A 70,278-nucleotide genomic window follows, 5' to 3' on the forward strand; every position below is an offset into this window, starting at 1 on the left:
ATTCTTCACCCACTTCTCATACTTGATTCCGTGGTACACCTCGACGATCTTGTATCCGAGGCTCAATGCTTTTTTCAGCTCCACGGTGGTGAAGGTTCCAGTGAAGGAACGCTCTTCGTCGGAATGTGTGCATTTCTCCTGATTTCCTTCCTTTGCGCACACTAAAATTAAGTTAAAATTTATGAAAATGGAAAAAAAAACTCACATTTGCAAAGGAAAAACATCAGTTTTCCAGAGACTTTTCCAGCGATGACTGGAAGCCTCAAATCCCTCGGAGCCTGCAGCTTGCAGCTCATGAAACCTTCAAAGGGAATTCCATCAGGAGAAACGATCGGGAGGGCGAACGTGCTTCTTTGAACATTTTCCGGCGCTCCAATCGGAAAAGCTTCGTGCTTCATGACGGTGGGGTACAGACTGACCACGTCTACATAGTACCCCGTACCGTCCTTGCAATCCACGTACACGCGGAAGACTTCCGTACGGCCTCCAACAAGGGCCCGTTGACACTGAAGCACATCGACGGCTTCGTAGCTGTCAAAGAAGTCAGCCATTTCACGATTGGACCGAAGTTCAGCCTTCACATCACATTCATATACGACACGGACAGGACATTTTCCGGATTCTTTCAGAGCTTTGATTCTCTCCTCATCCGCCTTCCAAATGTCCCGGGCACTCTTCTCGCCAATAACCGACTCTTCCGAATAAGTACAAATATGACCATGATAGTAGCACCCCTGAATTTAAAAATACTCAACTGAAATATAAAGAAAAACTCACAAAAAATTCAATTATTTGTCCGTCAGGGTACTTCTCACATGGCGGAATATAGCCATCCACTCGATGATTTCCAATTTTTTCTTCACCATATGTTGTGGACATGTTCACTTGTACTTTCTCAGATTCACAAATCCACGCCAAAAATTTTTGACTCAGGATGGAATTGTTCATGGAGACGGAAGGTTTGGCATCCAACACAATTGGCATTTTCGGGTCCAGATGGTTTCGGCGGAAGACGAGGGCAGCAGCTGATGCGGCAGTGGTGGTCTGCTGAAGAGATTCAGAGTGTGAGAGTGAAAGAACGTACCCCCACTATAGAGAAATAGACGAAAAAGTTACCTCGAAGAGACACACATTCGTCATCTTTTCGAATGCGCCCTCGAATTGGGTCATTGAAGCTGCCAGAATGTAGACGTCGTTGTAGCAATATCTCAGCAACTCGTCATAAAAGTTGAACACTTTTCCATCGGCCCTTTCCTTCTCGAGGAAACTTTCCAATTGTTTCCTGTGCTCTGCGGTCTTGTTTTCCAGAGCATAATACTTATTCTCCGGAATTGGTCCTTTGTATTGGAAATTCTCCTTCCGAATAAAATGGACTGGAAAGTCCCCCTTGAGGGAGTCCACCTTGAAGGTCTTCCCCACCATCGATAGACTCATGGTGAGGTATTTCAACGAGTCAACGAGTCGTACTCCATTGTATTCCAGATAGACCAATTTGGTCCCATCCAGACAAACAGTAGGGGCGGCTTTGTTGCTCGCAATCAGAGCCTCCAAGATGAACTGACCATCGAAGCTAAAAAATTCAGAATAAAATTTAAAAATTTCAAGATTAAAATTACCCAGAGGCATTGTGCGCCACAAATGTGAAGCCTCGATGTTTGTCTCCAAACATCCATTCGGTGAATTGCGCCCCGACGTCGATGCCTTCGTCCTTAATCTCATCGATGACCTTCAGACGCCCGTCTGGAGAACAGTTCGAGCATTTTGAGTTTTCACCCTCCTCGGTAGTCTTCGGGATGTCACTCGAACATTTCGGACAACATTTGACACAAGTGAAGAGAGTTGGAATCTGCCTTTTTGTGGTCTCACAAACACGAGTCTAAAAATGCAGCTATAATTTTTAAATTATTATTGAAAAAAGTACCTCAACATCAAAAAATCCACGCTTCCGAGTCAACTTCTTTTCGTTTTTGATGGAAGGCATCATTGTGCAAGTATGGCCGGCTTGCTTCTTCACTTGACATCTGTGGCAATAAGACTCTCCGCATTCGTGTTTTCCAGTCGTCTTGTTGGTATAATAAGACTTTGAACATTTGTGACAAAATTTTGTAAAGTCACAACGACTTTTTCCACCATTCGGACCTGAATATGAAGAGTTTAATCACATCCCAATACCCAGAAACTAACCTTTCTGCAGATGATTCTTGTAGCATGTCTCTGTCTCAAAAGTCACGCAACAGGCTGGGCATCTTTTTGCAACATCGTCGTCAGTTTTTGGAGGACAGTTGGGTTTCCCGCAAAGTCGGTGAAGGAGGCGGCAAGCATAGTGGGAGTCAGCAGTCCTACTTCTTGATAAACACAAAAAACAGTAGTACGAAGTTTTGAGTAGAGTGGATACACTCCTCAGACCACAATAATGCCCATCAGCTAGATATAACACAATCTGCTTTCCTTTTCCAACATAGGGACCAGAATACTAAGGAAGAGTGGAGTTTTTGACAAAGACAATCAGTTGAAGCTGATCCGCAAAACATTTTTCTTGGAACACAGAACAATCAACACTATCGAAGTCGTACATTTTGGTGATTCCCGCTTTTTGAGAACAAACAAAATGTATTTTTAGAACAAATTCTTTATTTTAAACCAACCTTTTTCAACTCATTGACCTCTTGGAAAACATCAATGTAGCCTTCACGAACTTCATTCTTCAACAAACTTCTTCGATATCGGTTGTGTTTTTTCTTGTTGTCCTTGTCTTGCTTCCTATGGCATGGACGAGGCAATTACGGGAAACTGAAAAAAAAAACAATTTTAGAAAATTTCAAATTTGACCAACCTTTGTTAGGCATGAGATGATGTCGTTTTGGCAAAACCTCTTCAAGAATCTCGACATTGTCCAGGTCTCCCAAACCTTCTTCATCACTCGCACTTCCTTCTTCTTCTTCCTCTCTTTGCTTTTTTGTTGAAGGGAGGCCCAGAATATCTTCAATACCAAAACTTTTCCTTTTTCCTCCACTCTTTTTCGCTGGAGTGGCGACTTCACCTCCTTTGTTGGAGGCTTCTTCTCCACTACCAGAAGGTGTGTTGAGGTAGGTGATGTGAATTGTGATACTGGGTTCCTCAAGCTCGAGCAAGTTTTTGTTTGACTGAGCCATGTCCTCCATACAGTCGGCGATGTCCCGTGGCAAAACATTTGCCAACTTCTTGAATGAGAGACCCACACTCTCCACGAGTTCGTCTGATTCGAACTTGACCCCGACTTTCAAATTAGCTGGGGTCATACCGGCAGGGATGTGGGCATCAATCAACTTCACGACGGCCTCCGAGAAAAGGCCCGGACCATTGGGGGAAGCGGTGAAGACCGTGGGAATGTCCACATCTAGACTAACAGTTTCCACACTATTCTTAAAACGTCCACCAGACTTAGCAACGAATGCCCTTTTCACTTTCAGCAAAGCCCCGCCCACTTGGACCTATAAAAAGACTATAAAAATCGGAAACCCCTCATTCACTCACGTTTTCAACCTCCTGTCCGGTGACCTCTTCGATTCCGCTCATTTTTCAGCTTTCTACTCTGAAAATGTCAATTCATCCACAAATTATTCCAAAGAAAGAAATCAACCAGTCTGGAACGGCTTACGTCATTCCGACCCATACTGACTATTTCGATAATACGACGGTAAGGAGAAAGGAAAACTATTCAAAAATAAAAAACCACTTTCAGATACAAGAACAGCCATTCTTTGTAAATCCAGTGAAAACTGAGAAAAAGCCGGATACGTACACCATCCATTTTGCGAAAGGATCCGCACCAGTCATCACCATCCAAAATCAATAATGATAATGGAGGCTCGGCTCCCAGAAGGAAGCCCCGCCCACTTTACACTTTTATCAATTTGCCCCCTTTTCCACCAAAATGGCCCCCTCCCGATGATGACTCACCACATTTCCAATCAGTTTTGCACCATTTTGCTCAATTTCGTCTCCTCCTCGGATGAGTCATCGCGTCCAAATCGCCTCCATGTACCCCTATCTTCAACTTACAAACCACTTCCCTCATTTTTCCTCATTTCCTGCATTTTTCAACTTTCCCCTCATTTCACCCATTTTTTTCAACTTTTTCCTCATTTCTTGCATTTTTCTGTAAAAATTGCCAGGTCCAGTTTCCCTATATAAAGAAAATTGAATCTTTCATTCCGTCTTCATTCGTCTCTTTGAGTATGCGTGTTTTCCTTTCTCTCTCTCTTAAAAGTCTTTTTCCGTTATAGAAATGGCCATCACCCGTTGGGACATGTCCAAAGCTTCCGAATCCGAGAAGAAAAGCACTGAAAATGGCGATTCAATGACTTTGAACGAAATCGTCCACGATTTGGCCAAGAAGAATCCATTCTTGAAGACCCCAATGAAGTGTCGTCGTGAAGAGAAAGAAGAAGTTTCCGCTGGAGAAAAACGCCTGGTAAATTTAATATTTGAAACAATTTTGATTTAAGTATTAAATTTGAGGAATGGTTGAAAGAAAAAGCCAAGAAGGCAGTGATTCCAACGGAGCAAGTATCGACCTTGAAGCCGGAGCACATCTTCTTGGAGAATGGCCCCCTCATCATCCACATGTGTCTGGAATGCAAGAAGTTCAACTCTACCCGCACCGTCACAAACCTTGGAGAGGGGAAAATCCAACTTCCACTCGGGCTCTGTACCATCTGCCGCTCCCACATTAATCGTCAACGTGCCGTCAAATTCTTTGAACACGAACTCCCATCGATCAAGACGGCATATGACCTCTAATTATTTTTGTAAGTATTTTTCTATTTGTTTCCGATTCTTCACCTTTTTATTTGTTTCAACTTTCCAATTTTTCATGTTGCCTCATTCACTTTGTTTCATTTTTCTATTTTCCAACAATAAACTGGTGCTAAAATAGAAATGTGTTCTCCGTTTAAACCACATACACACTACATCTTCCGTAAGCCTCTTTCGCTTTTTGGTTAACAGCTTTGTCTCCCAAAAATCAGATCCGGGATCGAACCTTCTTAGTGAAGGTTCTCTTTTTTATTTTTTGTTGTTGTATACAGACTCTCAAAATTATAACTTTTCAAAATTCTGAAGCATACGCCATCTTCCCAAACTCCCAAAATTCTGAAGCAATTGCTCACAATAAAACAAAAAATGCAAAAATCACTCAAAATATGCAAAAATGCAAAAATAATGGTAACAAATTATGAAATATCGCTTCGAGACCCAAAAACTCGAAATCTACGCAAAAATCCAGTCTAGAAAAATACCATTTCAATAATTTTCAGAAAAAAAAACAATTTAAGGATGCGCCGGGTATTGTAAGGATGCGCTAAACTTCAAAGGGTATCAATTAACAAGCGTAACCAAAACATCCCGCTCCCGTGAAAAGCGAGAGAGTATGGAAAACGAGGAGACGCAGAGAGTGGTCGTCTCGCGAGGGGAGCAAACAGAGCGAGAGAGTGTGTGAGTGCGAGAGACGCAGACACGTCACTCTCCTCCCCCTTAGGCTAAGTGACCAAAGATCAAACTGTGTTCCAGATACCCCCCACAAAGAGTTCTTATCAATAAGATAAGACAATTAAAAATAGGCCAATTGACCCGTCTGTCGTGTAGTTTAGTTCCTCATCTGCAGAGATTCTTAGAGTTCTTATCAATAAGATAAGAAAATTAAACATAGGCCAATTGACCCGTCTGTCGTGGAGTTTAGTTCCTCATCTGCAGATATTCTTAGAGTTCTTATCAATAAGATAAGACATTTAAAAATAGGCCAATTGACCCGTCTGTCGTGGAGTTTAGTTCCTCATCTGCAGATATTCTTAGAGTTCTTATCAATAAGATAAGACAATTAAAAATAGGCCAATTGACCCGTCTGTCGTGTAGTTTAGTTCCTCATCTGCAGACATTCTTAGAGTTCTTATCAATAAGATAAGAAAATTAAACATAGGCCAATTGACCCGTCTGTCGTGGAGACATTTACAAAATAGTCCTCCGCAACTGGTAGTGCAATATGTATTGCCAGGGTATTTATTCCCTTTTGGAAATTCTATCAATTTGGAATTGGTTCCAATGTCTAGACATTTTCTATCAATACATTCTCTCATTCCGTGGCATCTTTTAGAGCTATCTGCGTGGACGGTTACGTTTTTGGTATAAAGAATGGGTCCTTTCTGACATTTTCTAAAGTTGTAGGCTACCGTTAGCTTAAACTTTGCAATAACATTGTTTTTAGAAACGACTTGAAGACATACTGTTTTGGTTTGAGGTGTAAAAAATATATCTTCCGTTTTGTCTATATGACATATGCCATTCTCATTACATGTAACTTGGTCGTGGGTGATCGGAAAGGTTTCATCGCATGCGTCAGCTGATACTGACACAATTAATGTGAACATTATAGCTAATGTTACTATTCCTAATGATGGTGGGGATGGAGTTCGAGATTCAGTTTTTTGAATTCTCATTACTTCCTGTCCGTTTTCTACTTCAGTAGTTATTTCAAAGGTTCGTTTTCTAGGTCTATCTAAGGATCTTGATCTGGTTGTTAACCTGGGTTGTGTATTTCTGAAAGGTGAAATACCTTCTCTCAGGCTACGGATGACCATAGCACGTCTATTTTCTCTTCTTAAGGGGACCATTTCCAATTCTTGTGGAGTTGGCTGGCTAGTACAACATGAAATTATGTATCTAACGCTATTGATCACAAATCTAGTGATCCCTGAGATAATTCTCCATAAAAACCTTAAAAGAGCTCGGAAAAAGAGTGATAACTTTTTCAGTTGACACAGTGTGAATGCTATTTTAGTGGAACTATGATTAATATAATTGCAATGGTTATGGAAAGTTTTGGGTGACATTGGGAGTTCACTACAAATCTAGTGCAAAAAATGCAATTATAATATTTGTCTAATTTCCAAAAAAAGTCCGCGGGAGGGCATTCTTTTTCTATTATTACAAATTTATCTCCTATTGGTTTTTTCCAAGTAACCTTATGCTTATGTATGGTGCTTTCTGGTGTTAACCAAAGTTCGGTTATTTTTTCTTTAGGAATGAGGTAATTTCTACAGTGCTCTTCTGTGCAAACTACATGGGTTTCATTAGTTATAGACTCTTCGTTAATGAGATTAACTCCTTTTTTAGTACATTCTATTCTCGACTTACTGTCATGAGGTTGATGAAAGTTGATGTGGAAGTCAGTTGAAGTACTTGGTGTAGTTTGGGTAGTCGTAGCTGACTCGGGTTGTTTTGCATTTTGGCTCGAAGTGGGTTTGGTGACGTTTTCGACAGATCTCTTTTGACCTTCAGGTTTATCAAATTGTTTATCCACAACGTTGTTTAGCGCAGAATGAAAATCTCCTCTCACATTTTGGTCAAAAGGCATGGTCGTAGTCGAGGGTGGTTTAATTGTTGGGGTTGTCTCTCTTGCTACAGTAGTTTTCGGCTGGGTTGTGATTGGCTTGGTGACTTTTTCGGTTGTAGTTGCAGTTACCGTTGTAATTGTTGTCGTTTACTTGTAGTAGTTATTTGAATGGTTGTTGTCGATTGTGTCGTAGAGACTGTTGTACTTACTGTAGTTGAGACTGTTGTAGTTGGGGTTTCAGTTGTGGTTTTCTTTCGTTTTGTTGTAGTAGGGCTGGTAAGCGGCGTGGTTTCCGTTGTTGAATTTGGCTGTGGTGGCGTGGTTTGGTGAGGTACTATTCCTGGTACTTTTGCGAATCGATCATCTGCTGGGGTTGTTGAGGCTGAAGCCAGTAAGCATAATGCCAAAATCATTGATGGGTATTTCCAAAAACTCATTGGAGAGTTCTTTTTTATCGACATTCTGCAATTATTCACCAATTTGGTTTTAATTTTAACTTGCTTTTCAGTAATGTTTTCATTTGGTTCTTCAACAATAGTTTTATTTATGTTACGTGTCAGGAAACTAGCTATTGACTGTTCAGGTCTATCTTCTTTTTGTTTTACTAATTCTGGTAGCTCTGGTTCGACTTTATCCGTGGTTGGACGGATTTCTAATGGGATGACAAGTTGTAATGGTCTTGTTACTTCTATTGTTTTTCCTGCTTTATTGGATTGAATATTACGACTCTTTTTCTTGGTCGTAGTTCTTACACGTACTGATCTGATTTCGCCATCTCTACCTTTTATAAGTTCAGTAATTATTCCTGTTTTCCACGTTTTACGATTCGTATTTTCCTCTTTCAAAAGTACAACTTCTCCTATTATAGGTTTCACTAAATTAGAAAAGGCTCTATTTTGCTGAGAGATGATTTGAAAGTTTTTGTTTTGTTGTAAATAGTCTCTATGAAAGACTTGCCAAAATCTTTTAACGTGTTGGCTGACTTGCCGGTAAAGGGATGAATACTCGGAGTACTCGTCTCTTAGTTTATCTTCATCAAAATAAGGAAAACAAAGTCCTGGGGTGACAATATCAATAGGTCTTAGGACTTTCCAGTTTCATTATCTTCATCGATGTAAGTGATTGGTCTTCTATTTACTAAACTTTCGCATTGAATCATAATAGTTTCTAGGTCTTTAGTCCTAAATTCTTTATCGCCTAAAGCGTGCTTCAGTGACTTTTTAGTCAGTCCTACTAGTCGTTCAAAGAATCCTCCTTGCCATGGAGATAATGCAGTATTAAAGTACCATTTAATTCCTTTACTAGACATTTCTTTATCAAGAGTGCTAATTTTCTTATTTTCTTCTTGACTTTTCCTATTTTCCAGTTTAGCAATTGCTAGTTCAACGAGAAAATCGTTATCTTTCGTTGAACATTTATCTAGGATTTCAGCAGCCAATTTGAAAGTTACTGCGTTGTCTGAAGTTATCGTATCGGGATATCCTCTACGACTCATAAATCTCGATAGTGCTAAAAAAAATTCGTCAGTAGTTAAATCTCGGACTAATTCTAAGTGAATAAGTCTAGTTGTTGCGCAAGTGAAAAGTGCGATGTGAGATTTTTCAATTTCAGTAGAGTTTGTTCTTTGAGTTTTTATGGGTCCCATAAAGTCTACTCCTACATGTTGGAATGGTCTACATTCCGTAGTACGACGTTCTGGGATTTTTCCTGGGGGAGCATCACGAAAACTATGATTGTTATTCTTTCTGCAGAGTGAACACTTTTTCAACTCTTTTTTAACTGCAATTTTCCAACGGTTTCCAGCGTATTTTTCTAGAATGGCTCCTAAAGTCATAGCTGGTCCTGCGTGTAAAGTATCCTTATGGATTTTACGAATTATTATTCTTGCTAGTTCAGAATTAGTATGAATAACAGGTTTCAATGGAAGGTTATGTGCTCGAAAGTGTTGGTAGACAATTTTATCAGATTTTATTTTTCCGAAAGGTTTAGTTACGAACTTATTTTCTTTTTCATTGGGTAAAATTTTGAACAATTTTTGGTTATTTCTTATCAAAAGTTTTTCAGAAATGTGAAGTTCTTCTAGCATTAATTGGCTACTCATGATGGATTTATTAGACTCAATTTCTGGGATGTTTAGACCTAATAGTGTTTGATTCTCAGGTTTAAGTTTGTTATAGATTCTATTCTTGAGAAATCTCAGTACGTAAGCAGCTATCCTTTTGGATTTGTCAAAATTATTGAATTCTTCTAAATTTATGACTTCGTTTTCTTTCTCTTTCAAATTTGGTTCTGTTTTAGTAACTAGTGTTACGCAAGTTTCAGTAATTACTGGGACGATCAATTTATTTTCTGGTTTAGTACTAGGGTACTCGGGATGATTCTTATTAGCTGGCCAAGATGGTCCGTTGAACCAATTTGTTTCTTTTAGTTCTATTTCGGAATTCGATCCACGTGTTATGTGGTCTGCCGGGTTTTGATCAGTAGGAACGTGAGATAATGAAATTTCGATTGTCGAATTTTTACTTTTTATGTCTTGTAGAGTTGTCCAAATCTCTCTAGTTCTATTTTCTACAAAGACTGGTTGTTTTTCTCCTTTTGGAGTGGAATGGTTTTTAATCTTAGCTAAAGCTATAGATGAATCCGAAAATATTTCAATTGCATTGACTGTAATCTTCATTTGATTTAGAACATATTTCAAGAGTCTTACACCAATCAGAATTCCTAATAATTCAAGTCTAGGTATAGTTAAAGTTTTTATTTTTGGTGCGATTCTTTGTTTTGCAATAAGGAGGTGGTTTAATACCTTACCTTCTTCTCCTTCCTTTTTTGTTTTGAGGTACACGCATGCACCATATGTTGTTTCGGATGCATCTGTGAATATCGCTATTCCGACTGGCTCTTCCTTTTGGTAGTCGATATGACGTCTAAATTTCAACGATGAGTTGTCAATTTTCTTGCGGTATTCTATCATTTTTAAGACGGTTTCTTCATTGACAATGTCTGTCCATTTTATGTTGTGGTCAGCAATGCTGCTGATAATCAATTTACCTTCGAGGTATAAAGGTGCAAAGTATTGCAAAGGATCAAAAATAGTTGCAATTTCGCTTACTATTTTGCGTTTATTCATTCTCGGAATTTTGTTTACGTTGTATTCAAAGGAAGGTTTTCTTACTTGCATAATATCGCTTTCTAGGTAATAGTTATAACCTAGTATCTTAATGTTTTCCTGATTTGTTGTTCTATCTTCTGGGTTAATGAAATTTTCTGGGCAGTTGACACTAAACTCCCGGATGTTCATACCTATTTGTTTAAAATAGTGTTTTGTTTGAGTGTATAACTCTGGTAATTTCTCAATTTCGTCTGTGGTCATGAACATGTTATCTACGTAACACATATTCTCAATAGCTTCTATCAGTTCTTTAGGTGCGTTGGAATGTTGAATTCCATAAAGAATTGCCATAGACAAAAGATACGGAGAACAATTAACTCCGAATGGGAGGTTTGTGAAACGCATATGTCTAATGTTGTCATTAGAAGGTGGCATGTTAGGATCCTTAAGCCATAAAAATCTTAAGGCATCTCTATCTTCTGGATTAACTTCGACTGCATGGAAAGCTTTCTCAATGTCTCCACTGAGAACGTATTTTCCTATTCTAATTCTTAGAAGTATTCCTTGTAAGTCAGGAATCAAGGATGGTCCTTGATGCAGAGCGTTATTCAAGCTTATTTCGCCTCGTTTTTTACTGGAGGCATCAAAGACAGTTCTGACTTTAGTAGTATTACTATTATTGTTGAAAACGAGTTGATACGGGATGTAAAAGCCTATGTTAGGATCGTTATCAATCTCTTCGATGATACTATTATTTTCCATGATTTTGAAATTTTCAATCAAATTATTCCATGCTTCTTTTTGAGAAGTGGATGAGTATTGTTGCTTCAGTCTACAAAAGGCAACTTCTTTGTTATTTGCTAGTTTTTCTCTCTGTCCATGTTTCCATGGAAGAGCGACTATCATTCGCTTAGTGTCGTTGTTTATTTTTACGGTTTTTTCAAAATTTTCGATTAAATCTTGGTTAGTTGGTTCGCTGGTTTCTTCAGTGATACCTATATTTCCTAATTGAAAATATTCTTCGAGGCTTGTTTCTGGGAAAGAGTCTTCGTTTACTCTTGTCATAAGTGCGTGAGTCAGAGTCACGGGTTTTTCATACTTGCCACAAATAAGTGGTCCTAAATGAGTTGCTATCATAAATCTACCTGATGGCAATTTTTCTTTTGCTTCATCAGCCATTAGATTCCAAAATGTATCACATCCTATAAGTGCGACAGGTGCCTCTGGTTTTGTAATATTGATGGTTTTATAATTACCTTCTTCAAGGTATTCTCTATCTTCTTTAGTCAATTCGATCGGGTTAAAAAGATCGGTTAATTTGGGGACAGTGAGTGCTACAACTCTTACAGAAGTTATATCATCTCTATCTATTATAATATCGAATTCTACTTTATTAGAAACTAAAGTAGACTTGTCTTTGCCAAAGACAGAAAGGTCGATTTCGACGTTTTTCTCAACTATTTTCATATTTGCCCTATTTGCATAATCCTCTAATATGAAGGATTGGTCTGCTCCCGAGTCTAGTAAGACTGGGATAGTTTCTATACTCTCATTCACGTAAATTGGCGCGTTTGCTATCATTAGCGATGTGTGATGTGATCCTACTTGGTATCCACTCACTTTATTTGAATTTTGGTTTCGGTTTGGTGCTGACTGACCTTGGTTTCTTTGCTGTGTTTGCCCTTGTGGTTGGTTCCATTGCCCTTTTTGTTGATTCGATTGCCCTTGTGGTCGGGTCCCTTGCCCTTGTTTCCATTGTGGTCTCTGATTTGAGTTTGTGAAGTTTTGCTGCTGGCGATTTCCATTTCCGTTTTGGAATCCTTGGTTTGAGTTTCTGTAATTCTTCTGATAAGAATTCGATTGAGAGTTCTGAGTTTTGAATGAGTTTCCGTTTCTATAGTTTGAGTTTGAGTTTCTGAAGTTTGAGTTTTGAGAGCTTGTGTGATTGTTCCTAGTCAGGTTTTGATTTTTCGGGCAGATTGACATGTTATGTCGTGTGTTGCATTTTCGGCATGCTGGGGTTCTACAGTCTTGGGATCTGTGTCCACTATTCATACAATTAAAGCACAATTGGTTGTTTTTGATGAATTCTCTTCTATCATCAAGTGATGCGACTGTTTTACATTCGTTTGTGGCGTGATTGTTTCTCTGGCAATACTTACATTTTCTTTGTGTTTGCCTAGGATTTGCGTTACTTTGTCTTAGGACGAAGACTGATTTCTCTTCTTTTTCTGGTTGAAGATTAGATCTATAAGCTAATTCTTCTATCTCGATAATATCATCGAGAGTTTTCAATAGGTCAGTTGTGTTGCTCGGTTTGGCTTTCAAGATTTCTAATAAGGTAGCTTTGGGAATTTTGCTTCTGATTACTGACTGGAAATTTTGCGATTCTATATCGCCAAATGGTTTTAGGGCATTAGTTATTGCTAACATCTCATTATGTAGCGCTCTCAAACTATTCGCAGTTTCTCTAGCTTTTGGTAAACTAGTAAGTTTCTGCCAAAAATGATCGTATTGCTTATTTTCTGCATTATACATTTTGATCAGTCTATTTAGGGCGGTTTTGAATTCAGTACCATCTGTCTTAAATGGTCTGACTATGTCGTAGGCTGCGCCTTTCAAATGTTGTCTTAATATATTATGCTTCATAACATCTGAGAAATCTTCGTTTTTAGCTACCATTGGGTCGAACATCATGAAGAATGCGGGCCACTCCGCGATATCTCCATAAAAAATAGGGATTTCCATATCTCTACTACTTAACATGTGCTTTTTAGTTTTTTGATGATTTACCTGAATCGGTTGTTGTTCCTTTCTCCATTGTGGTGCTGGTTCATATTCTCTGATTTTGTATCTGTATTCTCCATACTTCTGGACATTTTCTTCATCTGCGACTTCGTTCGCTGTTTCGTGTCTATTCTGGAGACGCTTTTCGATCTCGGAAATTCCTTCTCTGACGGTTGTGTCACCTTTCTCAATTTCTTCGGCATATTTGATTGCTTGTTCTGCAAATGAGGTTCCTATAGGGGCTTGGTAAAGTTCACTCAATCCTTTATAAAGTTCTTCTTTATATGTTTTGTACTGGTCTTTAAATTTCGCTTCTTCTGAGCGAAGAGTAACCATATATTTGCCAAGATAATCCTCAATTTTCTCATTATTGGTATCTGCTCGGTTCTTGGATGGGACCGCGTGGAGCGTAGTATGCTTAGAACTATGAAGATTGGTGTTTATTTGTTTTTGTAAGTCAACAATTCTATCTTTTATTTCGCGTACTTCTTCTAAAGAAGACATTTTTCAAAGTTATGGGAAAAGTTTTTTGTTTTTTGGTTTTTAGGATTTTTGTACTAATGATGGATAAACGTTTGATTATAGATACTGTTTTCGAAGTAACTGATTAAAGCACCGCCGATGAGGTGTGAGGGTTGCCGATATCCGTACGTGGCTTAAGCTATTATAGCTGGCTGTTATAGCGCCGATCAAGGACCGGTATATTCCACTGAGTGGAATGGGACGTACCTGGATAAATCCTCCAATTGCTCGATTTGGTCGATGCACCAATGTCGGGACCTCTAGATTCTCTAGAGTCTCCGGTAAATCGGTGTATAAGGGTTCAGTGGTATTTGTTGTTTATTAGGAAGAATAAAATGTAGTAGAATAAAATGGGGTGAAAAAAGGGGGAAGAATGCGATGGGGAAAGGTAGAAGAGGGAGTTTTGGAGGGGGGAACTCTTTGCTTCAGGGAAGCGTTAAATCAGGGAAGTAAATCATACCAAAGTACAGAAGACAAGAGTATTTATAGTCGAGAAGACCGGTCCCTGATTGTTGCCAAATTGTTGCGTTGCCAATGCCATCCTTCGTCCTCAAAAAACCATAAGAAGGTAATTGACGTGCTGATGCGGGAAAGCAATTGAGGCGAAACGAGAAGGTTTCGCTTGAGTAGGTGGGAGGATAATTACTTCAATAGATGGAAGGGAGGGCACGATTCGGAGGAAGGTGAAAGTGGTTGAAGATGGAAAAAATGATGCAACAATTATAGAATAATTATAGAACAATTATAAATCGCGTCCGCTGGGCGCGAAATGAATAGCGTCTATGAGAATTAGAATGCAGTGATAAGAAATGAAATTGCTAGAAAAAAAGGAGCAAAAAAGCATTATCATACAAAGAGAAGCACGAGTCGACGAAATGATTATTAGATTGAGTGAACTTTGAGCCCGGAAATATATTCTGACCACATTTTTATATTCTTTTTATATGAAGTCTTCAACAAAAGATAGCGTGAAATCAAAATTCAACTGCCACGGAAAATTAAGAAAAATGTTAAAATGTCCGTTTCATTGTCGAAAAAAAAATAACATGAGTCTGCCAAATGGTAGAAAAACTTATGCGAACTTGGAATAACCCGAGAAAAGCATTGATTGAAAGTAAAACTCCTGAATTGAGCGGCGCTGCTCACAGAAATTGGATGTATGGCGGCGGAATTGGGGTCAGTGTCTGAAAACATCTGCTGCCACTGGCATAGATTCACAAATAGTCACATGGCGCGGAGCCGATCTATGACAAATTTCATCGGCAATAATGACGTCAGTTAAGTATCTGAAATAAATAGTTTTATGAACACATGTGTTGTCTGGAGGCCATTTATTGAAATCTGTGGGTCGATGGTTAACTTAAAAGGGCTTGGCCCAATAAGAGATGCAATACTTAAAATTTGAGATATGTCTCTCGATACAGTCACGATGAGTTTAGATCACTTCGGGAACTCTCTGTCCGAACCGTGAGTACTCCGAAGCCAGACTTTGAACCGGCAGTATCAATCGGTCTCTTTGATCTTAGTGCAGTTAAAAAAGTGCAAATCTATGTTTAACAACGGAACTACCTGATCTTCAGTTTGCAACATTCTTGCTCATCTTTAGATTTAACCGGGGGGATATAAAATCCTTGGAGCTGTTGCTCAAACCATCATTATGAGAATACATTTATCTCTTATTCTACTATCCTTTGTTGTAACTTCCTATTCGTGGGAATGCGGAATAGGTGCAATCAGCTCTAAAATATCATGGTTGATTGCTGCACCATTTGATAAACGCTGTAAGTCCTATTTGAGTATAACACTTTTGTAACAATAGTAAAGTTTAGATGTCAACAGTTGTTGTAAACAACACGACATTATGAGCAATACCAGTGTGGAAGAGGGTATTATACCAAAGAAGAAGCAGATGATATATTCTGCAATTGTTTGAATAACTCAAATAGTTGGTATGAATTTTAATTCACACTGCGAGTTCTTCAAAAACATTTTTTCAGGTGGACCCGATGGATCACAAAGCCGATTTTTTGCGCAGCTGTGAGAATGCACCGTTGGTTTCAAAGTCGTTTTATTGATATATGTTGAAGATGTTTCGATTAAAATCGCTTTTTTTGCAGACAATGGTTTTCTATAAACTTTGCAGAAATGAAATTAAAGATTTATTGATCTGTTGAGTGTTCACAAGTTGCAATAAAGTTTTTAATCTCAAATCGAAGTCTCCTGTTATCCAAAACACTTGAAATCAAGTTGTGTTTTCGCATAGGCGTTTCTCATAGAGAAATGAGGATTGTCCTTCTTTTAGTACTTTGTGGCTTTTCTGTCCATTGCTGGAGTTGCGGAGAAGGAAAGTTCACAGAGGGACTTGCTTGGATTATTGCAGTACCAGCGGACCGTCAAAGTAAGTGTTCGTTTAGCAACTTGAATATCTTCATAGCAACAATTGCAGGTATCAACAAATGCTGTGTAACTCATGACCAAAACTATCAAAACTTTTGCAATGGCATCGGCTCTATTTCTCTCGAAACCGCGGATTTCTTGTTTCAAAGATGTTTAGAAAATACTAACAACAGGTAACTCAGCCGCCATTTTGTTACTTCAAATAATAAGTTTGTTTCAGGTGGGTTCGTTTTGTTGTAAAACCTCTTTATACTGCAGCCATTGGTATCAACTCCTGGTGGAAGAAAACCATCAAAAATCCATGCTGATATTTTCATTTATCATATTGTTCTAAACTAATAAATTTTTTCAAGGCATTATCTATGTTTCGTAAAAAAAATACTGATCTTCGACTTAATTTGCAATGTTCCATTCCGTATTATCTTGATCTTGTCATTTCTTTATGGAACAGTTGTTCACTGCTCAGAGTTGTTGGATTGAACTATAATCTGACCCCGATTCAACTACAATATGTTCAATCATTCATTTTCGTTTCACAAATTGCAATTTTTGCAATCATTTCAGAATCAAAACCAGTAACTTTTACGATGTGTTTTATGAACGCTGCCAATGACACATATTTTTACACCTGAAACAAGAGAGAAATTTTCCGATGACTCTCTGATCCTGAATGAAATATTGTTTCTTTGTAATGCTGCTATCCGTGCTACATTTCTCAGACGTCTTATCTCTTTTCGTTTTTCAACATTTCAAAGGATGTAATTTCAGATGAGACTTCTACTATCTCTGCTACTTGTAAACTTTGTTGCTACCTCATATTGGGCCTGTGGCAGTGGGAAAATTTCTACTTTCTTTGCCTACCTAGTCAGTTTGCCTGCAAAAGATCGAGAACGTTAGTGAATGTATGATGATTTTAGAGCAATCATTTCTATTTTTCAGATATAAATGTTTGTTGTTTCCACCATGATGCTCAATATGACGGGATCGACGCGGGACAGTTAGACATTACCAAAAGACAATCTGATTGGGAATTCAAACAATGCTTGTCAGACAGCAAATATTTGTAAGTTCGTACACTGTTATTCATATCATAAATAATTCTGATTTTAGCTATTCAAGAGAAATCATCAAAAACGTATATGTATGGTCGGTTCAGCTGAACACCTGGTTTAACGAAAACATTTATTGCAAATTTGCGTGGTGCTAATTGAGTTTTAGACTCTTTTTGGTTTAATATTTTAATTTTGTGTAAAGACGTGAGATGCGACCTGAATTATTTTGATTGTATATCCAAATTGAAAAATTAAAATGAAAGTTTGAACCTTTTCGAATGAAATGATTTTAGACTACATTATTCCACGCAACTCACAGAACACGCAGACAATATAAATTTAGCTGAAAACAATCCGCAGTCTGGAAACGTCTTACTCTCCTCCAAAACTCCGATGCATACTATCGAACTTGCGTAAATCTTCTGAAAGACGCAGTTGCATGATTGTATACCCCAATAGAGTCATCGCAGAAAATGTTCACACTGAAGTTAATCGAAAAGTTTGAACAAAAATAATCGCTCTCACATCGATTTTTTTTATTCAGTCCACTCGATTCCAGAAGGTCTCATCAATTCTACCAAGAGCATCCGCCTGTTTTAAAGTAGCAGTTGTGCGACAATCGCAATCCATAGCGTATGTATAAAAAATTGAAGATATTTTTTCGTGCCTTATGACCCATAGTTTAATCGTATCTACTGATAGCAGTGGCCACATTTCATTGAATGTTAAGACGTGACACGCCATCATGCATTCTTTCTATTTTTTACTGTTTATGACATATTTGATTCATGCCGCCAACTCTGAAAAGTGGAGTTGCGGCTTAGAAGCAGCCGGATGGACTGAGAGAGTTGCCGAAGCTGTCGCTACCTATTCAGAGGACAAGGACCGTGAGTGAAAAACGAGAGAACTATTATAAGTTCTGACTTCACAGACATCAATGGATGCTGCTTGAAACACGATCAGGACTTCCGAGAGTTCAAACGTTGGGACTACTCTGCTCCTTCCTTGGACGAAATTGACTCCGATTTCATTAACTGTTTAGGAGAAAGTGAATTCAAGTGAGTTCTTGACTGCAGTATAAATATCAAGACGAATATGTTGCAGGTATACTTTGTATGTTGTTCGTCCAGCTTTCTGGGCTGCTGCCAGAGTTCACTCGTTCGTCATGAGATTCAAAGTTTGGTAAACGTCGTCCTTGGTCTTCTTAGCAACTTCACAATTAGCTTCGTTCTGTAATTCCTCGTTATAATTTTAATTTCTGATACATTTCTATCATCTCCCTTCAATTTATGTATTTTAAATATACGAAAAAAATAAAAGTTGGCACAGGAAAAGTTGAAAAGATGGGTTTTGGTTTGAGGGAGAGAAAAAAACGATTCTACGGGCACACGGACTGAGAAAAGCATACGGAATAGGCAAAGTGAATTGAGAGAAATGAGAAACTGGTATTATTACAGGAGAAGTTAGTCGTCGAGGGTGACATCACGGAAGAGTGTTCCCATTGACTCATTGTGGAAGATACGGCGAATTGCCTCGCAAATCATCAACGAGACGTCAACTGTCTTGATTTTGTGGCAACGCATCTTCTGAAGGTCGTGTGGCACAGTGTTGGTGACAATGACCTGAAAATATAAGGTTAGATGGATTAGTTTAAAAATTATATCGATAAAACTAGCCGGCTGCCTTACCTCAGTAATTGGAGATGCCTCCAGAAGAGCTGGAGCATCCGAGGAGAGGACTCCGTGGGTGGCAATCACATAGATTTTGTAGGCACCACGTGCTTTGAGCACTTCCGCAGCGGCAACGAACGATTGGGCATCGTCTATGATGTCATCCTGGAATCATCTCTTTAGATTTTTTTAATGACTAGCTCAAGGAAAGTATTTCTATTCCACCATGCAAGATCTCGATCCCCCACGGTTTATACTTGCAAAAAAGTCTCGGAACTGTGTAAATGGCAACAAATAGAGAAAAAGAGAAGAAAAGTACGTTTTCTTTTTTTTACAACGCGGAGAACTGTTATTCTATTGTTTTTTGCGCATGAAGGGTCAATGACTTGTTGGACACTTCAATGATTTGTGAACAGTTCCAAGATCTTCTGGTTGCAGTTATAGTGCCGCCAATTCCCCGAATCAAAAAACAAAAATGACTTACCACCATGATGGCAATACGGCCTCCAACATCTCCAACAACAGTGAGTGGTGGCTTCTGCTTCGACTCTTGAGCTGGGAGGAAATCATAAGAAGTGACATTTGGTGGTGGTGATTGACGTCCATCTTCAAGACCCGACTCTTCCTCGTCCTTTTGTTCTCCGTGGATAACAGCCACACCTAAATAAACCCATATTCCCGAACTGAAAACAAAAAGCAGCCGTTGTGAAATTTTCCGATGTGATGGACAAACAGGACAAACAAGGGGAGTACGCAAACCCATTTAACTTGAGCGGATAGAGAGGTAGAAGTTTAGTTCCGGAAAAAGGGTGCGAGTGAGTCGTCGTTTAAAAGACAACCATTCACCACGAAAATTAAACTATTAAAAAATTAGAAACATAGTCGAAGAAATTGATTTTCTGTGTTACAAATTCAAACTCCCATATGTCTGTTAACTTGCCAACCATCATGTGGAATAAATAAAACATTGAGTAAAGTTACCACACTCTCTTAATTCTATAACTCACATCCTGCAAAGAGATGAATGAGCTATATTGGGGATTATGGGTGAGAACGAGAAGAATTAATATCAAACTAGGCTTACCAAGGCGAAGGCGATCCGCGTATGAGGTAGCCTTGTTCATGACTCCTGGCGATTTGGCAACGATGATGGCATTCTTGTAATCCGGAATCTAAAGAAAAACAAAATGTATCTATGTTATCTCTCCAGTGAGTAGTTACATTTGTCTTGATGTGTTGAAGGAAGAATGGAGATGCACGAAGATTGTCGACTGGAATTCCGAAAAATCCCTGTATTTCTTTCTTGTACAAATCCAATGACACCAATCGACTGGCACCTGAAATCATAATACAATTCGTTTGTTTTCACATATAATCGTATTGGGGCAGACTAATTTCCGGTGTATAGTGGATGTTTTGGTCTTCTGAGATTTGTGTTTTTTATAATCCCTCTCTGTCGTTTTCACAGAGCCGCTACAACCGAAAACCACTATGATGAAAACCTAACGTTGTTACTTTGCAAGACGAAAAGAGTATGGCGGCTTTTATGACCCCGAAATAAAAGATTTTCTGCAACCATGGTTCGCACTTTTCAACTAAAGGTTTTCATGAGTAAACAGAAACTTTCTGCAGCGAATTCGACCTAGAAAGCTCCTGGCGATCGAAAAACAGACAAAACGGAAATTGGCAGATGTGTCTAATAACACTTCAAAACTCAAATAGATGCGAACGAATCCAGATTCACTTTGTGAAAACATTTATAGCTGATGGTTGACGGACCTGCTTTGCAAATCATCTCAGCGACAAGCTTCATGGCGATCGACGAACGACGGAGCATTCTGCACTGTTTGCTGTATGGCAGATACGGCATGACGACAGTGATTGTCTTCGACATTGACGTCTTGCATGCGTAGATGAGCACAAGAAGTTCCATGACATCGTTGTTCACGTTCCTGAAAGATACATGTTGATGTTTTGAATCGTGTTGGACAATGTGTGTCCCAAACAATCCAAAAGCGCAAAAACTCACTTGGAACCGCTTTGAAGGATGAAGACGTGCTTTCCACGAACCGATTGTTTGATGTCGACGGAAATTTCTAGAAAAAGAATCAATAAATTTATTTCAAACAATGGGGTCCGTTACCTCTGTTAGTTTTGTTGTAGACAGTCGCCTCTCCGAGACGAATTTCGAGTCTCTCCGATACCATTTTGGCTAACTCCGGATGGGAGTTTCCGGTGAGAAGCACCATTCCTGAGCTTGCGTCGGCTCTCTCCGGCATATTTCGCTGAAAGAAAAAATATTATTGATCTGGAAAGAAATGTGGAAGTGAGGTGACTTGTTGACGGGCAAAGAGGAGGGAAAATAGAGTGACATGCAGGAGACGCAGAGAAAATGCAATTGCGCTCCACTGAAAACGAGCTGGAATTTACCTGATTAAATCAAATCTCGCCTATTTATGAAGTGGTAAAATTGAATTACTCGATCAAAAAATAATTCTGAGCGCCGGGGCGGCATTGAAAAGGAGAAACGCCAAAAAAACGTACGTTGTTGCTTGAGTAGACAACTATATTGATAAGACACCTAATCACTGAAATTGATGGAGACAAAGTGCATTTTCCTTGTCGTTGACAACAAAAACCAAAACTTGTCAACTTTGAAGGAATATCGATTGTCGACTGAGAACGAAGATTGACGAAAAGAAAACTATCAGCACTATCATTCCAGTGAAACAGACGGAGATTTTTTTGATTTGGTTGATTGAAAGTTAGTTGTTGCTGTTTTGTTTTTGGTGGAGAGATAGCGAGCGAGATGATAAACTGGCAGAACAAAATTTGCCAATCAATAAAATAGATGCGATTTTGTTTTTGAAATGGAAAAAAGTAAGATTTACAGCCAATGAATGTGGTTTTTAGAAACAGAAAATATTTCTTCAAAATTTTATCGCGATCGATGTCGCCTAAAGAAAGAGAACTGTGTGCAGAGTACGGGGAAGGGACCATAAAATAGGAGAGTGAGGTCACTCCGCGCACACACTGCAGTGGCCCGCCGAGGTCCGCAAGCACCCGACCGTACGACAATCAACGAGAGTTGTTTTTTTTTGTTCAGCAGAGTCAACAAATATTTCGCCGAATAGAGTAGTATTTTCGACTTGAAAATATAAAAAAATTGAACATTATGCAAAATGTTTTATTTTGACATCGTGTGCAGATTGTGGAGAACATAAATTTCTTGTGACGTACTAATAGTAGTAGTATTTGAAAACGTCTTATCCGTACTAAACACTAGATATTCATCATGTTGTGTGCACGAGATCCTTCTCCCAAATCCCTCGTCTTTCGTATCCGAAGAAAGAGATTAAGCAGCATTTAATTCCGTTTTCTAGCGAGAATAATTATATTTTTGCTAAACGACATATGCATTTACAAGCGGAATGTAAGACAGCTGAATTTGTGAGATGGGAAATGAACAATAAACCGGGTGGATGAAATCAGGAGTAATGAGAAAAACAAAAAATGAAGAATACACTCAGAACTCAAAAATTGAGATTAAAGACGTGTTCAGGGACAAGTGTCAATGTGAAACTTCCGCTAATCGCCGATTCTTGGGTTTTCTTGTATGCAAGAGTAAAGTCGAGTTCAACGTCTTTGACATCATTTAGTTGCTGGATGCAGAGGAGGAGGTTACTGGTAACTTGCTGACCGAAAATGTTGAAACCAGGAAGTTCAATTTTCGAGTCTTGCAAACGGATGATGACATTCTGGAATGAGTGAAGAATGTAACTACAACTATTACTGGTGCTCCTGTTCTTATGTAATACAAGTACAAACCTTGTCATTAGTAGCCATATTCAGAATAACATCCCTCATGATGAAATTGTTATGGTTTTGGATAACGATTACATAAGAATGTATGTTGCTTACTGTCATATCTGATTGACAGTAATATAACAAGATTCTGATATAACAAGATACTGTCCAAGATTTCCACAGGAAGGCGATTTCCTGAAAATACGTTTGTACTGGAGACTCCGCTAATGATACCTACTCATAATAATAGAACTGGGATTGAGGTAAACTCTTTCTGGAATAACTTTTGGAGACAAACTAGTTGGCTCAGGGGACATTGGTGGAACAAAAACTTCCAACGCTTCCAGAGTAATCGTTGTAGTATTTGGTTTCAATTCATTCAATGTGGGGGGTTTTGGAGTTCTGAAACTTGTTTTAATCTAATGAGTTCTTGTCTTAATTGTTGGTTTTCTCACTCAGGCAATCTCTTTCCAGCCAGAAAATCAGTCTCGAAAATAGAGTCCCCACTAGCACGAGGGCTCGACGAGCTGTTCCGATTTGAGACTGGTGTCATTTGTTGAACAGGAATAATCTGAAATGTTGTTGTTGTTATGCGGTCCCTGGAGAGTTTCGCAAACCTTTGGTTCCTCTACAAACTCCGACTCAATCATGTTGTTTAGCAAACTGCCTTCCTAAATTAGAAATGTAATGTGTTGAAGGGGTCAACATTTGTTTAATCAAAAGCTACAAACCACATACCAAGTCACGCGGGTAACAAAATCCGTTTCTCGGTGCCGTCTCAGTAGTTGGCGAATTGAAAACAAGCAGCTCTTGGTTTTCAGGTTCTACTGTAATTAAACGCAGTTTTCACAAAGAACGAAAAACCAATTATTCTTGTATTTCCGTTACGGAGACTAGAAATTATTTTCATAATCGAGTTTTTTTCTGTGAAACGGGAAATTGAGGAGAATAGAGATCGCACAAGGAGAAGTATAAGAGAAACAAAAAGTTTGAAGTGGTAGTAAACTCACAATGAACTCTCTCGGAGGCTGGTGCTCGATTTCCACCCTTCGGAGTGTCTCTTTCTGGCAACGCCTTGTTGATTTGGTCGTTAATATTTAAAACTTCTTCCAAACAAGGATCATTGTTTTCTGCCAATTCGTTGACGTACCCGTATATTGTTGTTTGAAGATGAGTAAGCTCGTCGGTCAATCTCTGAAATAAATACTTGAAAGAAAATCAAAAATTGAATTCAAATACCTGAAGAGTAAAAGCATTATCAGGAGAGTAGCTGCCTAAACCGATTGTCTCAGCTGCTTTATCGAGTTTCAAGTGCACAATTTGATTGCACAAGTGGATTGCTTGGTCAAGATTCTTTCGACGTTCATGGACTTTGATCACTTTGTGCTCTTCCTAAAAATATGAAACTGCGAGATGAGTGAAAAAACATGATCTACCGTTTCGACAAGACTTTTGATCAAATTATTGGCGGTTTGGAGATCTTCTGGTCGGTTGCTGGACAATAACGCTTTCAGAAGCACCGACTGTTCTTCGTTGTCAAAAACTGATGTTCGTGCAGGTGGAACTAAAATCAGATGATGTCTTGAAATAGAGCAAATGCTTGATTCCTACTTTGAAAAACTGCCCCGTAAACGACATTAGTCAGTTGTCCAGTTTTCACAGCGCAATTGGTAGCTTTTCTAGCAACGAGGACATGATCTTCATCCCATTCATCAAATCGCTTTGGCTCATATCCCGGTTCGTTGAAAAAGTTGCCAATAGCAATGTGATCCTTGGTCTTGATGATTTTGACTTCCACCTTTCCGGGTCTTTGCGCAAATTTACCTGTAAAAGTACACATTTTGATAGTTTTTCTGATACATTGCCAAGTTACCCCAAGTACTGTTGAGAAAGAGCTTGGCAAGACTTCGAAGTGCTGGATTCAGTGCAATCTTACAGCCATCAATTTTTACTCCATCATTCAAATAAATGTTTTCAATGTGAGCTTCCTTTTCCTCGTCAGTCATGTCAGGGCGCGGCCATCCAGAGGCTTCGTGCTTTTGCTTGAGAAGAGGCTTCATGAAACTGGCAAAGAAACCACCACGGAACCACTTTTCGTCTGGCCAATGCCACACTTCGTGGTAACGGAGAATTTTGTATCCCTTATCCAAAGCCAATTGAAGTTCGTCGCTACACCATACTCCAGTCAGGCAGCGGTCAGAAACAGATTCATGGCAACACTTTGCAGTGTTTTTGGTTTCCACACAAGTCCGGCACAGTGGGAACACGAGTTTTCCCTCATCACGGTACGGAAGCACGGGAGTAGCCAAATCTTTGGGTGCTAGAGCACAACAAAACACGAGTCCTAAACGTTTTAGAGTTACAAACCTTGCTAACATTTAAAATTACAAACCTCGATACGGCAATACAATGGATGAGACTGATTCAAAATCTTTTGTGATTCGGATCGGCTGGCCTTCTGGATACATGGCTCCCATGATATTGACCCAAGGGTATACAGAACAATAGTCATAGTACTCGAGTGTACTTGTGTCGTCAGCTTCGGCAATGGATTGGAACGGCTGTGTTCTTCCACCATACATGGCATTACGGGGAATGAGATTGTGAGCGTGGCGACACTAAACATGTAAAAATTGAAATAAATCTCGTAAAAACACTTACATTCTTGAAAAACTTGTTCATTTCTCTATTCTTTTTCAGTTCTGACTTGATTTCGCACTCCCAGATTGATGACACTGTGAAGCCTTCCTGCTCGAGTAGAGCTTTTCTTGCCATTGTTCCATCATACAGTTCTTCCATTGTAACATCAATCCTTTTTGGACACTTTGCCTCACGAGCTGGGTAACAGAATTTACACCCGTGCCACATGCATCCATACACCTAAAATTGCAAGTAGAAAAAACATTTACATTTTCTCGTTACCTCGAAAATTTCCCGTGTTTCCGTATTATATGCGTCCACATAATACTCGTGTCCCTGTACTGTGATTTTTTCCTCTCCTCCTCTCAGAGCATGCACGAGTTTCAAATCTGGGTCAAGGTGTTCTAACCATCGAATGTATTTGAGCGCAATTTCAGAATTGTTACGCCCAACAAATCCATTTTCTGGTATATACCCCACTACGCCCTTTTTGATGTGCTCGTGCTTGAGAACAAAGAGAATGAAACTTGCCAACGTACAAGACTGTATGAAAGGGGACCACCCATTGAACATTTCTTGACATAGCTGAATAAAGAGTTGGTACATTTTTGAAACAAGTAAAAGAATTACCTTCATGTATTGACAGACAGAAGCGGTTAGGATTTCTACATCGTTGATGCAGTACTCTCGAACTTGTTTATTAAAGTCAAATTCCTGACCATAATTTTCCTCGTACCATGTCTCCAATTTCTTCTTTTCCTTTTCCGACTTGAACTTTGGGTCGTAAAACTCTATTGGAAGCAGAGTGGGCAGCACCTTGTTGTAGTTTTCCGGCGTGTTGAATAGGTACGGAAAATGACCCTTGTCTGCGATCGCAAGTCCAAAAGCTTTGGGCATGTCGGCGAGTCTCATTGGCATGAATCGGAGAGAATCTCGAAACGTCAGCACGTTTCCCGGGGCTACCTTGACAGTGGCATTGAGAATGGTTGATCCATTGGAGATGAAGTCTGGGGTTGACGAAAATCGTTTTGTCATTGCCTTGAGCAAAAAGATGTGGTCATATCTATAAAAAGCTTGTTTTTAAAAAGAATACGTGTTTTTTGTACATACCCTCCTCCATTGTGTGCGACAATGTAGGCGTTCTTCAAACGCACATCACTTGATAAGACGTCAATGAACGCATCCACTACAGATTCTGTGTTTTCAAAGGAAATGTATTGGACGGGTCCACAGTGCTGACAAGAATCTCCGAAACATGTCTCGCATACAAGACGATACGCCACCGCATTAACTTTGTGGGGAAGTAAGATGTCATCTAGAAAAAAAAGGTACAAACAAATTAAATACAACAATTTACCTTCAAGATCCTGTCCTGAATTTGCAACAATGCACTCGAAATCGTAAACGACCATTGTCCATTTTTTCTGCTTCTCTAGAGCTTTTCTTCTTTCTGGTTCTGTGGGCAGAGAATGAGTACACTCGTGTTTCGTAGTACGAAACTGTGAACAAACTGGACAATAGTGAGTTGCATGACATTCGTGTTCCATTTTAGAATATTCGTTGCGTTGATGAATTTTTTGACACGTGTTGCATCTGCAAGACCCTACATGGTAGTGAACACGAGTATTAGCAACTTACTTTTGGTATTTCTTACAATGTGGCAGAGAATTCTTTGAACTTGGCAACTTGTGAGCATCAAAACATTTTTCATCAAGAAAATAAATGTTACAATCGTCACAGTGAAACGATTTGGGTCCTCGAGAAGCCTGACAATTGTAGTTACCGCAACGCTGACACTTTGATTTGCACTTTTTCCAGTGTTTCCCGTTGACTAGTGATGAACATTTGTGACAGAACCTAGGGAAATCAAAGTTAGGCTTTCATGTTATAATATTTGTGCAGGGAGGGTTCGTTTTACTCACCACAGTTTAGGTAGACCGGACATTCGTCACCGCTCACCGCGGCAACTCATTTACCGATCGGAGGTGTTGGGATGTTTCAGGGTTAGTAAAGTAGGTTACGCCTTTTTTTAACACTTGATAGGTAAAAAATTCACAATTCTCACAATTCACATACTACTATATGTAAAACTGTCTTTAAATCATTGAAACAAATGTTTACTGATAATTAACTTACCTCAGACCCCAGTCATCAATGGTGGGCTTGAAAAATTCATAATGGTTGTCGGCAAAGAATAACCCAATGAACCCATCTCCGTCAGTGTTGATGTTTTTGTCGTCCTTGGGGACGCTTGTATCACCTTCGTTAGACCACAAACGAATGCGGTATTTCGATAAATGTGTGGCAAGTTTATCAAAATCATCAAGCGAGTGTTCTTCACAATTGGGGTCCATCCCTGCGTCTGTCAACAGTTTCTTGGCGGCTTCAAGTTGTCTTTTCGCCCTCCCTTCGGCACTTATCTAAATGCATTTCTCAAAAAGCTAGAGTTCTCATGTAAACAACTTACGTCCATCCGGGTGAGACTAATGTAGCGACGGTGCAACTTTTCTTTTTCGGCTGGGTCTTTTTCATTTTTGTAATCACTCCACACGATTCCAACTGCCAACGCCTTGGGAAGACAATGTCCCTCTCCAGTGATGAGTCCCCATTTGACACCAAACTTTTTCTTTAAATTTTATCATAAAATATATTATGTTGATAATTCATCTTACCATAACTTTTGAACCAAGTGACTCTTTTGGAATATTTCTTCCTCGTCCTGTCATTGACTTCTTATCCCGTTCAAAAATCTTCATGGAGATTGTCATTGCGTCATCCAGGCTAATGTTCTTGTTTGATTGCATGTGGTTTGCAATCGTGTTGCAGAGGAAATGACCGTCGGCAACTGCATAAGTCTGGTGCATAATCCAGAACCCATCATCGGCTCGATAGCCTGGATGACGCAAGCTAAAAATGGAAACATGTCTTCTCTGTCACATAAAAATTACTTACTTTAGCCAGTATTTTGTACTGGATAGGTTCCCTCCTGCTTTTTGAATCATTTTCCGAATGAAAATGTCAAAAACTTTGGCCATGTGGTCGTCAAGGGAGACTTCTTGAGGAAGAGCATCCAAATTTTTGAACTGTAGACGCTGCGGAGGCATCTTTACGACATCCAAATTTAGCCTCTTGAAGTTGAAATGCTCTGCTACTTGTGCATACTTCCTGAGGTATGTCAACTCTTCATCGGATGGAAACTTTGTACTCTTGACGCTTCTCCGTGGTGGAGGAGAAGGATTAGCGATGTTGGAAGGGCTAGCTCCATCTAGACACGAAAAAAATTATTAAATTTCAACTAGTGAAAAATAACTTACACTGATCAAAACTGTAGTCTTGTGGAGCCCAGAAATCATAGTTGATTGGAGACGAGGGGGGTGGCAACTCTTCATCATGGCAGTCAAGATCAAAAAACCAGTCTTGTGGACAATCAAAAGTAAATTCGGGAGAAAAGGCAGAGTTATTTGGAACGGGTTCCATTGCTAGCTTCTTGATGGAAAAATGAAGATTTCGCATATTAGCCTCCTTTTAAATGACCTAATTGTCCTTGAGGGGGGAGGAGGGAGGTGTCAATCATTGACATGTGCGTAGCGCTTTTTTGCGTACTAATGAGGGCGCCAGGATATCTATAGATCTGATCTGAGATAGGTGAAACATTTATTCAAATAATTCAAACGAACGGTATGATACTGTCAGCTTCCATATGCCTCTGATGTTAAAGATATATTTTTAGTCATTTAGCAGTTCTACAACACATTTACGTCTGTGACTTTGATTTTTTGATTTTTCATGTGGAGTTCAACATCTTACACCAATGCGATGCCTCTCCCACTTTTGTGCTTCCCATACCTCGTATTGAAAAATATTCTTCTGCAGATGAATCCACATGACATGTAAGTTTGTACTTTTTAGCAGAAAAAATTTGATGTTTTTGCAGGGTCGCATTATCATTTTGCTCAAAGAAAGCATCAGGCTATGTCAAAAGTGCAATAAGACGACAATACTCGTTGTCAATAGAGTTTGATAGCGATAATGAATTCGATATAACCATTTACCGCAACGCGTGTCCAGAAGTAAAGGGTATCATAAGCGTTGGTGCAATGAACGAAAGATCTAGAAAGAACAGTCTTTGTCGCTGGTCGAATAACGTTCTGTTTGATGGATTTGAAATTGCAATTCAATTGATGGATTTGTGCTCTATCCAAAGTATTGGTAGACTGGATCTTAATCTTGAAAAACAAGAAGAAGTTGAATACGTTACCAAATGGTTATCCAACATATTCGTTGAGAAATGTTCAATATCTACAAAGAATCCTGTCAAAAGTTTCAGTGTGACTCGATTTTTGGAGAGTGTTCAAGTCTCAAAAGCATTATCTGTAGACTTGGAGACTCTAGACGAGTTGGTTTATGAGAGGGTGTTTGATTTGGATGAAATCATCATACCAGGAACATTGAGGAATTTACTGGATATGAATTGTGCCAACATACATCTGTATGGGGTAATCTCAAATGAAGATATGAATCAGTTTTTGAGAGGAGGGTATGATGGTTGCTTTGACAAATTACGTAGAATAGAGTTTTACGTCAATCTACGATGGCAAAAACTTTTGGCTGGTATGTCAGTGTATGAAGATTGCGAGTGTAAGATTCCCATAAAGTATGAGTAGACAATCTCTAGAGTAACCGTTTACAATATTGCAGGCCACTATACCGAATGAAGACCATCTACATTGAAAACCGCAATGGGGTCAAAGCAAGTATTGAAAGAATAAAACAAGTGGAGGACATGTACATGTGTATGACAATCAGATGAAATTGTTAATTGATAGAGAAAAACGTCACCGGACACAAAAGTAGCTCCATGAGTAGATGTGCTCTAATACAGCACTCTTTGTATGTTTTCTCATTTGAATCTGCTTCCTCACTTGTCGCTTGTGCTGATTGAGTGTTTTCGTAGTAAGAGAATATTTTTTTATAACGAGAACTTTATTCACAGTGAATTATAAATGAGGTGCTGTTTGGCATGTCCGTTCGAAATTCAAATATGAATCATCTTGACGGCTTTGTACACATTGTATGCGCAGAATAGGTTCTAATTGATCTCAGAGAATTCATATTATTCTGTATACAGCAAAACGCTATATTTTTGGTGCATGAGATTTTTATATACTTTTGGCACCGCCCACTTTCTGATGTCAGCATTGTTTCCTGTAAAGTTGTGAAAAGCATCATTTTTGCTTTTTTCAACGATACAAATCGGTGACTGTTTTTATTGCTCTCATGGATTTTCTGAACCCAAGTCCTACTGTTTTCCCGACGGTTCAGCCTTTGCAAATTCCGCTTCCTCTCGACCAATATGCCCCTCCGCCAAGTCAATTTGCTTCTGAACATGACGGAGAATCGATTCCAGACTCACAAAAAGATTCAGGTAAGAACGATTCGTCAGTTGCTTTAAACTTATTGTCTTTTGCAGGGTCGATGGTAAAGAAGCTCTTCAAGAGTAGGAAACAACTGTTGGAAACGCCTGTCAAGAAAGTTCCCATCTCGAGAACCCGGGCAACAAAACCAAAGAATATCACGAAGGAACAATTTGGAGAAATTAGCTTTAACGGTACTTGCTTTCTGTATGCAAAGTTTTTATTCATCTTGATATTTTAGATGCCCCACTCAGAGTTCTTAACAAGTCAAATGGGAAACTGGACGTAGCTGTGATGAAATGTTGTGCAGGAAAGTTGGTCTGGGCGTTTGAAGAAGGTCGAATGATTCTTAAAATGTGTAATCGATGTGTGGACCTCAATAGAGGTTATGCAAGAATTTTAAATTGATTAAGTTTTTTGAAATAAAGATTTTCATAGTCACGAACAGTCTTTTTTTTTTGACATTGAATGATTTGTCTTTTTTTTTTCATCGTGAAGAGTGAGATTTTAATCTTGACCAGCCCAACAAGAAACATTCTAAAATCACTCGTCGGCACCCACCCGTACACTATAATTTCTCTGTCGTCTGTTTCTCTCAACATTGTGTCTCTCCTTCCTAAAGTACAGTACACCCAATGTAAAAAACTTACCTGGAACAGTACACCTACAATTACACTCAAACTGGCAAAACAATTGGCTAGACCGTGACCCAAGTATAGAGAATAGAACAAAATACAAAAAAAAATTTGATACACTTTCTTTTCTCTGCCGTCTGCTTCTCTCAACATTGTGTCTCTCTTTTCTCTTCCGTCTGCTTCTCTCAACATTGTGTCTCTCTTTCCTAAAGTACAGTACCCCCAATTGTAAAACTTACCTGTAAAAGTATACCTACAATTACACTCGAACTGACTCAACAATTGGATTTCTCGGCCATGAGCAATATGAAATGAAAATTTCAAAAATGAACTAAAAAACTAAACAAAGATCAATAACGAAAAAAAAATCTGAAATTTTAAGACTTGAAAATGTGGAAAATTTTAATAAATTGTGAAAAAATTTGACAGAAATTGAAATTTCGTAATGAGGGTAAAAAAACATGATTAATAATCGCAATTAATGACTTATCATAACTTATCATAACTTATCATAACTTATCATAACCGCGGAGATTGTAATCTCCGCTACGGGGTATCCCTCCATAGGTCTTATCTCCGACACGGTGTATCCCTTCATTTTCGGAGATCTTATCTCATGATGACTCATGGTGGTGGAGAATTTTGTCCCAAACACTACTCATTGTAGATGTATCTGAGAATATTCCATCCTAGTCTGAACGGTGCGCCTAATGTTACTGATGCGGTGCAAATGATGTGAATTAGCATCAGTGATAGAAATACAGCTGCTGAGAGTCCAAATATAGCGAAATACATACTGCATTCTGGATTCAAAATGTTGTTGAAGCAAAACGTGCAATCGATGGTATCACAGAAGCTTACTGCTGGGCAGTCTACTTCCCAAATAGTCAAGGACTTTCCATCGTTCACTTTGACTGTCCCATGTTTCAAGTTTGCATCAGCGAAAATAGCTTTGAACTCCTTGTATAACTCGAGCGCTTCTCTTGGCGAACCATCGAATGTGAATATGAGATTGTCCACATAAAGATTCTCATTAATCTTGGAAGCGAGTTTGGAGTTGGCATGATTTTCGAGATGGAGCATGATCGTGGCTGCGAGTAAGAACGGACTAGCGTTTAGACCGAACAGAACGCGAGTGAAGCGATAGACTTCGACATTGTCTGGTGTAGCTGGTAGATTGATGTCTTTGATCCAGAGAATCCGAGTCAAGTCTCTATCTTCTTCGTTCAGTCTGACTTGAAGAAAAGCCTTCTCCACATCTGCCAAGATGACTGTTTCTCCTGATCTGAAGCGAATCAGGATGTCCAAAATGTCCGGCAGCAATGTCGGTCCTTGCTCGATTGCATCATTGAGGGAGTCGTTCCCTTTGTAATGAGCGGATGCGTCCACGACGACACGGCATTTTGTGGTGGCCTTGTGTGGAGTCAGGACTGGCTGAATCGGACTGTAGTGCGTCCATTCTCCTTTTGGAGTTTGAGCAGTGACAATCTCCAGAATGTTCTTTTTGACCTGATCCTCGAAAATTTCTTGGATCATTTTCTTCACTTCCAGCGGTGTCGTTTTCACTATACCTATTAATCTTTTCAAGGTAAGACGGTAATTGTCTGGAAGGGTGGCGATCTTATTCGTCTTGAGGGGGAGTTTGACAAAATATCCTTCGATCCGTTTTTGAACTGTGTCTCGAAAAAACTGGAGGATTTGTTTGTCTTTTTCCTTTCTTTCATCAGCAGAAGATCCAGCGAATTCGTCTCCATTGCATTTGAGCACGTCTTGTTTTTGGAGATATTCGAATGGCTCATCTTCTTGGATTGAGTTGATGATCATGACAGAGTTGACTTTTGAGCGATCCCGCGATGTCTTTTTGCGTCCCATTGTTGTGTAACCGAACTTTGTGTTCAGAAGTAGGATGCCGGATGGTAAGGTGATCGTGTCACCAATCCAGATTGTGGACATCTGATCCATTCCGATCAAAACGTCAGGATCTACTTCATCCTCGAACGCGTCCGTATTGACGTCTATCTTGTTGCGATGGATGAAGCGTATGTCTTCTCTTGACATTTCAGCTTTCGGGATGTTCCCTACCACACATGATCTCAGTAGAACATCGATTTCAGCTGACTCTTTTTCTGTGAAGACGACTATGGAGGCTTCTTTGTACTTCTCTGGTCCCTTCGCTGTAGGCGATCCAAAGGTTTTCAGTCGTAGAGTGGGTCCATCCGGTGTTTCGAGATTGAGGGTTTTTGCCACAGATTCTTTTATAAAACTTCTGTCGGCCCCCGTATCAATCATCATCGAAATTGTTGTCCATTCTCCCGACACCTTGTTTCTCGCTTTTGCTTGAATTGTCGGCACGAAGGCTTTTGAAGTGGTCGTCGGCGCTCTCTCTGTTGTCTGCGTCTCACACTGGACAGCTTCTTCTACTTCTTCGGTGTGAGTCACGTTGGTAGTCGCCGTCTTGACCTTTCTCTTGGCTTGCTCATTGTGTTTGCTATCTCTCGATGAGTTAGCAGAAGATGGCGAAGATGATTCACCTCGATTTGTGCAAAGGACACTTGAATGTCGACCTTTACAGAAGTAGCACGGCCTGGTACTGTAACATTCTGCAGTTTTGTGTGCATTACTATGACAGTTTAAACAGCGTCCTTCGCGATTCAAAAAATCTTTGCGATCCTTGATTGAAACGAATTTTGTGCATTTGCTGGAATGGTGCTCGGAGTCCTTACAAAACAGACACAATCTGGTTTTCTTCTGTTTTTCAGAGCGATCCGACTTATTGGACTGGTTTCTGTCCTTCTTTGGATTATCGGCTTTCTCCTTTGGCTCGTTTTTGCCCTTCATCAATAGTTCCAGATCTTCTTCTAGCGTTATGTTCTCTTCAATGTCAGTGAACATTTTGCTGATTGTCCAGTCCTCCGAAGAAGCAATTTTCTTCTTGAAGGTGGCTCTTCTGATCTTGTCGTTGAACTTTTCCATGATGAGTTCCTTCATCATCCGATTGTCTACGGGTTCTTGAAGGCGTTCCAGTTGCTTTATCGCGACCATCAATCTTTCGAATAGGAGTCTTTGCTCTCGGGTGCTGCTGTCTTTGGCACAATCTTTGCGAACTTTTTCATTCAGTTCCAGAATGGTAGTCTCAGTGTCCGCGTATTTGTTTTTGAGAAGTTTGACGGCGATGTCATAATTCTCTGGCGTGATCTGGAATTGATCCAGTAGTTCTTTCGCTCCTCCTTGAAGATGATTGAGAAGATGAGTGAATTTTAGGATATTTGAGATTTCCGCTTTGTGGATTATCTCTTCGTAGAGCGACCAGAATTTTTGGAATTCCCATCTTTTCCCAGAGAAGACTGGGAGTTTGACTGGTGGGAGGTTGGAAACCTGACGTTCCATTTCCATGCTTGGTCTTCTTTGCGAAAACTCCTTGATATTCTGCTTGTTATCCACAGGCTCGACATTCTCTGATCGGATTCTTTTCAGTACTGCGTGGTACGAATCCCTGAGATTAATGGCGTCCTGGTTGAGCTGAATCAATAGCGGGAGTTTTTCTTCATAATTTTTCACATTGGCATCTTCTTCATCTCCAATTTTTTCGATTTGCTCTGACAATTTGATCGTGGTTGCTTCAAGCGTTTGGATTTTTGAATCCAGGAGGTCGATCACTTCTACAATTTGTCCAATGTCTTGTTTTGGGATTGGCAACGTCGCGTTCTTCAGTTTGCTGAGCTCATTCTGATACTTCTTCACGAATGTCGACAATGCGGTCGATTGGCTCGTGGTACTGAAGAAGTATAATTGAAGACTCATGGTTCTTCACCGAATTAGCGATCCGAAGTGATTGGAGAGCGAAAAAATTCGAAAATTTTGAGATTTTACTCAGCGTTAGAGTAAAACTCGAGCTAATTTGGTGGTTAGTATCAGTTAGTCAAGAAAGGACGGACAAGAATATTATCAAAATAAACTCGTACCTTTCTCAAAAAAAAGCGATCCTCGTTGTTCCTGCCACGCGGGTTTTCAGAATTTGGTCGTATGCACCATATAATATTTTCTCACTTCCTTGACGACTTGCGGCGAAATAATAAACAGTCAATCTAATAACTATTTATTACAGAAGAAAGAATATCAAAGTAAATATATATGGGCGAAATAATACGATGGGGGAGAATTTGGAGAGTAAAGGTCTCTCTTGTTGCAAGTGCCCCCTGTCCCCTCGGACAGGCTTCTGCCCGAGGGACTCTGAGACGCAGACATAAGAAACAATAACAGGGGGCGGGGACTCCTAGTTAAACAAGGGTATGATAATTTACTAGGATAGGAGATATCATACAGTATCCCTTCATTTTCGGAGATCTTATCTCATGATGACTCATGGTGGTGGAGAATTTTGTCCCAAACACTACTCATTGTAGATGTATCTGAGAATATTCCATCCTAGTCTGAACGGTGCGCCTAATGTTACTGATGCGGTGCAAATGATGTGAATTAGCATCAGTGATAGAAATACAGCTGCTGAGAGTCCAAATATAGCGAAATACATACTGCATTCTGGATTCAAAATGTTGTTGAAGCAAAACGTGCAATCGATGGTATCACAGAAGCTTACTGCTGGGCAGTCTACTTCCCAAATAGTCAAGGACTTTCCATCGTTCACTTTGACTGTCCCATGATGTGGTTTCAATTTCAGTTCTGGTGGAAACCAAACATCAGAATGTTGTTGACTCGTCCATTGCATTCGTTTGCTCGTTGTACAGAATCCTCTGATACATGCATCAAATGACTCCACGGCTCCATGAATTCTCAATCCATTATTGACACATTCCACTGTTGACTGTGACGCTGAGATTCCGCTGATCAACATGAGTGTTACCATTGACACTAGAAGTGCTTTGGTAGGAATTGAAATCGTTGGTAGACTCCAACTGGTTTCCGGCTTTTCAGTGTAGTTCACCGGCTTTCGATCTCGGAGATTATACCTTGGCTGTTTCAATTCTTGGGCTCCTTCTGGATCTTTTGTCGTTGATTCAGATACTTCCACGGTTGGTTCCTCTTCTTCGTCCAACTTCAGTGGCACGATCATGTTGATAGCTCTGTTGAGAACCTTTCCATTCCTGGTTTCCAAACGGATTTCACGAATCACATCGTCTTTGGACTTCACCAATTCAGCTACTTTCGCCATCTTCCAGTAATTGCGGGGCTGGTTTTCGTCTAGTAGCAGAACAATCTGTCCAATGTGAGGAAGTTTGCTGTTTCCTTTCTTTTTATCCATTCGAACTCTGTGGTGTTCTCTTAACTCCGAAAGATACTTTGTGCTCCATTCCTTCCAAATTTCTTCCGTTGCTTCAACAGAAGATCTGAGAGCACTGATTGTTTCCTTCTTGGTCTGGATTGCTTGAAGTTCTTGTGATGGAAGATACTCGTCTTCATCGTTCTCTTCAACGCTGTCTGTCCATGGAACGGTAATCTTCATGTCTTGACTGACGAAATCTGATGGTCGAATAGGGCGAACTGCATCAATGTCATCTTCAGGAAAAACCAGTGGGCGGTCATTTATTGATGCCTCTACCTCCTTGATGGACGTCTTCAGCTCTTCAAGAGTCAATCGGTTCCTCCTGTTGGCTTTCATGAATGCATGCTTCGATGTTTGCACCATTCTCTCATAAATGCCACCTTTCCAAGGAGCGTACGGAGTGATGAAGGTCCATGAAATTTGCTCAATTCCAAGAAACTCTTTCACTTCCTCTGTCAGCTCACATTTCTCAGTTGCTTCCTTCAGAATTTTCTGTCCGAGCACAAACTGAGAGCCATTATCTGAGACAATTCTGGTTGGTCGACCTCTCGATGCAATGAATCGTCGCAGTGCCATCATGAATTGAGTTGTGGAGCAGTCTGTGACGATTTCAATGTGGGTCATCCTTGTTGTCGTGCATGTGAAAATAGCTCCGTATGCCTTTCCATCTGAACTGTCCTCTTTCTTGTAAGTGATTGGTCCAAAGTAATCGAGACCAGTATTTCCAAACGGTTTCGATCTTCGCACTCGTGATTCTGGAAGTCGTCCGAAGTCCGGATACAAAATTGGTGCTTTCCTCATTCTTTGGCACGGCACACACTTTCCAATGAACTTCTTCACTTGTTGTCTCAACCTGACCATCCAAAATCGTCTTCTGACTGCGTCAATAGTGTGGTTGATTCCGTTGTGGTACTTTCCATGCATTTCTCCAATGATGAGCTTTCCAATACTGCTGTCTGGCATGATCAGTATCGGAAACTTGGTACTGTCCTCCAGTTCGGTCGATGCACCATATGATGAACGATGTTCTCAGTGGGGACGTGCTCGACTTGTATTCTCAGGAAACCTCAGTAAACCTCAAACTTGGGTAATTAAACCATTTTATTTAAGGAATAAGAAAAATATCATTAAAATATAACAATAATAATAAAAAGATTAAAATCAAAAATAAGAAATAAAATTCCTACATAACATAGGAAAACTGTAAGGAGGCTAAAAGAGCCTCCTTTATATACTGTGCTGTACCGGATGCGGTGGCGGGGGCGAGGGGAGGAAGGAATTCAATTAAATCTAACAAAGATACCAGATATGTTTTGATTAAATAAATTGAAAACTGTGAGACGAATAGTGATTCATCACAGAAAAAAGGGGAGAAGGTGAAAGGCAGATGAAAGTTGGGGAGTTTGGACTGGGGAACACTGTGCTTCAGGGAAGCAGTAAATCATACCGCCATCCTTCGTCCTCAAAAAACCATAAGAAGATAATTGACGTGCTGATGCGGAAAAGCAATTGAGGCGAAACGAGAGGGTTTCGCTTGAGAAGGTGGGAGGATAATTACTTCAATAGATGAAAGGGAGGGCACGATTCGGAGGAAAGTGAAAGTGGTTGGAAAAAATGATGCGACAATTATAGAATAATTATAGAACAATTATAAATCGCGTCCGCTGGGCGCGACAAAGTCGACGTATGGTCTACTGCTTGACTGAAAGAAAAATTGTGATTGTTAGACTAACGATAGAAAACTAACCAAATCCAAAAAGCCTCTCTTTTGGAACTTTGCACTTTGTGTCCTTTTTGTGGGGCGCAGACTTTGTGAGCTCTTGAAGGAGCTCTTCATGGGTCAACGACGGCCCCTGCTGATATCCAGCTGAAATCATGGAATTTACTTTGCGAGTTTTTGAAAAAAATGTTTCAAACAACTAATTTTTCACAAGTTGTTCTGCGTTCTAGCTAACTCAGAGAAACAATTTTCAGTGAATCCTTCGAACTTAGTTCGTGGAATGTTTGATTGTTACTCGATGTCAGCTTAGAAAATGTACAAAAATAAAGAGAAGCCTAGAATATATCACATAGAACTTGAGTTATCTACATACCATTAGCTCGAAAGCTGCGATTGCTTTTTTTCCAGGTTCCTTTTTGGTTTGTGCAACGATTTTTCGTTTCCAACTGGCTGATTTTTTTTGGTGCCGGACAGACAACCGGCACTTCAGCTGGTTTCACTGCTGGCGGTACAATAACAGGAATGACTGGCAAAGGCGGGTAACAACAGTCAGCAGGGTCTGAAAAAGTATAAATTAATGGTATGGACAGCTTGGTAAAAATTCGGGTACCTCCTTTGATGGTGACATTGGCTTGAGAGCTTCCATATCGAATTGCAGAGAATGTTTTATTCGAATCGACTTTCTCGTCACCGCGTGGGAGTGGTGGACGGGCGCAGTGCAAATCATCCGATTTTCTGGCTGGGCGATGCGTGAGAAGAATGTAGTCCTTCTTGTGTGAGCCGTCTGAAAATGGGAATGTATTGAAGTTCTTTGTAAAATTCGGATAAACAAACTCACCCAACGCTGGGAAAGACTTGTTGGTGCGGCAAGAACTGGAGCGGTCATGACTTGAACGAGTGCAGTAATTCAGACGATCTTGTCTTCCAGTGGTGTCCAACGTGGTGTTGTCGTTAAACACCTCATCACACATCATAGAATCCGTCTCCAAGAAGGATTTGTCGAGCTGGAGCTCTGGAAATTGAAATTTTAAGAGTCGTAGCCGGAGATTTAATGAAGGTCTGTTAGATGAACTATTTTGTCTGAAACCTTCACTCACCATATCCATTAAAAGTCTTGTTACCAGCTCCAACAGCAGACCGAGCGCTGGCGTTGCGGCTTCTGCGCTGGTTGTCACGTCCTCGGTGCTCGCCCGCACTTTCATTCACTGCTTTCTGTTTTTGATAGGAACCGATGGATTTGACTGCGTTTTGGGAAACGAAATTCTTAATGTAGTTGACATCGGGAGCTGGATAGCTGCTGGAGTCACTTTTCGTACGATTTCCACCATTTCGATTGACATATGTCGAATGGATTGGCTCTCCGCTGGCCTTCGAGTATTCATGTTGGTCGCCTGAAATTTGATATTTTATTGTTACAAGTTACTTGAAATTTTTCAAAGTCATTTGATTCACTTATTAGCAGCTAACCCTTTCTTACAACTGCGCTCCACCGCAAACGAAAAAGTATCGGCGAGACGCAGAATCATTTCTCGCGCCAACTCAGAATTTCACAGTGTTTGACATATTTTTGCTATTCAAAAGTTGTTTGTAAATTATTATGAAAAACAGCAAAAATATGTCAAAAACAGAATATATACATATATCCCACTTACCTGAATAACCGTGGAACATCACTAACCTGAATAGCCGTGGAGCATCAAGTTCCCATTCGACGTTGCAGAGTTGATCCTGGAACTTTTCGTTGTTCGACCACCACCAAGACTTCCACTCAGTTCATCACGACACGTCCCACTATTGGTGCTTGTATTACTTGTGACACGCGCACGTTGCACTTTGTTGTAACCATTGCCAGTCGGATGGAAATACGGCGCTTCTGCAAATGAAAATGATTGAATGTCACAAAACTAACAAGTATGGTAAAACGATGTCAATATCTAATAGTTATACTCACCGTTAGCACAGAAGGATCTGTTTGACGGATGACTGAACTTTATCGGAGCATCGTAATATTCTTGCTCGTGGCCGAAGGTGCGGTTGGCCGCTTCGTGTTGATTCCTCGATTTGTTTCCGTTCGACGTTGAAGAATTCCGTATCGATCGATTAGAGTTGCGACGACCGCCAGTTGCATCATAGAACACGTTTTCGCAATCCCAAGCACGGTTCGACTCATTGCGTTGGAGAGCAGAGTTTCCGTTGGCGGCGGCTTGCTTTTTCCCTTGTTCCTTCCAGCCCATTCCAAATGGGCGAGTCTTCTTGTCATTGTTGGCAGACATTTTTGGCGAGTATTGATGTGTTTAAATTTACCTGAAAACAAAAAAGTAAATGAGGACTATTATATTCATTAAAATAACGTAATAAACGAGAGAACAGTGACTGAAAACCTATCGAAAACCAAATGAAAATGAAGCAACACGGAAATCAAAAACAAAAAAACCCTAGGCGTTAGATGAGATCGGTACAAGAACGTTTGAGTCCTATGAATGTGCCAGAAATGAATCGAGAAACAAAGTATTTTCAAATCATGACAAGAACGGCGAATGAACCCACAGGGCAGCGGAGGTTGAGAGGGGAGAGAATCAACGCAGACCCAAAAACATGAGATCGTATTGACAGTGTTACCGAGTTCATGAGACTCAGCAAAAGAAAACTGCAAAAGAACTGTGAAAGATGTGAATATGTGAATAAAAATCGCTGGGAAGAAACGATTGGGATGGCGAAAGTCGCAAAAATTTGCGGAATCCAAGGAGTGCACAACATAGAGTAGAAGTACAGCGCAATGAAATAGTGGTTATCAACGCATTGTGCGCAAAAAATGTATGGCTCAGTCATTTAGCGGACCAGAACAAGGAAAAAGAGGAATGAATGAGGTCGGGACCATTGAGGGCAAATGGCAATGCGTGGGCGTAGTCCGCAATTGCGCGTTGCGGTGTCTGCAGAACAAGTGCAAACACAGCACACACTGTTGGCCTATTAGGCCACCCAGCCTTCTTACGAAAACAAAGAAGTTGACGGATATGATTTCTAATACTGAACATGTATTATGAGAAATGTGGCCGAGTTTTTTTGTTACGGAATACCAGTTTTTCATTTTCAATGTGAAAAACCTGTTTTCGAGAAAAAAAAGCAAAATTCCGTGTATATCAAACGAGTCGTTGCCGAGTTTTTAAGCAGCCGACCATTTAGTGATTGGGACGGAATCATAATGATAACGCAATGAAATAGTGGTTATCAAGGCATCTTGCACTAAAAATGTATGGCTCAGTCATTTCGCAGACCGGCAGAAGAAAAAAAAGGGCAAGAGAAGAAAAAGAGGAATGAATGAGGTTGGGACCGTTGAGGGCAAATGGCTGTGCGTGGGCGTAGTCCGCAATTGCGCGTTGCGGTGTCTGCAGAACTAGTGCACACACAGCGTTGGTCTGTTAGGCCACCCAGCCTTCTTACGAAAACAAAGAAATTAATAACGGATATGATTTCCTGTACGGAAAGTGGTTTGATAAGAAAAAATAAACTGAAAAACAATTAAGAAAATGTGCTTTTCTCACAACTGTCGGCAAACCTGTGAATGTTAGGTTCAATTCACTGTCAGGTACTTTGCTCCAAACGTGTTGCATAAAAACCACACGTTCCATAAAAACTGACAAGAATGAAACGTCGGACATTTGCGCTCATTATGGTGAATAATATTTAAAAAAAACGTGATTCTGATGGTTGCGCTAAACCTAATATGCAAAATCTCGCCCGAAAGACTGAAAACTTTGGATGCTGCCAATGGAAAACGATTGGGTCTTCTATGTAATTCTTATGTCTTAATTCAGAGCTTCATTTTCTGCAGTTAAAATTTTTTGGGCACTCACAGAAAAGTAACAGGTGATCAAAGCAACTACTTCTTCAAATCAACCAAATTTTAGTACAAAATTGACTTATAACTTTTCAGGGAGTTCCGGAACAAAAAAGTACTCAACGACAAAAATTGAGCTCTAGGTTCAATTATCTACAATTTCTATGAAAGTTGAAGTTATAAGGGAAACATGAACAACGTGACACATTATCAAAGATTCATCATATTCCATTCACAGCAGCCAAAGTTTCCAACCTTTTGAGGGGTACGATTTGATTCCCACCAATTTCAGTTTCAATATCTATTTTCCAAATTTTTTTACTGATTTAGTGATTTCATTTTTGAATTATCACCTTCTATCATACAGTACCCATGCAATAATGATCTCTCTTTTTCACTAAACATGAGGAAAGAAACAGAAATATATTATCTCTGTCACACATCAACCCCATTATTTTGCATAAACACTTATTCTTGCATACCCCAACCCCATCAAACTATGAATCATCCGAGAACGATCTTTTCCATTTGTTTATTTTGAAATAGGAGGAGCGAGCGAATCGAGAAAACCTACCGATCGTCTCTCCCTCTTTTTCTTTTTTTTCTGTTATTCTAGTATATTCTTTGAAACAATTTTGTCAGTGATTCTGACTTGGCTACCCACAAATAGTCGTGGTGATTCCAATCAGATGTCAGGCAACGTCGCTCCCAAACTCAAAGATGCCGGTGAGTTCTTTACTTGAACACTTAAACTCTCAGTATTCAATTCCAGGTCATTTCCCATGTCGTCACTGCTACAAAATCTTCAAGTACGAAAGGAATCTTCGTGAACACGTCCACGGAAACCATCCACCAACGCATCACTGCTTTTTGTGCGATGATCGCTTGCCGAACGAGCATAAACCGCTACAAATCCACATGACCACTGTCCACAAGCTCCCTGGTACTATCACTTGCGATTGCTGTGACGCTACGTTTGCAAGAAAATCCATTTTTGATAACCATTGCAAAGAAGTTCGGAATAAGGCAAAGATGAAGCACGCAACACCCATCGCAAAAACTATCCGTTATCGGGATCCAATTTTGACAGCATTTCCTTCTGTCAACTATAAAAAGAACGTGGAAGCAGAACAGCCAGCGGAGAAGAGAAAATCTACAAGGGAACTCCCTTTCAGAGTAATCTACTCTGACGACAAAGTTATTCCACGTTCTGCTCTTCCGATTCTCGCAGAAGCTGCAGTTGATATCATTAACGCTATGGGATTGGAAAATTTGGGAATTATTGTAAAAGTAAGTTTTTTTAAATAGTTTTTAATGTTCTATATCTGACAGAGAACGTGAAAAACAGTCTGCAAGCTTAACAATTCTATTTTACAGAAGCAAAATCTTGATCGCGGACCTATGAGTGAAATGCGAGAAGATGGAATCATCATAGAGCTGTGATGAGTGAGAAAACATATTTTATTTGTCGAATTCTTGTGAAGTTTGTGTCAAACTTTTCTGAAATGTTAATAAATAATGCATAATCGAGGGAAAAATCAACAAAAATCAGCAATTTGTCCAAAATATCCAACTCCTTGATCAGTTCTCATGAGACAAAGGAAAAAACAAAAATTTTGTGATTGCAAATTGTTTTTCCGAGAGAATTCCGAAACGTATATGTATTTAATCTAATAATTAGTCGAAGTAGTCGAATAGTTTCAAATTTCAAAACATATCAAGAATCCATTGTCTTCCATTTGGATTCCTCGAGTTTTGTTGTGACTTGAAAGCTGGCATTGTTTGCTTTGTGTTGTTTATTGCTTAGGACTACGGTTTTCTGAAAGAAGTATCAATGACTACGGAAGTTTTGAGAAAACGGTACAACAGAAGAAGAAAAAATGACCTGAAATATTCTCATGTTTTGATTATCTATTGAGAGAATGAAACAGTTGGGAGCTGAATGAAGTGCGAATCTGGATGATTCAGCACACTAGTTGCTCGTCGGTGAGTGGCAATCATGCAGAAAAACGTTCACACCCCTGTCCGGAACGTTCCTTTTGGCGATCTTCTTGCCTCCGAGGATTGCTTCCAACAGCTGGTGGATTGGAGCGTCTTTGTTCATGTCGAAAATCCATGGCGAACAGGAACGCTTGGGAGTTGCGGATACACGATGGTGCCCTGTTCTTCAGCCAAGTTCTTTACTGTGTCAAAGACTGCTAGCCTGCTGGACATCGGTTTTAGTGCCAGCGTAATTCGTTCACTCTCGCACGTCGCTCTCTCGACTTCCACATATATGGGTCTTTCGGACGTTTCCATGGCAGCCTTGGTACCTCGGGTCAATTTTTCCGGATAGGGAAGTCCGTTGCAGCCTCGAATGTCGCAAGTATTGATTGGGCGACCTCTCATTACGCTGATCTTCTGAAACTTGGTGGCTTTCGGCTGGAAGTCCTTGTTTTGATTAGCTGCAGCGAGAACTTCTAAACAAAGCACCGAGCGTTCTGAAATAAGTTTGAATATGTAAAATGTTCGTATACTCCAGGCTATAATTAATTGCGACATAATATTTGCTCAAAACACAATGACTACTTTAAAAGTCTTATCTCTTCATTGAGATGGACGAGAGAGCATACTTTAATCTTAGATTTTAATAAAAATCATGAGTTTTCATGAAAGAGGCATTAAAGTTTTCTAAGACAAAAAATCAGAGAAAAATAAAAGTTAATTTTAGTAATTTTATTAGTACAATATGCTCGTAAATGAGCAGTGCTGGAGATTCCACGGAAACGAATGAAAATTAAATAAAGAAAATGCAGTGATGAATGATTGTTCACCTTTTTGCCCATTCTGTGTTGAGTACTCTTGAAACTCCAAATAATCACGACTAATTAACATGAATATCGAAAATTTATCATCAATTCGTCAGAAACTAGGTACCTCTCGGACCGCTTGCATGAGAATACATAACAACATAAGCGTAAATGATATCAAATTGTTTTACTAAGAAAAAAAAATCGTATCGTAACAATTATTATCTCTCAGCGTTTCTTTATTGTTAAATGAATACGGAAGGCTGATTCTGGGATGTTTCAGCTGGAGGTGCAACATTATCCTAGCGAAACAGCTCGTGGTTCCAAAACTCCACCAGTAGCTAGATCACCATTTAGCTTAGTTTTCGTAATATTTGTTATGGTTCTTTTTACCAAAAACAACGGTTTTGTATTTTTAAGACCTTTTTCTTTGTAGCTGGTTGAGTTTTTATCATACGACCTAAAAGACCAAAATAACAATACCAACTACTCAAACAAACTATTCTCATTTACAGTTTATTTTCGCAATTGCCACAATTGTGTAAGAATTGGCTAATCAAAAAATTTAGAATAAATAAATAAATCGAAGATTAACTTAATACTGATAGCACGAGGAAGGCAACATTCGAAAAGCAAAAGAAAATTAAACGCACAATCTAGTACAATATACAAATAAACACTTTAGTTAGAGAAATCATGAGAGAATCCTTTTTGTTTCTTGCTCGAGCAAGAAACGGAAGACGTCGACACCTTGTTGAGATTATCGTCATTGTAGTAGATGATGTCTGCTGAGTGACAGGCATTGTTCAAACTGAAAAAAATAACATTTGATAAAAATTAAGAAATCATAATATCTTACTGGTCCCCAAGCGACATCAACGACGGCCAAATCTCGTGATCAACTGAAACGTAGTGATAAACTCCGGGCACAATCCGATCATCGGATGATTTGACCAAAGGAAGGAGCTCAAACTGAAAGTACGGAGGCATCCTCTGTGGCGCCTCAGTTTTGCCGTAAAACATGATGAAATCTTTCGCGACTACAATATATGGCATTTCTGGGACTCCTCCAGCCCAGCAAGTGTAAACGCCGGCAATCCCACTGCTTGGGAAAACGTCAGATGCAAACTCTTTCATTTTCATGAAATGTGTCCATTGGTCCGACCAAACGATATTGGCAGTGTTGCCGTTAGCAATTTCCAATGTATCATCATTCTCGTCGTTTCTGATAGTCTCATTCAACTCGTCCTCCAAATACAAATCTTCAACACGAGTTGAATCAAAACCAGAGAACGTTTTGTTGAGATCGCCGTTGGTTTTGCGGTACGCTGGAATATTTGACGGCATCTCCACAAGATTCCACTGGCCTTGGAGTTTGGGCAAAGATTCTTCTTGGCACTTTCTCACAACAAAGTCACGGTCAGTAGTTTTGACACCATCAGTCAGATCTCCCGATCCCGATCCGTTGTCGGAATATGGGACAATGTTGTTTGATGGTTCTGAAATAATAATTTATAATAGGTTTTTCGGTTATTTGAATTAACTTACTTTGGAAGTTGTTGGTTCCGGTAAGTTCCCAAAACCAACGCTCAACTCCAGGCAAAATTTGAATGTGCTTGTGAGCAGTTGGATTGTTTACTTTGGCGTCCTCTTGATTTTGTGCTTGGATATGTTCAGTGATCAATTGTTTAAGTCGAGAGTTGACACATTCGACTGTTCCGTCATTCGTGACCTTCTCACTATTCACAATACTCGTCACTCGACCATCTCCAGATACCTCCTGTTTATAGTGTCCCGACTTTTGACTTACAACAGCATCTTTCATGATAAACAAGTTGGGTTGCATTGGAACGATACAGGCTGCAGTTTTCAGCTCATTAGTAGATGTGACGCATCTATCCGAAGACTTCAACTTGAAATCCGAGACTTGCCCAAGAAGAGAATCGTCAACTCCATTAGCATGATTATTCTCTGAAAAGTCGGATTTAGTTTTTGTGAAATTCTTATTCGGCAGTTTCCACTTACCATGCTTATAGAACGGCTTGTTGCCGATTCTTGGGTGTGATCGGGAACGATAGCTATCGTTTTCTTGAGAGGAAAGTCTCGCCGGACGGTGTTTTAGTGGGATGAAATCCCCATTACGGGTACCTCTTTTGGTGAACATATTTGCCTGAGAGCTTCCGTCTTCAATTCCAGTCAATGTTTGATTCAAGGCGACTCTCACGCCGCCACGTGGCACTGTTGGGCGAGTGCAAAAGAGGTCGTCAGCCTTTCTGGCTGGACGATGCGTGACAGGAATGTAGTCCTTGTTGTAGCAGCCGTCTGAAAATGGGAATATGTTGAAGCTTTTCTATAAAATTCGGATAAATAAACTCACCCAACGCTGCGAAGGACTTGTTGGTGCAACTACGACGAGAGCAGGAACGGGCACGTTTGGTGCGTGCATCCTCGAAATTGGGTCCTTCCGAAGATTTGTTCTTCCCAACGCTGGCATCCAACGTGACTTTGTCGACAAACACGTCATCACTATCATCATAATTGAGGAGCGATTTGTCATGGTGTTTGTCTCGAAATGATAATTTTAGGCGTCGTAATTGGAGAATTAATGGAGTTCGATGTGTTGGATGAGTCATTTTGCCTAAAATCTTTACTCACCATAGCCATTGAATGTCTTGTTTCCAACTCCAACTGCAGACCGAGAGCTAGAATTGCGGTTCCCGCGCTGGTTGTCCCGTCCTTTGTCACCGCTTCCATTTCCGTTCAATCGTTTGTCCTCCTGATAATAACTCATGGAGATAATAGAGTAGTTGGTTGGAAAATTCTGGTTATTGCTGTTGTCGAGGGTAGAACAATAGTTGGATGCACTTTTCCGCTCATTAATAGATGTGACGCATCTATTCGAAGTCTTCAACTTAAAATCCAAGACTTGCCCAAGAGGAGAATCGTCAACTCCATTAGCATGATTATTCTCTGAAAAGTCAGATATAGTTTTGGAGAAATTCTTATTGGGCAGTTTACACTCACCATGCTTATAGGACGGCTTGTTGCCGATTCTTGGGGTTGATCGCGAACGATAACTATCGTCTTCTTGAGAGACAAGTCCCGCCGGACGGTGCTTTACTGGGATGAAATTCCTATTAGGGCGAGTGCCTTTAGACGATGACATCTCAGAATGTTGAGTAGAGCTACCTGGAAAACGAAAAAGTGAATGAGGACTGATATATACATTAAAAGAACGTGATAAACGAGAGAACAGTGACTGAAAAGCTATTGAAAACCAAATGAAGTCAAAGCAACGCACGGAATTCAAAAAATAAAAAGACCCCTGCGAGAAAGATGAGAGGGACACAAGAAGTTTGGCTCTAACCAATATCCCAGAAATGGATCAGGAAGCAGAATAGTTTCAAATTATGACGAGAGAGGCGAATGAACCCGCTCGACAGCGGAAAGTTGAGAAAGGAAAGAGAAGACACGCAGACACAAAAACGTCAAATCATATTAAAGGTCCTATCAATTTTAATGTGACACAGCAAAACACCTCCAAAAACTGCAAAATAAATGCAATAGATGTGAGTATGTGAATATGAGTTGCTGGGTAGAAACGACTGGGATGGTGAAGGTCGCGTCAATCCGCAGAGTTACGGAGCATTTTTCGAGGGCGACGTTGATATGAGAAAGTGCCCGGAAGAATCTCTGCCCAATGCAAGGAGAGCACAACATCCAGTGAATGTCTGTCGAGATGCCGACTAACATTCCAGCGTACCGCAAAGTCAACGTCAATCTCAACAGGACTGTCTCCGGTTTTGACTCATGTCGAGTTTGAGAGGTGGATTTCGGAAACGAGCTGGAGTGGGGTGTGAAAACTCCGGAGAGGGATCGTCCATCAACAATTGTCAACTCCAGCACTACAAATGTCGCTTCTTTAAACCAGTGGCCGCATTGCATAAAGATGGAAGCGTTTGCATCTGACGATGTCCCAAGAAATGCAAACGCCGGAATTAACACATGCATCAGTCTTGACAATGCCATATGTGGTCGGAGCTTCGAATCTTCATTCGTCGTCGGAGAATGCAGTCATATGGTTGGATTGATCTGAAATAATCATTTATCACTGGCTTTTTTTGTAATTTTGAATTAACTCACCTCCACAGTTCTTCGTTCCGTCACTGGTCACTTGACCTGGATTTGACTGAGCGCCAAATTTGAATTTGCGCAAGACGAAATAGAGGTTATCTACGCATTATGCTCAAAAAATGCGTGATGCAATATTTTGGGAGACCGGAAGAAGGAAAAGGGGGCAAGAGAAGAAAAAGAGGAGTGAATGAGGTCGGGACCATTGAGGGCAAATGGCTGCGAGTAGGCGTAGTCCGCAATTGCGCGTTGCGGTGTTTGCAGAACAAGTGCACACACAGCATACACTGTTGGTCTATTAGGTCACCCAGCCTTCTCACGAAAACAAAAAGGTTAACGAATATGATTTTCAGTAGGGAAAATGTATTATGAGAAAAAACCAACTGACAAACAATTAAGAAAATGTATTTTTCTCACAACTAACGGCAGATCTGTAACTATTTAAAGCAACCTTTTGTTTCTACTGAGAAAATTATTCTTATTAACCATAAATTACACATACAATCACAAAAAACATGTTACAACTATACAGAAAAACTGAACACGCGAAAGAAAAGAAGCACTAATGAACCGAAAATAGGCGATAATCAAATTCACTGAAAAAACCAACTGACAAACAATTAAGAAAATGTATTTTTCTCACAACTACGGCAGATCTGTAACTATTTGAACTAATATTCTATTTTTTCTGTTAAAATCTAACACAATCTCGTAAATTCATTATTTTCCATTTAGAACAGGCAAAGTATTAATTTGAGCGGCACTGTACCTATGACTTTTGATTTTTCCATACTTTATTTCTGCAAAATTGTTTTATCGACGTACTATTTAAAAATGAATTTTCATTTCTCTGTAAATCTGTTTTTCATTACTATTTTAGTGGCTTTATCTTCGAGTTCTCACTTTGTATCGCACAGTACCCCGTCAAAATGCAATAACCCAACCCCATTTATTTTAACACTTAAATTCTCTATATTGAATCCCAGATCATTTTCCATGTCGTCACTGCCACAAAGTCTTTAAGTACGAAAGAAATCTTCGTGAACACGTCTACGGAGACCATCCTCCAACGCATTACTGCTTTTTGTGCGATGACCGCTTGCCGAACGAGCATAAACCGCTCCAATTCCACATGACCACTGTCCACAAGCTTGCTGACACCATCACTTGCGATTGCTGTGACGCTACGTTTGCAAGAAAATCCATTTTTGATAACCATTGCAAAGAAGTTCGAAATAAGGCAAAGATGAAGCACGCAACACCCGTCACGAAGTCTATCCGTTATCGGGATCCTATTTTGTCAGCATTTCATTCTGTTAATTATAAAAAGAAAGTGAAAGCAGAACAGCCAGCGAGAAAGGAAAAATTGGCAAACGAACTCCTCTTTAGAGTAGTCTACTCTAACGACAAAATTATTCCACGTTCTGCTCTTCCAATTCTCGCAGAAGCTGCAGTTGGTATCATTAACGCTATGGGATTGGAAAATTTGGGAATTCGTGTGAAAGTAAGTTTTTTATATCAGATTTTCGAAGTTTCATAGCGGACAGAGAACCTTTGCAAGCTAATTTATGATATTTTATAAAAACAAAACCGTGATCGTGGACCCACGAGTGAAAAGCGAAAAGATGGAATCATCATAGAGCTGTGATGATTGACAACATATCTGTCTATGGATGTTTCCTGAACTTTGTCTCAAAAATGTTAATAAATCGTGCATAATTAATTGAAACATCATTGAAAAACCATCAATTTGTCAAAACTATCCAACTCCTTGAGCAGTTCTCATGAGAAAAAAAGGAAAAACTCAAAATTTGAGATTGCAAATTCTATTTTCAAAAGAAATCAAAAGATTTAATCGTCTCTCAGCCAAAAAAGGAATAGCAGTCGAATCTTCACATATGCATATCAATTTATTCAAAAAATTAGTCGGAAGAGTCGAATATATCCAAATCTTTGTAGAACATTCAGAGAATTCGATATTTTCCATTTGAATTTCTAGAGTTTCTTGTCGCAGGAAAGTTGGAATGGTTTTGGTCCGTGTTTTTCGATGCTAGTTGACATTACGGTCATCTGAAAGAAGTATCAATGACTACGGAAGTTTTGAGAAAACGGAACAACAAAAGAGGGAAAAATGACCTGAAGTATTTTCACTCCAAAATAGCTTTAAATTGTTAATCGCAGAATTCTCTTCAGTGCACGCCGCTGATTGCAATGGAGTTTAGATAGACCTAAAAGGAAAACTCAATTGATGCCAGTTTGACTCAGAAAAAATTATTATGTCAGGTTAAGTTCCTCCTCCCGTCGCCCAATGTCTCTTATCTGTATAAATCCTAATTGCTCTAATTTTTTCTCAACTGTAATACCTATTTGGAATGCCTTAACTATTAATGTTCCCCATTTCCTTTGCCCATCGGAATTCAACTCTCTTCTTGTAAATAATATTGCACGATTCTGATTTTTTTGATTTTTTTTCCTTTCTTTATTCTCCCTCCCCCTTGCCCAACACCTATTTTATAATTCCTTATTCCCGGTTTCCTTTCTCAGGTTTAGTCTCGTGAGGGACTGTACCTGACCTCCAGTGACATTTTCTGTATATTTAAATAGTTAAATAAATATCAAATATCAAATATCAAATATCAAAATTACTCACTTAGTTGTGATATAACTCTCAATTTTCCACCTGCAAATCGACCGATTTAATCAGAATCCAAAAACGATACTACGCTAGGTTGGTTTCTTGACAATGCCAAAATTTTGGTTTGGCCGCAATGTCTCATTCTGTTACATTTCTCCTCATTCTCCTGTGTGATTATTCAGAGCTAACATTTCGATGTCTTCATCATCATACGTGTGACTGGTTAAACTATTACTTTCAGCGGACATCCTTCCAAAGGTTTTTGGTCAAAGTACTCAGTTGTACAGCGGAATTTCTGGAAATCAATATATCTAGGTCGCTGCGTCGTTTTCTATTAGTTCATTGAGCATGCGAGAAGTTCGGAAATGCGAAAAACTCTTCTTGTTTGTCCATTTCCTTCGCGTTCCAATAGTGCTCTTTCTGACCGAAACAATGTGGTATTGTGAAACCTGAAAAATAAGAAAATAAACTTGGTATGCTACAAATATGGTCAGACTAACCTTCTTTGAAATTTCTTGAATTGAACACCGGTTGGTATTCTCTTTGTGTAGACGGCATCATATGCTAAGTCAATATTCAGCGATTTGGATACCTTCGTGTTAAACTATGTGGTCACTTGACGACAGATTTCAGGGAAACTCTACGGAACGAGTATTCATGGCAAAATTGGCTTTTGGATATCGCGCAAATTATGTGTTCAGCGGTAATCCACGTGGAATTTTGAATAATACAATTTCTCAGAGCCAAAGTGCTGGACGCTAACTGTCCATGTTTTCCCTGATTTCTAACTGCATGAAGACGGGGATAAACGTGTCGTGAATCTTTTTTTCCATATTCTCCAGTCAGCCATCTTTTGTGAAAAACCAGTTGCAGTTACATCCCCCTTCACATTCGACAAATTGAAGAAAGTTGAAGAGGATAAACTCGGACGTCACGTTTTCAATTGTTCTGAAATTGATTAGTTTCATGAAATCCGGTAATACAACTTTACAAACTCACTTGCCTCATTTGGACAACAGCATCTCCCAGATACGGTCAGTCCGCTCATTTGCTCCAGACGACTTTTCCTTCAAAACCAGACTCTTATAACGATGAAAGACAGATGAGGAAGGTGGCGGAGCCTCTATAGAATGGCCAGTGGTTGGTGATGCCTCTAGTGAATTGAGATGATACTCCGTCAAACTCTATATTACATTAATTGCCATATTTATTCTTCACTATCCGGAAACTCGGTCGCAGGTTTCTTTAGTGCTGTTGGTTCCTAGTTCATTGCAGACGCATCTGGAAATTTAGGTTGGATAAGGTTGTAGGGTCTCCACAGACCAAATCTTCGCACTGATCACACTTTTTTCCTTCACGGCCTGGTTTACGTTGTCGTTATCCGTCAAAGATGTTGCTTTGAAGATTTGGAACACCCACATGCTTTGGAACAACTCTATTTGGACCACAACCCTCTCATCCAGTACCACTGGCAAGATTGAAATGGTTCTCAGCGCATTGATCACATTGCATCCCGATGACGTTGTCGTGGCAAGGAAGGAGAAAAAGTAACCGAAAACTAAGAGGAATCAGAAATAAAGGGAACTGTTTTGATAAGTGATTTTTTGAAAAATGGAAATGATGTTTTCGAAAAGTTTGGAATCAGAAACGGGTAAAAGTTCTCTAATGCGTGATTCTTGTATCTGAGTATAACATTTTCCAACTAACCTCTGGCTAGTCTTCAATTCGGCATCTCCTTAATACCCTCAACACAATTTTCACATTGAGCACCCTCGGTATGATGAAGACAGTTGAGACACTCTCCAGTGGCAGCATCACAACTTCTTTCCATCGACATATCAATATTTCTATTACAGTCGCACCGTTCGCAAGTTCCTCCAACTTCTGTTGGTGATCCCTAATAGTTTTGAGTGAATTCGCCTCATCCTTCTCCTCGGTAACGGGATCTGAAAGTTATATTTATTTATTAAGTTCAGGAAGCATTAAAAAATATTAACGTTTGTAGCATTTCAAAACTTTTGGAAACAGTAATGACTCACTTGCTTTGTATTACAAACAATATCTTGCGTATTGTTTCCTGACTTTCGGAGAAAACAAGTGTCGGCATGTTGATGATTGGACCTTCTGAACATGGGCATGTTTTACAAGGAATTACCACTCCTAGTCTCGGGTCTCCATAGTATCCATCTTGTATCACAATAGTATCCAGTAGTGAGATCACGACAGTCGATACTCCAGAATTCTGGTCACAGATATTTGTGTGGTCGTTACACTGACAAGTACAGAATGCAGGGAATCCCCAGAATACAGGTTCACACTGATTACATAGTCTTCCATGAATACCCTTCTCTCGGCAAACACATTGTCCGAATTGTTTGTCGTAGTCATTTCCAAGAGATCCAACAGCATCGCAGTCGCATTTCTTGCATACAGTTGGTTTTTCCAACAACATTTGGTCTGCACTTGCATTGTCCTCCATGAAAAGTTCCAGATACATATATAGTTCCAGATTGAATCAAAATTATATTAAAATGATTTTGATACTTGCTTAAGATAAATATCCATAGTTGATAATTCATCTTTATTTTATTTTTCCATTGGTTTGTCATAAAATTTGTTTTTTTTTCCAGAGTCAACGAGAAGTTCTTTTCATTCGGCACTTGTTTGGACAAAACATGGATTTTTACTCATTAGACACTTCGACAAGTTTGGGATACCTATTGTGATGACTAAAAAGTAAGTATTAATTTTGTATTTTGACGAAAAATAACGTTATGAGCGCGGAAAGCGCTGTCCAATTTTTTTCGCAGATGGGTCAGATATGTTCAGACGCAAGTTAGCTATTTTTCGGATTTCGTTTGCATCACGTCCTTTTAATGAATCGGTTCAGCTTTTAAAGGCTATCAAATTCACAATACGCTATGACAGGTAGCTATCACCAATTTCAGGCAATTTTTTTTTATGAATTCTAGTCCCGGAACCTACCTTTTTCATGTTGACGCTTTTCTGATAACACAATTCGGTTGAGAGAACTACACAGATCTTTGTCTGGGACCACGTCATTAGGTGATGAATTGAGTTCTGGCTTAATAGGGTCCGCAGGTATATCACGGAGATTTGTTTTCTGGAAAATAAGTAATAAAATTTACAATATTGCGACCAGGGATTGATTACACCAACTAGTAAACTTAAAAAAATACTTCATTTAGACCCACTTTACAGTTAGCTACAAATGTCCAGTTGTTATCATCAGGCTGCTAATTGTAAGAGAGCTTTTGTAAAAAACTCCGCTCTGGGTTACTGTTGCTTTTCCAAAAGAAGAAGAACAAGTTGAGGTTGCTACAGTAACTCAGGGAGGTCGTTTAAAAAACATTGCTAATTACCAGATCAGAGCCTATCTTGGGACTGTCTACAGTAAAAATGAAGAAGCATGCATTAAGGCTGCTCACAAAAAGTTTCTGAGCCATTAGATCAATTTTAATGATAATGTGACCTTCGAACAAAAAACTCTGATTTTGAGGTTCCACAGGACCTTGGTATAAAGAATAAAGTATTCCGAAAAGACATCCCACAGAAAAGTTGTCAACTACAAAAATATAGCTTAATGTTGAACTAGCTACTGTTGCAGTTCAGGAACCACAAGCCGGCTCCCTTGGATACTGTAGCACCCCGAGCTGCAATATATCTCATAATCTGTCTTCTAGAAGCTTTAACATGCAACAGTAACCCTAAAAAAAACGTTTCAAAAAAAGCGTTAACAGTTATGGTTGTAATTTCTGCTTCTCAATCTATAAAAAACAGGTTTTGCTAGATTTTAAAAAACATCAATTTTTCCCCGAGCAGGTGAAGAAAACACGTGAAAAGTTGCTTATTCACGTGAGCGAGAGAGAGAAAGAGACGACATGGAAATTAATCAGAAAACTGAACGATAAAGAGCACTTGGAGAGTTTGTACTTTTTTTCAATCACATTTTTAGTATAAACCCCAAATGTTCGGTTCGTTAGCTCGAATTCTGTTCACTCACCTCATTCATTCTGCTTGAGCGGTAACAACCGACTTCTGACAACGTATTTTGGGTTATGAAGGCTCTGAAAATGTTACGATTGTAATTAATTTGATGAGGTATAGAAACAAATAAAGAAATGACAACAAATGCTTTTAAAAGATATTCTACAAGAACAAGTGTAAAGAACTTTGCTTTTAGTCCACAATGATCTCTCACGCAAGCAGACAGCTTTCTCACCCGCAGACAACACTTATACAAACTAAGGCAAGGCCGTCACACGCCCAGTCATAAGATTTTGTTAAGGGTAGGTGCAGACAAGAATTTTTTGAAGGTTGAATGATCTTTGATTTGTTATGATCAGAGTTGTGCACCTCTATGATCTCGAAAAAGTAATTTGTACGATGTGCTAAAAGATAAAAGTAGAAAATGCGCTAAATTTGAAAAATGGAAAATGTTTAAAAATGGTTAGGAAATGAAATTTCAGAATGATGAAAAACACCGTAGAAATTAGCCCACAATAAGAAAATGTGAAAACATAAAAATAATAGGATTCTGTATAATTCTGTGGAAAAATGTTGAGTTTGAAATATAGTAATTTAATAAAAAAAAGCAAACTTCAGGAACTACCGAGTTTGATTGCTGTATCATGTTAAATAAAAAATTTGAAAGGTCAACTCTCAAAAAAAAAGTTTTTAGAAGTTTGACTAGATACAGCACCGCTCAAAATGCCAAAATGGTCCGTTAAACCAATTAGTTTTTATCAAGTCTTCTTCGGAATCGCAGCCACGGGTGATGTGGTCTGCGGGGTTTTGGTCAGTAGCTACGTGCGAAAGGGATATTTCTATCTCTTTTTTCTCTTTCTTTATCTTTTGGAGGGTATTCCAAAGGTCTCTGCATCTATTTTCTACAAAAGTAGGTTGTTTTTCGCCTTTAATTGTTGAGTGATTTTTGATTTGTGCCAACGCTATGGTTGAGTCCGAAAAGATTTCTATTTCTTTTACATTACTTTGGAGTTGGCGAAGGGTATAATCTAGTAGTCTTACACCTATGAAAATTCCTAATAATTCAAGTCTCGGAATTGTCATTGTTTTAGTTTTGGGCGCAATTATTTGTTTGGCTGTTAGCAAATGGGTATTGAACTGACCTGGTTTAGCTTTTATAGCTGTTTTGATGTAGATGCATACTCCGTATGTATGTTCTGAGGCGTCCGTGAAGACTGCTAAGCTGATTGGCTCGTTATGCGTGTAGGCAATGTGACGTCTAAATTTCAAATTTGACGCATCTATTTTCTTTCTGTATTCAATCATTTCTTCTACAATTTTTTTCGGGATTATGTCGGTCCACTTGATTTTGTGGTCCGAAACTTTTTTAAGGATCATTTTTCCATCTAGGTACAGGGGAGCGAAGTACTGTAGTGGGTCGAAAACTGTGGTAATCTCACCTACTAGTTTCTTTTTGTTCATCTTCTTGTTACTATCTAGGTTAAGGGTTGGTTTTCTGACTTGCATGGTGTCATTTTCCAGATCATAATTATATCCTAGAATCTTAACGTTGTCCGTATTTTTGGCTTTATCTTCTGGTTTGATAAAACTTTCTGGGCAATTCACACTGAATTCCCGAATGTTCATTCCTAATTTGGTGAAGTAGAATTTTGCTAATTCATATAGTTTCGGGAGACTTTCTATGTCGTCTGTGTTCAAGAACAGGTTGTCTACGTAACACATATTTTCAATGGCGTTTATCAATTCTTGAGGAGCGTTAGCTTGTCTAATACCGTGAAGTATTGACATGGATAGTAGGAATGGTGAGCAGTTTGCTCCGAAAATGAGTCTAGTGAATTTCATAATTCTTATATTATCAGTAGTGGGGAGTTTAGTAGGATCTTTTAACAAGATGAATCTTAGGTAGTCTTTATCGCTTTTGTTGATCTCTACGGCGTGGAATGTATATCACCACTAAGGACATATTTTCCTTTTCTAATTCTCAATAGAATTCCTTGGAGTTCTGGGATCAAAGATGGGCCTTGATGTAAGGCATTGTTGAGACTAATTTCTCCAATTCTTTTACTAGAAGCGTCGAAAACGATTCTAATTTTTGTGGTGTTACTACTCTCATTAAATACTTGGCTATACGGTATGTAATAGCCGATGTCTGGGTCATTATTAATTTCTTCAATTATTCCGGATTTTTCCATTTCTTCAAAAGTCTCTGCTTGGTTTTTCCAGCATTCTTTTTTATGATTTGAGAGAACATTTTGCTTTACTCGGCAAAATGCTACTTCTTTGTTAGTAGCTAGTTTTTCTTTCTGTCCTTTTTTGAACGGGAGGGGGGCAACAATTCTATTGTTTTCTGGGTTTATCTCAACTCTTTTCTTATAGTCTTCAATGATTTCTTCATTGGTGGGGTCGGAAGGAATCAGTAATACCTATATTACTGTTCTCAAAGTATTCCTCTACTCAGGTATTTTTGGGCCAAGTTGCCCTCAAATTGGGGCAAGTCGCGCTGAAAATGGGCATGGTGGCCCATTTTCAGGGTCACATGGCCCACTCGATGGGCAAAGTGCCCAGATTCGCTACAACGCGCGGCATTCCGCTCCCTTTGCTCCATCTTGAATGATTTATTTGTGACGAAGGGACAGGCCACTTATTCGACAACCGAGAATGGGAGTAACGGGAGGTATAACAGAAAGTAGGATTAAAAAAAGTTATGGGCCTAATGACAAGGTAGCAGAAAAGTTAGCGAAAAACTATTTTGAGAATAAAATAGCTTTTCGCATTTACTGCTACCCTGTGAGTAGCTCCATCACTAACTGAAGTTAATAGACACCGGGAATGAGAGTCAAAGGGAGTTATAAAAAAAATAATAAAAAAGATGAGGAGTGGCAGGATAGTTACAGTTATGGGCCTATTGACAAGGTAGCAGAAAAGAAAGCGAAAAACTACTTTGAAAGTAAAAATAGCTTTTCGCATTTCCTGCTACCCTGTGAGTAGCTCCATCACTAATTGCGGTTAAAAATAAGAAATTTATTCAAGTCTAACGATTTAATATTGGTTTTGAAAGACCGGGAAGATAATTTCACCGGGAAACATAAAGAGGGTAGATAATTCCAGCAGTTCAAAGCTCGATTGGAAATGTACTGAGCATTAAGTTTGTTCGTATTCTTGATGATGCATCTGCTATAGTACTGATGACGTCTAGGTAGTTTGTGCGTAGGATAGTGAGTGAACAATTTATTTTCACAAAATATTTCCTTGCTGACTGTAGATTTGTAGATAAATATTAGGTCGCACACAAGACGTCGGTACTCCAGAGACTCAAGTCCACACAACTCCAAGGAATCATGATATGATAGATACTCAATGTTGAATTTGCTGAAACACCTGTAAAGGAAGGATTTTTGTATACCTTCCAATCTTCGAACTTGGACTTTTGCAACCGGAGAGAAGATGCATAATCCATATTCTAATATAGGCCTGACATATATGGTATACAGTAGCGAGCATAAGTGAGCACCCTGTCGTGACAATAATAGCCCTAGCTATATTATCACAACTGGTACAATCTAAAACGTAGATTATTCTCCTATTCTTAATTAGAAAACGGTGAACTTCATATAGACGTGAGGAAGATATGATACCCTTAATTATTCCCTTGACCGACGTGCTCCACAACTCCTTATCTTGATGACCCTACTACGTGGCACTGTCGATGTAGGAGGAAGAAACGCAATGAATCAGTATCTTCGAAAGAGTACGACAACAACAGCTGCAGCAGAGCCAAGCAACATCGCCAATGCCGTCAACTGCATCAACTGCTACACCCTCTCCTAACGCCGCACCTGGATCTCCAACGACTATCAAGATCACTGGATCTGAGAAAGGTATCGTATTTAACTCGCGTATATTTTCGAATAAACCGTTGTCATTTAAAACGTGTGTTGGCTATTCTTTCTAAGTTCAATTCCTCTCATTCCTCGCGGCCGGTTCGGGCTCACCACCCCATAAACCGTCGCGACATGGTGCATCGACCGGAGTTACTCGAACTTTGGTGGGATGAGAGGTCTCAGGGCTCGAAAGATTAGTCATCACAAAACGCAAAATTCGAGCGCTAGCAGGCTAGGATAGGCGACCGCTGTAGACGTCCTAATCGTAGGACACCTCTTATCGTAGAGACACCAACTTCTATTCGAGAGGTGCAAACTTCTATTCGAGAGGTGAAAACTTCTATTCGAGAGGTGAAACAAAGTCGTTGTTAACAAGGTGTCTGTGTGGGTTCGGGTGGGATCCGAACGAGTGGCAACATACAGTACACCAGGTAGGACAGCATATCGTTGATGTATGTCCCAGCGAGACGAGAGATGTTTTTTAGTCGAAAAAAAACTGATCAGCACATTGAACCACCATACACATAACTTGATCACTCTCTCAAAATAGCGTCAAATCTCGTACCTACCCCCTAAAACCGAATTCTCGTATTCATAACCACAATGATCGCATTGAAGGTGAAAAAACGGATCCATCATCTTCATCCGCAAAAACTTTTTTCAAAAACCGCAAATCGTGCGGGATGTTTCAATAAAATCGAGCTGGTCTTACATTAATTCACAGAATCTCGCAACAAGCCGTCCTTTGTCCGCTCGGTCCTACTCATAGTCGTTCCAACTAGATAGTACTCCTTCTCGTAGGTTACCTGACACATCGAGTCAGAGGCAGTGTAAATCGTTACAAAAAAAGCATAATCGGTGCCTAACACAGTCGGTGTCTAACGTAAAAGACAAGAAAGCACAACGGTGCTCATAGAGAGTCATTTTTTATGACAAATTAGAGAAAAGATGTGGTAATGAAAATGTCAGATCGGAAACAAATAGCGTGGTCTAGATTCAGATTCTGGAGATTCACAGAAAATCTCACAACGATAGCCACAGAATCACCACCACCGACATACCACATCTTGAGGATGGTCTATCTCCCGTCGTATCGTTGACTCCGTGAAAGGGCCCAAAGTAGCGGGAACCAGCGAGAAGACGAGGCGACAGATCAGGAACTCTGCAACTGACAGGAAGTCGACTGGCCACCTTCCGCAAATGCTCTCCAACATGGACCTCAAAACAACAACCCGTGAAACGTCACAGAATCACGAAAAGGATCGAACTTTTCAAGAACTGGTTGGAATTACCTTTAACGCTATCGCCGAGAAGAGAGCTCTGGAAACAGCGGAGACAGAGAAGAAGCTGAAAACAAGAAGTACCGAAGTCTACTCACTCCAGACATCCGACGACCGAACAAAGAACAGGCATGGAGAGAAGTCAAAGAGAGCAGTAAAGTATCGATGTTTCTTTTGTGATTCGAAGGAGCATACGGCTCTGAACTGCAAGCTTAGTGTCGCCATGAAGTTGAAGGCTATAGAAGAAAAGAAGCTCTGCTCGAACTGCCTCCGCTCCAACCACAGCACTGAAAAGTGCAACTCGAAATTCTTTTGCTATCATTGTCGCGGACGTCATCACACAGGTATTTGTCAAGACGACGGAAAGAACGAGAACAAATCCAAGAATGGCAAGTTTTTTCGAGGCAAGGAGGATGGAACCTCCGATCAATAAATCACCAAGTAGCAACTATAAACCGTTGAAATCGTCAACGAACGGCAGCTCGGTGACTAGGTTGCAATCGGCAACCACATCTGTCTCGTTATCTACGCTGGAATCGCCAGCAGCTGTTACCACTAAATCGCTAGAGGTCAACAAACCTACGTCTTCACTCGCGAAGATTAACACCCCACACGACCAATTACGTTTGGTCAACAATGCAGAAGAATCGAATTCTGAATCGATGGACATCGGTCCTGGAGATGACAACGAGTCATTTCAAATCTATGTCAGTCGTGGGATAGAAGAGGACAGCAAGCTACCGTTTATGACGTTGGTGACACCAGAAGGACACACTCTCCTGGCGTTGGCCGACTGCGGAGCATCCACGTCTCTCATATCAACTCAAACGGCGACAAAACTTAAACTCCGAATCGTCGGACAACGGAACCTACGATTCAAAGGTCTCATATCGGAGACACGAGATGAGGAATGCAAGTTCTACAGATTGGAAATCGCCGATCAATCGAAAAACGTCTGGGCAGCTACCGTAGCCAGCTACGGTGGAATCAGAATACCGTTTACGGCTCCGAACCTGTCACCTTCCGAATACAAACAACTAGACTCCTTGAAGTTCAACACGACCAAGATAAAAGATCTACAGCAATTCAATGGAAGGCCGATCGACATTATCTTAGGAAACAACCTTCTTGGGAATATTCACCAGCAGCTGATAACTCTGGACAGCGGAAGGATGGTAACTCGTACCGTCATTGGATCCATTATCTATCCATCAATGGTCAAAAATGCTCTAGTCCCAGTAGATGGAAAGAAACCTATCGTGGTTACCGACGACATGGAGCACATCATTGTTCACACGTTGGACACTCCAGATTACGATCTTCCCGAAGATGGTCGTGTGGATTCCAAATCAAACGTCTCCAACCAGAAACTGGCAAAACAAGTGGAGCAACATTGGAACCTGGACCTTCTTGGAATTGAGCCGCCAGAAATCGTGAACAGCAAAGCTCGACTTAATGAACACATCGTCGAACAACAGAAACAATCATCTATTCGAGATGAAAACAACCTGATCAGCGCCACATTCCCATACAATGGAAGAGAGCAGTATCTCGATGACAATTTTCCTATCGCCCTCCAAAGACTCGTGTCCCTCACGACAGGACAAACTATGGATACCCGGATGGAATACGATACGATTATACGGAAGCAAATCGACTCCGGAATCGTTGAAATCGTCACAACGGATATGAAGCCCTCTGGACCCATCTTCTACTTCCCACATCGAGGAGTCAGAAAGGAAAGTTCAGTAAATACCAAGTTACGGATTGTATTGGACGCGTCGTCGCATGGAAAAGGGAAGCTGTCCCTAAATGATTGCATTCATCCAGGACCATCGATACTTCAGAGCATTTTTGGGATTCTTATCAGATGTCGACTAAAGAAGTTCTTAATGATATCGGACATTGCGAAAGCATTTCATCAAATTCGACTACAGCCCCAATGCCGCGATTCTACACGTTTCTTATGGCTCAAGGACCCAACGAAGGATGCTACTCCGGATAACATATTGGTGCTCAGATTCGCTCGGTTGCCCTTTGGAGTAAATTGCTCTCCATTTCTTCTGGCCATCACAATCCTCCAATACCTCGAAAACGATCCAAATCCAATCAATGCAAAGATTCTGGAAAACCTCTATGTTGACAACATTGTGATGACAACGAACGACGAGGACGAGCTGTTCGCTTACTACGACCAACTCAAGAATACTTTCAATCGAATGGCGATGAATCTCAGGGAGTTTTTATGCAATTGTCCGGAAGTCATGGAAAAAATCAAAGAAGATGACCGGGCACCCGACACCGCCAACAAGCTTCTCGGCCATACATGGGATAGTCTGACGGACGTCATAAGTATTAAAATCGCGACACCACCAAATGGAATCCCCACGAAGAAGGAAGTTATCGCCTTCCTTGCTCAGAACTATGATCCAACCGGGATCATCACACCTCTCGTGGTGCCAATCAAGAAACTCATCACCCTGCTCTGGCAATTCGACTTGAGATGGAGTGACTTGATACCAGATGTACTTACTCCCCTGTGGAACAGTATCATTACACACTTCACCGAAACCGAATATGTAATACCTCGACAAGTCGTGTCGGCATATAACTACACTGGAGTACAGTTGGTGCTCTTCTCAGATGCCTCAAAGGACAACTACGCAGCGACTGCATACCTACGTCATGAGTTTCCAGGACAGAAGTACGAGTCCCACTTGATCTGCTCAAAATCGAGAGTCAAACCAGGACGAGTTGGAATTACAATCCCGCAAATGGAACTTCTGGCACTGGAATCAGCAACGAACCTTGCGCTGAATCTGATGAACGAACTGCACATGCCAATCAAGCAGGTGATATTTTTCAGTGATAGTACATGTGTCCTACACTGGGTTTTACACAAAGTCGGAAACCACGTGGGACTAAAATGGGTGGCTAATCGAGTCACAAATATCCATAAGATTCTAGCGAAGTTAACCGAACTTCAACTCAATCCAGAAATGAGATACGTGCCAACAAACGCAAATCCAGCAGACATCGCCTCCCGAGGATGCACTCTAGCCGAACTGAAAGTCAACAAACTGTGGCACCACGGCCCATCCTTTCTCGAGCGATCTGGAGAAGACTGGCCTCAGACTCTGGAAACAGCACCTCCGGATGCCCGAATGTTTCATCTGTTCGTGGTACGTGACGGAGAAGTTCTATCTCGAGAACTACATCAGCTACCAAAACAAGAATCACAAGAAACAGCAGTCGTCAACAGCATGGAAGAGAAGGAAAATGGTGAATATGAGTCAATCGTGCCATATTCAAGAACTAACGACATGCGGAAGTTGACAACTACATGCAATTATGTGCTTCGATTTGTCCATAGCTGCATAAAAAAGCGGAACAATCGGTTCCCGACTAGACAGTTCTCCTGTCAATCAACAACACTGCAAAAGTACGATGATGCCGATAAAGAAAATGACGAAGTTACAAAAAGGAAGATCACAAGGACCTTCATAATAGCGGATCATTATCGAGATTCGAAACATCGGATGAATGAGGAACCGCCTGCTCACCTTAAACCAATGCTCACAACAGACGGGTTATACCGACACAGCAGGCCATATGTCAATTCGAGACATCCGAGACACTCCGATGAGATGAAAAGACCAATTATCATCATCCACAAACACCAACTCGCCCGTCTGCTGGTTATCGAATCACACACCAGCTTACTACATCAGGGTGTTAAAGATGTCATATCGGACATCCAACGAAAATACTGGATAACGAAACTTGGAGTAATCGTCAGAGCGGTACGGAGGCAATGTGTCACATGTCAAAAGATGCACGCTCGTCCGTTCGAATATCCGTACTCAGAAACATTGCCGTCTATTAGAAGCCAACTCGTGGCTCCATTCGCCTTCGTGGGCCTCGACTATTTGGGGCCACTGAAATACAAATCGAAGGATGAATACGAGAAGATTTGGGTATTGTTAGTCACATGTATTGTCACTCGGGCAGTACACTTGGAAATCGTCCAAGACAACACCACTCACAGTTTTATCTTGGCTTTAAAACGATATTTCGGTCGTAGAGGAGTTCCTCAATCTATACTATCAGATAACTCCCCAACGTTCAAACTCGGATATTCAATGATGAACGCCGATCTAAAGACAATCATCAATAAAAGTTTAACGTTGACTTCATTTTTGGCGGATAAAGAAATAGACATTCGGTTTATCACACCCTTCTCACCGTGGAAGGGAGGAATTTACGAACGACTGGTGGCTTTGGTGAAGAATATGATACATAAATGTCTAAAGAAAATCACAGTCTCCCTGTTGGAACTCGAAAGTCTCTTAATTGAGACAGAATGTATCATCAACTGCAGACCCATAACCGCCAACAAAATCCACACAGCCGATGCCGAACCAGTACGACCCATCGACTATTTGATCCCTCAGTCGTCGGTGGTGTTACCAGAATCGTCGAAAACAATATCGGAAGTTCTACAGTCAGGAAAAACAGAAAAACTAACTAGAAGATTAATCGAATCTACAGCAGCTGTCAGGGATAACCTATGGAACGTATTCAGTGATGAATACTACGTGTTACTCCGAGAATCCATTCCTCGTCCTGCAGCGCACAATAAAAACCTACCAACACCTGGTACAACAGTGTTAATCGTCACTGACAAAGTAGCTCGATACATGTGGCCTATCGGGGTCATTCAGAAGTTAATCTCGTCTAAAGATGGGAAGGTGAGAGCCGTGGAAGTAAAAATTGGACAGAAGACCTTCCAAAAATCAGTGAATCATCTGATACCGTTGGAGATTCCCACGGAAGACAATCAAGATCAAGACAAGTCAGCGATCGGTCCTCCTGATACACAACAGCAGATGATTCCAGCTAGTATTCCACCTCGACGGACCCGCCCGTACCTTCCAAGACGGGCTAAAGAAAATAACGTGACAATCGGTCATGATCAGCAACTCGGATCGCCGAGTAACCCTCCTCAGGCTTCTGCTTAGGCAGAGGCATGTTACGAACTTCCCTAACGCTACCACTAGGGAAGTTCTTTTTCGCTCCCCCCCAGTGTCGTGACAATAATAGCCCTAGCTATATTATCACAACTGGTACAATCTAAATCGTAGATTATTCTCCTATTCTTAATTAGAAAACGGTGAACTTCATATAGACGTGAGGAAGATATGATACCCTTAATTATTCCCTTGACCGACGTGCTCCACAACTCCTTATCTTGATGACCCTACTACGTGGCACTGTCGATGTAGGAGGAAGAAACGCAATGAATCAGTATCTTCGAAAGAGTACGACAACAACAGCTGCAGCAGAGCCAAGCAACATCGCCAATGCCGTCAACTGCATCAACTGCTACACCCTCTCCTAACGCCGCACCTGGATCTCCAACGACTATCAAGATCACTGGATCTGAGAAAGGTATCGTATTTAACTCGCGTATATTTTCGAATAAACCGTTGTCATTTAAAACGTGTGTTGGCTATTCTTTCTAAGTTCAATTCCTCTCATTCCTCGCGGCCGGTTCGGGCTCACCACCCCATAAACCGTCGCGACACACCCCTTCATACTTTCATGTGTAACTCTGCTGAATCGTGTCCGTTTCGCATAAACTTTTTTTTGAAAGAAAGCCAAACTATTCAGCAATAAGAAAATATGTTTTTTGAAAAATTTCAATCACTGATTTTTTCGATAATCGATTTTTCCTAATCTTGATTTGAAAATTCGAAAAAAAACTTTTTATTTTTCTCTTGGAGATATTGAGTTTTTGGTTTTAAAATATTGGAAAACACTGAAATAAACAAAAAATTGTGTTGAATTAGCTTCTCAACTTCTAAGTATCGTGCTAAAGCTCCAGAAGTCAAAAGTAGTGCCCTCGGCGAAACCATCATAACTCATCAAAAAATTCTCCAAATTTTTTGAAACATGTACCAAAATACGTGTCTTGAGTTTTTCTACAAACCAACATTAAAAAGTTACAATTTTAGAAAAAATTATTTTTCAAATTATTTTCACTCAAAAATTATTTTATTCTCATTTTTTCTCAATTTCCGTAATTTTTTGGCTATAACACGAACAAGGAATACATACATGTGTTTTGTTATTTGTGATAACGCACTTTGCATACAGTTTTGGAAAGGTATGTACGTTTTATAGCCAAAAAATTACGGAAACTGAGAAAAAATGAGAATAAAATAATTTTTGAGTGAAAATAATTTGAAAAATAATTTTTTCTAAAATTGTAACTTTTTAATGTTGGTTTGTAGAAAAACTCAAGACACGTATTTTGATACATGTTTCAAAAAATTTGGAGAATTTTTTGATGAGTTATGATGGTTTCCCCGAGGGCACTACTTTTGACTTCTGGAGCTTTAGCACGATACTTAGGAGTTGAGAAGCTAATTCAACACAATTTTTTGTTTATTCAGACTGTTTTCAACATTTTGAAACAAAAAATTCAATATCTCCAAGAGAAAAAGAAAATGTTTTTTTTCGAATTTTCAAATCAAGATTAGGAAAAATCGATTATCGAAAAAATCAGTGATTGAAATTTTTCAAAAAACATATTTTCTTATTGCTGAATACTTTGGCTTTTTTTCAAAAAAAAGTTTATGCAAAACGGACACGATTCAGCAGAGTTACACATAAAAGTATGAAGGGGTGCTCACTTATGCTCGCTACTGTAGCACTTTAAGATTATTTCAAGAGAAGACGTTTGAAGTATGTTGAATAAGATATTGATCCGGAGTTGAGCTCTTCTGATTATAGATTCGATATGTGCAGAAAACGAGAGATCATTTGAAAATATTATACCCAGATCTCTAATTGATTTGGTTGGATGTAATTTGACTCCTTGAATCATTAGGCTAACGGGAGAACAGCACATCTGCTTCCTTGAGGGCGACCTGAACGATATTGTTTCACACTTACTGGGCGCCACTTCCATCTGCCACGTGTCAAACCACTTTGAAATTAATGCTAGATCATCTTGTAGTGACATTAGATTAGATGAGAATAACTTTAGATCATCAGCGAACAACAAGACCTCAGATTTTAGGCCATCACAAATGTCATTGACATACAGTAGGAATAGTAGAGGGCCAAGTACCGATCCTTGCGGAACTCCACTTTGTATCTTCATTGAGCTAGAGATATTCCCATTAACCATAATTCTTTGGTTTCGATGGGACAAAAAGGAAGTTAACCAGGCGAGCATATTTCCGGTAATACCGTAACCGCTAAGTTTAGAAATAAGCTTGGGCATTGACACTTTATCAAACGCTTTCTTGAAGTCGATATATACCGCAGTATAAGCTTTTTTTTTTTTTTGCTCATTCCCATTCATTACTGAAAAGCATTTTTGAAACCCTGTATACACGCTTTTTTAACTATTCTATTATTTATTGCCTTTTTATGAGATAAAGAAACATTAAAATGTTGAGATGAGCCATGATAGGATTATAGGATACATGAGAAAAAGGCAAAAAAACGAAATAATGATGAAACAAAATTATACATGATCAGAGTAACAGCTAGATGTAGAAAGAGTTGGTCTTTGAAGTTTTGTAGAATTTACTGTAGTTGCTGTTGAGAGCGGCGCTTGAAATTCCTCTGAAGAGAATAATAACAGTCAGTTAATAATGCAGGATGTATCTTACGTTCCGATATGTCCATTTACCAAAACCAACTCCTGCTGATGGCGGTTCGTATGACGCTCGTTTTATTTCTTTTCTGAAAAAATAGTATTGTGAAATGTATTTTGTGCCACCATCACTTACAAAGCCTCCCGGAGGCAAGAATGAAAACCACGAGTTGACATGAATGCGGCACTTGCAAGAGAAAGTGATTTGTAACGCTTTTTCTTCATAGGCAGAGACTCCCACGATGCGAGGCATCGAAGTGAAGAAAATCCATCACACCAAGAGTTGTTGTCAAGGGCGTCTTCCTCAATACCCAGATAGTTCAGAAAAAACGCTGAACAAAGAATTTTATTTTAAGCTGAAATGAAGAGTAACCGACTTCTAATATTTAAGTAGAGTTCTTCCGGGAAGATTTCCTGATTGATACAGGTTGTTTCGTAAGGAAGAGCCCAATTAGAACGTTGAATGTCAGTGGGTGTCTCACATGCTCGTTTCAATATTTGAAAAATTAATCGTTTCAACACAATATGTGTTTCGTCGTTTCTCCGGCTTCTTTCGTTAGGTCGATCGACAAGATAAATTTCTCCACCCTGTAATGAAGACATGACTTTACCGAGAAAGAAGGTGACTACTTACAGAAAACGGTGTGAAAGTGGGATACTTTAAACCGAGGCCTTTCGTTCTGTAAATAGCACCAACGAGGCCACGAAATTCCGGCTCTCCTTCGTGAGTTAACGGTGTTAAAGGCGGTAATTTTTTAGAAGTTAATAACTGCTGAAAATGTGTCCTATGTTTGTGAATAGAAAGAAATTAATGTACGTATAAGAGCTGTCCATGCATCATTATTGCCGAATAATTATGAGTGGAAATCATTTGAGGTGAGGGCATCGAAAATGAAGACACTTCCGAACACCACTTCTTAGCGATCGCGATCAATCTCCGGAATCCGTCGCAGATAAGAATCATAAACAATCCGACCCGCTTCAAATAAATCGAGTATTCCATTTGTTATACATTTACGAAGGAGTTCTTGCGCTAAAAATTGAATTTTGGATAGGATTAGAAGCGAATGACTCACTTGTGTAAGCGGGACCTGTTGAAGGAACAGCTTCAACTGAATTTCTGTTCAACGCGGACGGCGAGAACGTTGAGTGTGTTGCATAAGTGTGAATCTGACGGTTGAATTGGTTCGAATACTCATTGAAATGCAAATCATGTTGGTAACTTCCGTTTCCATTGGTAAACAGATGACTAGACGAAGTTCCATAATTGCTCATACACAGGAGTGCGAGGCGTAAGGTCCGCAACGAAAAGTTTTGAACTTACCGGCCGAGTCGCGATGCGTGTGCGTCGCGTTTTTCAGTGAAAGATACGACAAACACACGCTAAACTTGAACTTGGCACTCAGCCAAGTCTGTTTTTGGCACCGTGCCAACCGCTGAGCGACGGAGCGCATTTACGCGACCTTGCGTCGCTCATCCCTGTGCTCATATAACGCGTTCTCTGTAAGACTCGAGCAACGTGTGCCCTAGGGACAGATTTTTATACAAACATGTATTATGGGTCTCTAGTAACCCAAATCCACAATATTGGCTCCCGGCTCGCAGGTACGGTAGTACGGTAGGTGCTCAAAAATGCAAAAA

The 70,278-nt window shown here is 39.9% G+C and overlaps 15 protein-coding genes across 15 annotated transcripts; 8 read left to right on the forward strand and 7 right to left on the reverse strand.

The window, feature by feature from the left end:
* Positions 1-3,577: 3,577 nt before the first annotated feature.
* Positions 3,578-3,835, forward strand: GCK72_026228 (uncharacterized protein; the record flags this gene model as incomplete). Its single annotated transcript, XM_053736750.1, has 2 exons — positions 3,578-3,676; positions 3,722-3,835. 2 exons carry the CDS (start codon positions 3,578-3,580, stop codon positions 3,833-3,835), a joined length of 213 nt encoding a protein of 70 aa, XP_053580316.1.
* A 432-nt stretch (positions 3,836-4,267) lies between these two features.
* GCK72_026229 (uncharacterized protein) lies at positions 4,268-4,782 on the forward strand (the record flags this gene model as incomplete). Its single annotated transcript, XM_053736751.1, has 2 exons — positions 4,268-4,453; positions 4,501-4,782. 2 exons carry the CDS (start codon positions 4,268-4,270, stop codon positions 4,780-4,782), a joined length of 468 nt encoding a protein of 155 aa, XP_053580317.1.
* Positions 4,783-16,067: 11,285 nt separating this feature from the next.
* On the forward strand, positions 16,068-16,492 carry GCK72_026230 (uncharacterized protein; the record flags this gene model as incomplete). The annotated part of the gene is made up of 3 exons (XM_053736752.1): positions 16,068-16,185; positions 16,234-16,357; positions 16,405-16,492. The coding sequence occupies 3 exons, from the start codon at positions 16,068-16,070 to the stop codon at positions 16,490-16,492; spliced, it is 330 nt and encodes a 109-aa protein (XP_053580318.1).
* Positions 16,493-16,952: 460 nt separating this feature from the next.
* On the forward strand, positions 16,953-17,251 carry GCK72_026231 (uncharacterized protein; the record flags this gene model as incomplete). Its single annotated transcript, XM_053736753.1, has 2 exons — positions 16,953-17,076; positions 17,124-17,251. 2 exons carry the CDS (start codon positions 16,953-16,955, stop codon positions 17,249-17,251), a joined length of 252 nt encoding a protein of 83 aa, XP_053580319.1.
* A 757-nt stretch (positions 17,252-18,008) lies between these two features.
* GCK72_026232 (uncharacterized protein) lies at positions 18,009-18,422 on the forward strand (the record flags this gene model as incomplete). Its single annotated transcript, XM_053736754.1, has 3 exons — positions 18,009-18,123; positions 18,168-18,294; positions 18,341-18,422. The coding sequence occupies 3 exons, from the start codon at positions 18,009-18,011 to the stop codon at positions 18,420-18,422; spliced, it is 324 nt and encodes a 107-aa protein (XP_053580320.1).
* A 277-nt stretch (positions 18,423-18,699) lies between these two features.
* On the reverse strand, positions 18,700-21,185 carry GCK72_026233 (uncharacterized protein; the record flags this gene model as incomplete). Its single annotated transcript, XM_053736755.1, has 8 exons — positions 18,700-18,858; positions 18,925-19,071; positions 19,391-19,566; positions 19,991-20,078; positions 20,128-20,243; positions 20,686-20,858; positions 20,936-21,002; positions 21,050-21,185. The coding sequence occupies 8 exons, from the start codon at positions 21,183-21,185 to the stop codon at positions 18,700-18,702; spliced, it is 1,062 nt and encodes a 353-aa protein (XP_053580321.1).
* Positions 21,186-29,139: 7,954 nt separating this feature from the next.
* Positions 29,140-31,175, forward strand: GCK72_026234 (uncharacterized protein; the record flags this gene model as incomplete). Its single annotated transcript, XM_053736756.1, has 5 exons — positions 29,140-29,243; positions 29,288-29,849; positions 30,676-30,778; positions 30,824-30,961; positions 31,009-31,175. 5 exons carry the CDS (start codon positions 29,140-29,142, stop codon positions 31,173-31,175), a joined length of 1,074 nt encoding a protein of 357 aa, XP_053580322.1.
* A 7,199-nt stretch (positions 31,176-38,374) lies between these two features.
* On the reverse strand, positions 38,375-40,676 carry GCK72_026235 (uncharacterized protein; the record flags this gene model as incomplete). The annotated part of the gene is made up of 8 exons (XM_053736757.1): positions 38,375-38,385; positions 38,431-38,550; positions 38,777-38,962; positions 39,014-39,187; positions 39,242-39,415; positions 39,501-39,794; positions 40,082-40,276; positions 40,355-40,676. 8 exons carry the CDS (start codon positions 40,674-40,676, stop codon positions 38,375-38,377), a joined length of 1,476 nt encoding a protein of 491 aa, XP_053580323.1.
* Positions 40,677-42,930: 2,254 nt separating this feature from the next.
* On the forward strand, positions 42,931-43,684 carry GCK72_026236 (uncharacterized protein; the record flags this gene model as incomplete). The annotated part of the gene is made up of 3 exons (XM_003102002.2): positions 42,931-42,967; positions 43,014-43,531; positions 43,619-43,684. 3 exons carry the CDS (start codon positions 42,931-42,933, stop codon positions 43,682-43,684), a joined length of 621 nt encoding a protein of 206 aa, XP_003102050.2.
* Positions 43,685-44,341: 657 nt separating this feature from the next.
* Positions 44,342-45,115, reverse strand: GCK72_026237 (uncharacterized protein; the record flags this gene model as incomplete). Its single annotated transcript, XM_053736758.1, has 2 exons — positions 44,342-44,721; positions 45,055-45,115. The coding sequence occupies 2 exons, from the start codon at positions 45,113-45,115 to the stop codon at positions 44,342-44,344; spliced, it is 441 nt and encodes a 146-aa protein (XP_053580324.1).
* Positions 45,116-45,711: 596 nt separating this feature from the next.
* Positions 45,712-48,196, reverse strand: GCK72_026238 (uncharacterized protein; the record flags this gene model as incomplete). Its single annotated transcript, XM_053736759.1, has 7 exons — positions 45,712-45,841; positions 45,890-46,529; positions 46,579-47,001; positions 47,056-47,352; positions 47,408-47,596; positions 47,686-48,000; positions 48,055-48,196. 7 exons carry the CDS (start codon positions 48,194-48,196, stop codon positions 45,712-45,714), a joined length of 2,136 nt encoding a protein of 711 aa, XP_053580325.1.
* Positions 48,197-49,059: 863 nt separating this feature from the next.
* On the forward strand, positions 49,060-52,758 carry GCK72_026239 (uncharacterized protein; the record flags this gene model as incomplete). The annotated part of the gene is made up of 3 exons (XM_053736760.1): positions 49,060-49,111; positions 50,148-50,665; positions 52,639-52,758. The coding sequence occupies 3 exons, from the start codon at positions 49,060-49,062 to the stop codon at positions 52,756-52,758; spliced, it is 690 nt and encodes a 229-aa protein (XP_053580326.1).
* A 751-nt stretch (positions 52,759-53,509) lies between these two features.
* GCK72_026240 (uncharacterized protein) lies at positions 53,510-54,275 on the reverse strand (the record flags this gene model as incomplete). Its single annotated transcript, XM_053736761.1, has 2 exons — positions 53,510-53,742; positions 53,879-54,275. The coding sequence occupies 2 exons, from the start codon at positions 54,273-54,275 to the stop codon at positions 53,510-53,512; spliced, it is 630 nt and encodes a 209-aa protein (XP_053580327.1).
* A 14,292-nt stretch (positions 54,276-68,567) lies between these two features.
* Positions 68,568-69,240, reverse strand: GCK72_026241 (uncharacterized protein; the record flags this gene model as incomplete). The annotated part of the gene is made up of 4 exons (XM_053736762.1): positions 68,568-68,606; positions 68,654-68,726; positions 68,774-68,969; positions 69,015-69,240. The coding sequence occupies 4 exons, from the start codon at positions 69,238-69,240 to the stop codon at positions 68,568-68,570; spliced, it is 534 nt and encodes a 177-aa protein (XP_053580328.1).
* Positions 69,241-69,554: 314 nt separating this feature from the next.
* GCK72_026242 (uncharacterized protein) lies at positions 69,555-69,912 on the reverse strand (the record flags this gene model as incomplete). The annotated part of the gene is made up of 2 exons (XM_053736763.1): positions 69,555-69,670; positions 69,714-69,912. 2 exons carry the CDS (start codon positions 69,910-69,912, stop codon positions 69,555-69,557), a joined length of 315 nt encoding a protein of 104 aa, XP_053580329.1.
* Positions 69,913-70,278: the final 366 nt, after the last annotated feature.

The sequence above is a fragment of the Caenorhabditis remanei genome, chromosome X, assembly GCF_010183535.1.
Source record: "Caenorhabditis remanei strain PX506 chromosome X, whole genome shotgun sequence".
Lineage (NCBI taxonomy): Eukaryota > Metazoa > Nematoda > Chromadorea > Rhabditida > Rhabditidae > Caenorhabditis > Caenorhabditis remanei.